This window comes from Vicia villosa, linkage group LG3 (genome assembly GCF_029867415.1).
Source record: "Vicia villosa cultivar HV-30 ecotype Madison, WI linkage group LG3, Vvil1.0, whole genome shotgun sequence".
NCBI classification, from domain to species: Eukaryota; Viridiplantae; Streptophyta; class Magnoliopsida; order Fabales; family Fabaceae; genus Vicia; species Vicia villosa.
In genome coordinates this window covers 131,087,229-131,159,317 of record NC_081182.1, presented here as the reverse complement: position 1 = coordinate 131,159,317, position 72,089 = coordinate 131,087,229, and the positions used below count along the sequence as shown (strand labels likewise).

The following is a 72,089-nucleotide window of genomic DNA, read 5'->3' as shown; positions in this document are numbered from 1 at the left end:
GTATTCAGGCAGACTTTTCTCGGAATCATCTTCAGTGATGACATTGACCGTTGGTGGAGCAGGATTTGAAGGTCCTGGTTTGTCAACCTTGTTCTTTGTAGTGCTGAGGCGATCCTCTTCTGCTTCTTGAAGAGCATAAGATGAGGCATATGTATTATGAAGAGACACATGCTCTGGATCTTCAGGATATAATTCCCAATCTTCAGGATGAAGAGACTCATTGTCAGAGACACTTTCCAAGTCAACTACGGGGCCATTTCCCCCATCATCTTCAAAAACGGCGTTTATGTGATAATAAGCATCTTCAGAGTTATCAACCTTGGAAGATGCGTTCAAGCTGAAATCTTCAATAATCTCAAGCTGCTGTGAAAGTTGAGAGGGCTTGTAGGCCTCTTCTGGTTGACTGTTATATTCAAAGGGATCTCCCCATCCAATTGGTTGGACGTCTTCGATCGAAATCTTTGAACTTTCTGGTGCAGTATATTTCACCATATAATCAAACTTGCCACTTGGTTGTCCCAAGGTGTCCCGGATCTCTGCAGGAATAGGCGGAGTTTCTTTAGCACTTGTTTTGACTTTGCCTCTGGGTTTCTCTGAAGGAGGATAGAACGGTGCATACGGTTCTTCCTGAGATAGATATCCTGAGTCATTGAGATAACATTTCCATTCTTCTCCACGATCAGAGAGACCTTCTTCAGTACATTCTTTGATAAGGACATTAACCTCTTGAGGAATTGGGTTAAGGAACCCTCCACTAAGGAATGTTTCTTTGATCGGACGAAAGGTTTCATCCTTCTTAGTGCAATTCGAGAACATCGGTGAACATCCGAGTCCTTCTCTGGTTTCATTGTTGGTAGGGATCACAACTTGCCCCCAGCCAGTGGTAGTTCCATCTTTTACTGCCTCTTTGTAAGAAGAGATTGATGCTTTCTTTTTGGAAGATTCATATTCTAAAGAGAGACCTTGGAACAACGTTCCTTCCACATTATCAGCACTAATGAAAGAGAAAGTGGATAAGTGGCTCACCATCAAGGCTTGCTCCCCACTTATTGTTACCAATTTTCCATTTGTTACAAATTTTAATTTTTGATGGAGCGTCGGTGTTACTACCCCTGCTTCATGGATCCATGGTCGTCCCAACAGACAACTATAAGCAGCTTGAATGTCCATGACCTAGAAAGTGATTTGAAATGTATGTGGACCAATTGTCATGGGAAGGTTGATTTATCCAATAACAGATTTTTGCGATCCATCAAATGCTTTGACTACTACACCATGGAACTTCATAGGCATTCCTTGGTAAGACAAGTGAGCAAGAGTCGTTTTTGGCATCACGTTCAAGGAAGATCCGGTGTAGAGCAAGATTGTGATTTCTTCCTTCCTCGGGAAGTTCTTCATCACAGAAGCTTAAATTGTTGCAAACTGTTATGTTGGCTATTATCCCATCAAAATGGTCAATAGTTACATCGTGATCTACAAAAGCTTGATCCAAAACTCTCATCAGGGCTTCCCTATGGGCTTCAGAATTTAAAAGCAATGAAAGTATTGAAATCTTTGAAGGAGTCTGCATAAGCTAATCCACAATTTTGTATTCGCTTCTTTTGATAAGTTTCAGGATTTCATCAAAGTCAGGGTTGACATTGGTTCACTTGGATTGGCCAACATCAGTGCTTGGATTACTGATAGGAGTTTCCACAGGATTCCCCACCAGTGTATCAACAGGATTTTACCTGGTTGCAGGAGCAACGGGCTGCTTTGGAGGTAGTGGAGTGTACACACGTCCACTTCTTGTTACTCGACTCACATCGGCGATATTCACGACAAATGAAAGAGTAGGTATGGGAACTTCTTGTCCATTCTTTATCATTGTTGCGTTGTAGTTGTAGGGAACTGCTTTGTCTGAGTCATAAGGAACAGGTCCAGGTAGACAAATGAACAAAGGAGCAATAGGAACCCTTGGTTTGTTGTAGGTAACTTTTATGCGCTCAGGCATGTTGAAATAAGGAACGATGACGTTAACTTCAAGTGTTACCGAGTTGATATCTGAGACTAAATGCTCATGCGAATAACATCCTATCATATTAACTTCATCTTCATTCCTATTTCTGAAGAATTAAATAGTACCATCATCTAGCAGAACTTGAAGATCTCTTCTCACAGTCAAACATCCATGAGGATCTATACTACATATTCTGCAAGAACCATAGTGATGTCGGCGAAAATCCCGCATTTGACAGAGAGTGGCGTGCATTTGCACCAAATCTGCTCTTGATAAGTTTATGTCGTAGATTCGGTATTGGCCAGGGCCTTCTCGTACCAGGTTTACAGCATGCCCTCCATGATTGGGCAGCGGATTTGCTTGCACATTTGGATTTAAATTTCTGAAAGAGAGAAGATTTGATCTAACCAACCTCTGAACTTCATGTTTCAAATCTATGCAATGCTCGAGATCATGGCCGGGTGCTCCTTGATGATAAGGGAATGAGATCTCAGCTTTGTACCACCATGGGAGTTTCTCAGGTACTGGTGGTGGTGCTTTAGTTTGAACAAGACCTCTTTCAATCAAAGCAGGATACAACTCCGTGTAGGTCATTGGAATTGGATCAAACTGTAAAGCTCTTGACACACGATTCTGATTGTTGTTGAACTGTTGAGCCTGTTGTCGAGGCTGTTGTTGTTGAAACTGCGGGGTAAATCCCGGATTTGGTGCTGCATTAACGGCTGGTGCGATAGCAGCAATCTGCCGTTGACGATTGACGTTTCCTCTTGGCTTCCCTTGGGATACCATGTCAACAATTTGTTCTTTCTTCTTTGGGAAACCACTTCCAAACTTTTTGGTTCCGCTTGAAGATCCACTTTCCTTAGTTAGACGTCTGATTCGGACTCTTTCTTCTAGACGCATCCCCATGTTTACCATTTCGGTGAAATCACTTGGAGCACTAGCAATCATGCGTACCTAATAAAATGGGCCAAGAGTATTCAAGAAGATCTTTGTCATCTCTTTCTCTTTTAACAGTGGATTAATCTGAGCAGCAGTTTCTCTCCATCATTAGGCATATTCTTTGAAAGCTTCATGGTCTTTTTGAGCCATGGATTGGAGCTGGTCTCTGTCTAGAGCCATATCCGAGTTGTATTTTTATTGTCGGACAAAGGCCTCGCCTAGGTCGTTGAAAGTCTGAATGTTGATGCTATCCAATCCTGTGTACCACTTCAGTGCGGAACCAGTCAAACTCTCTTGAAAGTAATGGATGAGCAACTGATGATTATCTGCATAGGTGGACATTTTCCTAGCATACATCACGAGATGGATTTGTGGACAAGAACTACCTTTGTACTTCTCAAAGTCAGGGACCTTAAATTTAGCTGGTATTTACACACTGGGAACTAAGCAAAGCTCTTGGGCATTCTTCCCGAACAAGTCTTTCCCACGAATAGCCTTGACTTCTAGCTGTATCTTGTTAAACTGGTCTTGGAGATCTTCCACGCGGTTACGTTGATTTGTGCTATCACCTTGATCATGATAAATCTCGTTGTCCCCATAGGGAACAGTGTGAACCATAGGAGTAGCGATCGTCATAGTGATTTCAGATATCATTGTTGCTTGACTGTTGGGTGGTGGCTGCTGATTCTGCGCGGCCACTAATGAGTCAACCAGAGTAGTGAGACTTTCCAACTTTTCTTGGAGGGTGGTCACTGTACCACGATGCTCGATATTCTCTTGTTCAAAGTATTCCATCATTCTTCTTTTGTTTGCACGAGTATGGTATCTGTGATTTGATTGCGAGCGCCGTCGAGAAACTTTGAGACGCGACAGCTTGACAATCTAATGGAGGAAAATCCAAGAGATGGGACTCTAGACAACAGACTCGAAATGAAAAATAATGCATGCAAATTTTTTTTATGATTTTTCCAAATATTTTAAAGATTATTTTCTTGCAAACATTTGAACACAAACTATCATTTTATTAAAATTCTGGGAAAATGTTACAACATTGGAGCGTAGCTCCTACATAAGCAAATGATAAAGAAAAGCTAAACAATCTTAAGCATCCTCATCGGATGAAGAACCAAATGCGTTATGCAGCTTGAGCTTCATGACTTCTTTCCCATAGTAAGCTTTCAAGTTGGCATTTTCGGTCCATAGCTTGTCAACAACATTCTTCCAATCGTCAGGAGTTGGAGTGTTGCTTGTTGAGCCTTCAAGCTTTTTCTTGCTTTCTTTGATGTATCTCCTGATCGCAGCGTCTTTTCGACGGATCTTCTCATATTTACTCATGAGCCATCCATCTTGACAGTAGAGGGTTTCTTGACAGTAGAGGGTTACATGTCACCTAGCAAAGTCGGAACAGGATTTCCAATCAAAAAGATTCTTATGGCGTTGATATCAACAAAGTCTTTGATGTTGGGGAACAGAACCAACCCATAGATGAGCAAAGCTAATATAGCTTCAAAAGCTATCATGCTACCACTTTCGGCGAAATCAAAGGCTTTCTTCATTAGGAACTGCGAAGTCAAATCCGGGAGGTTTCCTTTGGTAGTTCAATTACTGTCTACTTAAGATTTATTCAAATGAAGAGTTGCTGCAATGACTTGTGATTTAGGAATGGCTTCCAAACCATTTAAAGATATTTTGTCAGACACAGGAATACCCAAAAGATTGGCATATTCTTCCAAGGTTGGTACCAACTGGTAGTCTGGAAAGGTGAAGTACCGGTAGACGGGATCATAGAACTGAACTAGAGTTTGGAGAAGTCCTTCATCAACATGAGCATTCAGAATAGGCAAAAGCTTTCCATGGCTTTTCCTAAAATCGGAAGGATCTTGTATAAAAGATGCTAACTCTCTCAGTCTTTCCACATTAGGCATTTTGAAACCGTACTTTTTGGTATGTCTTTTTACCCATTCCATAACTTAAGCCTATAATGTTTGCAAAAAAAATTCTCTAAATTTTTTTGGAAAAATCATGTTTTTATGAAAAGATGGATTTTCAATGAATGTATGAATGCATGGATGCATGAATGCCACATATACAAACACGGTAAAGCAAACATGGTAATGCAAACATGGTAACGCAAACATGGTACACATAGGTTCAAAGGTTCAACGTCACGAGCATGAGGTCAAAGAACCAAACATGGGATATCACTAGGGGTTAATCACCTGCACAACATGTTCTACTGATACGTTAGAGTCCACATTCTTCTTTCGGATATTAACGGCTTGCACAACTGAACTTGTAAGCCAATAATATTCTCAAGAAAAACTCGTCTGCGTGTGGCTCTCCGCATGACAACTAATCCAAGTCTTCACCTGAATAGTTTCTGCGCCACAACCTAATAAGGCCAGGATGGGTTAATGGGTTCTACGGCCAACTCAGCTTCTACAGTTCAATGAAAGCAACAATGTCTTCGCAACTGAACTTGCTAAACATATACTACCAACAAGGAACCTCCACTGAGCGGAAGGATTCTCATGACAGCTTGTTAAGGACTGAACTCCTTGTATGCCATACATGACTATACCCCCACCTAATTCTTATGTGTACTTAATCCGGGTTAGGATTTGTCCATAATGTATCACTTGTAATGGAACCACACATGTAGCAAGGATAAAAATGACAAACATAACAATTAGAATTAACCCTTTCTTTGGAAACAATAAAAAGATAGTCCCCAGTGAAGTCGCCATTTTTCGGTCGCGTGAAAATCGGGATGAGACACCGGATGCCTTCTTTGGGCTCGATGCTCAAGAAAATGATTTTTTGTTTTTGTCACGACCAAACTTTTTATTGTTTCCAAAGCAGGAAAAGGAAAAAAGTTGCACAAACCTTAAAAGATATGCAATGCAAATAATACAAAAGTAAAAGCAATGCAAAAAGGGGGAGAGATTCCGGGTAAGGAGTTGGTTATACGAAGGGAAGGTATTAGCACCCTACGTATCTATAGTACTCTATAGGTTTCTTTGTTATATTTGTCTGTTTATTTCTTGCTATGCTATTAGGGAGGTTCTATTGTGAGATAGGTGGGACCTAAGGTGTTTTTTTGATTATGCTCGCAAAGATTATCGCAATCTTCTGCATACATATCCCTTAGAGGGAATCAGAGTATCTGTAGCTCGAGGTCTACGGATGCTAAGGTTTGAGAGTTTTGAGGGAGATAGAAGTTTTGCTCGCCAAGGAATAAGACCTTGTGCCTACGTATTCTCATAGGGATGTTGAGAAAGTCAGGGCAATCGTAGTTCCCACCTATGCTAGTGGAAGCAAAGGATAAGAGACAAATGTCATCTTAATGCTCGATGTATCTAATCTATTTCATCACATACATCTGTTTGATTTTTGTTTGAATCTTTTCATTATAAGACCTGGGTTGTGCCGCTTACGGTTCTTAGAATGATAAAGATGTTTTGTTTAGCCAGCCTTGTGGCAAAAACAAGTTTGATTAGCCAGCCTTGTGGCAAAAACTTTTGATAAGCCATCCTTGTGGCAAAAAGTTTTGATAAGCCAACCTTGTGGCAAAAACTTTGATTAGCCAGCCTTGTGGCAAAAAGAAATTTGATTAGCCAGCCTTGTGGCAAAGAGAAATTTGATTGTGATGATATATAAGAGATACTCCTATCATAGAGATGATAAATGTCTAATCTCCTAGGGTATTTGGTTGTGATATGGGGATGCTTTTAAGAAGCCCGTGGGTCCTTCTACGAAGCCCAAGAGGAGGCTATTCGAGGGTCCTTGCATTGTAAGCCCAAGAGGAGGCTATAGGATGGACAATCGAGGGTCCTTGAATTGTAAGCCCAAGAGGAGGTTATGGGAGGCACAGTCGTTTGTATGAAGCCCAAGAGGATGCATGGTATAGTTGGTTTGGGCTCTTAGAGCGATTTCACCGGGAAACCATACTCTATGTCCTAACCTAGCTAAAGGAGATTCTTTGCACGAAGCCCAATAGGAGGCTATGGGGAACCTAGTGTTGTACTAAGTTGAACAAGTATATATATATATAACATGAACAAGTATATGAACAAGTATGAACAAGTATATGAACAAACATGAACAAGTATATGAACAAGTATATACATGACAAAGTGTCTGTGTACATGGGAGTTTATGAAGGAAATATACCTTTAAGGATGAACGGCTTGTCAAACAAGGTTATGTACACGGGTGTGGGGCTTATACTCAAGGAGAGGCCCAGTTGAGTTTATTCAAAGCTATGTAAATATTTACAAAGGGGTTGGGGCTTACACCTTAAGGGATGCCCAATGTTTTTGAAAATATTTTGAAGAAAACCCTAATTTTGATTTGTTATTCAATGGTTTAAATCAAATCGATCGAGGTATAAAAAGATAGGCGTATATACAAAGAAAGACCTAATTTTATACAAGGGAATGGGACTTATACCTTAAGGGACTCCAGGTGTTTTTGTTTTGGAAAACCCTAGTTTCGGTTTAAAACAAAAGTTTCGCAGAAGTTATGTACAAAAACTTTTAAGAAGATATGTACAAAAGAAAAAAAGGAATGGGACTTACAACTCACAAGGAGAGGCCCATGTTTTATTTTATAAAACATGGTTGATTGATTTGTTAAGAGACGCGAGGTTTCGTCGTTTGAAAACTTTAATCGTTTGTTTTAATCAGGGATTGAAAACAATTTGAATTTTGACAAAAGTCAACTTAATTAAGGTAAGGACAAAGCCTATGCCTAATTAAGACCTAAGTGATTAGGGTTTGATCACAAAATATTTACATGTGATTAAGTTTTGAAAATCAAGTGAAAAAAACTATTTTTTTTAAAGTATAAAACACTTAAAAATAAGTCATTTTACGCCTAATAAAAATGTATCAAATAAATATTATTTTTGTGATTTTTTTGGACATTCATAAAATATGTATATTAAATGAGAAGTGTACAAAAAATGAAGTTAAAATGATGAGTTTTGACTGGTTAAATGAATGGTTGAAGTTGTGTAAAAAATCAAAGAAAAAGAGTGATAAAAAATAAGGTTTGGTCCCTAAGGGTGTTGAACTCGTGACTATATTGTGACGGCCTAGATTGTAAAATTAGTGACGAGGGCTTATGCCTTGTGCCTCTGAATTGGGCAATTGGTGACGGGGGCTGAAGCTCTGATTGGTACCACGTGCATATATATGAGTCATGTCCCATATATTTTTATGTGATTCATAGCGTGACGTTTGTGATTACATTGTGATTGTATTTTTGTGACTTGTTATATGACGGAAGTATGTGAGTTGTGACTAAATGACTTTGTGAATAATATGAGGATATCAATACTTGTGAATGCGATTAGCCGAATATGTCTATTTTCTGATATATAATTTATCATGCGTTCAATTATATGAATTGATATCTCATCCTTTCTTTGTTTCGCTGTTGCCTTTATATTGGTAACGTGCAGGTGATTCGCATTGAGAGGAGGTTAGCCGAGTTGGTCTTGAGTCGTTGTCGCTCTGATACGTAGCACTCGGGGGGACGAACGTGTTGATTTACTTGCTTTTGAATTATTATGTTTTGGAAAATACTTGAGTTGTCTTTTGAAGATTGCCAATTTAACTGTGTTAATTGTTGAATTATGATTCTATGAATCTTTGAGCTAATTGTTGAGTTTCTGTTGCACTTCTTTGGAAGTTGTTTTATGTTAAAGACTATCATTTGATGTTGTCGGTTCCTCCGTACTTTGTGAATGTTATGTATCCGCTTTATGCGACGAGGTGAATTGTTTTTGACAATGAATATGTGATACCTCAATTGTTTCGTTTGTGAACTTTTATACTCTGATTTTATTTAAATTTTGCGGGTGGAATTGGGGTGTTACATTAGTTGTATCAGAGCAGGTCGATCTTGTCCTTCCAAGTATCGAGTCGTAGTGTAGTCTAACAATCGTGTATTGTTACTTGTGCTGATTGTGTTTGTGTTATAGTGACGCTATGGCTTGGAGGAATGATGCTGCGACAGCTACTTCTTTGGAAGCGATGGCTCAAGCTATGCAGAACCAACTGAATGCTGACGAGAATGCTGGATCTCGTAGTTTGGCGACTTTCCAAAGGAAGAATCTGTCGGTGTTCAAGGGTACGCATGACCCCGATGGTGCTCTTGATTGGTTAAAGGAGATTGAGCGAATCTTTCGTGTTATAGATTGCACTCTTGCATAGAAGGTTAGATATGGAACTCATATGCTGGCTAAGGAAGTGGATGATTGGTGGCTAGAGACCCGTAGGAGGTTGGAGGCTAGTGGTGAAGAGATCACTTGGATTGCATTCCACATGGAATTCTTGAGGAAGTACTTTCTTCAGGATGTCCGTGGTAAGAAGGAGATTGAGTTCCTTGAGCTAAGACAAGGGAACAAATCTGTTGTGGAGTATGCTGCCAAGTTTGGTGAGTTGGCTAAGTTTTACCAATACTATGATGGTGTGAATGGTGAGTTCTCCAAGTGGATCAAGTTTGAGAATGGGTTAAGTTCAGAAATCAAGAAAGAGGTTAGTTACCATAAGATCCGTATTTTTGCTGATTTGGTTGATAGTTGTCGGATTTATAAGGAGGACAACAATGCTCATTATCATGTTATTAATGAGGAGAGGGGAAAGAATCAACAAAGCCGTGAGAAACCATATGATGCTGGTAAAAGGAAGCAAAGAGTTGATCATGGTCATAAGACTAGTGGGGGAGATGCTCCTGCTAGGATTGTATGCTTCAAGTGTGGTCGACCTGGTCATAAGAGCAATGCTTGTACTACTGATGTGAAGAGGTGTTACTGTTGTGGTAAGACGGGACACATGTCATCTGATTGTAAGCATAAGGATGTTGTTTGCTTTAACTGTGGTGCGGAGGGGCATATTGATATCTAGTGTCAGAAGTCAAAGAAGACAGCTGTAGGTGGTAAAGTGTTCGCATTGTCAGGCACTCAGATATCTAGTAAGGACGGTCTTGTTAGAGGTACTTGTTTCATTAATAGCATTCCTTTAATTACTATTATTGATACCGGTGCCACTCATTGTTTATTGCTGTTGATTGTGTGAAAAGATTGGGTCTTACTTTGTCTGGTACGAATGGAGAAATGGTTGTCAAACTCCCCGCTAAGGTAACGGTGACTACTTCTCTAGTGTGTTTGAACTGTCCTTTGTTAATCTTTGATAGAGACTTTGTTGTTGACTTTGTGTATTTTCTGCTTGTCGGTTTGGATGTGGTTTTGGGTATGACTTGGTTGAAACGCAACTACGTTCATATCAATTGTTTTAACAACACAGTGAGATTTTCTTCTATTGAAGAAGAAGAAGTTGGTTTGTTGACTGGTAAGCAATTAAGGTGATTGATGCAAGACGAAGCACAAATGTTCTCATTGATGGCGTCCTTGTATTTTGAGAATCAAGTGAGAATTGATGAGTTAAAGGTGGTGCGAGAATTTCCTAATGTGATTCCTGATGACATTCTTGGTATACCTCCAAAAAGAGAAGTTGAATTTGCGATTGATCTTGTACCTGGTACCATACCTGTTTATATGGTACCGTATAGGATGCCGGCATCTGATTTATCTGAATTGAAGAAGCAATTAGAAGAATTGCTTGAAAAAAAGTTTATAAGACCAAGTGTATCACCGCGGGGAGCGCCTGTATTGCTTGTAAAGAAGAAAGATGGAAGTATGAGACTTTGTGTTGATTATCGGCAGTTGAATAAAGTGACGATAAAGAACAAGTATCCACTTCCAAGAATCGATGACTTGATGGATCAATTGATGGGTGATAGTGTGTTTTATTAAATTGATTTGAAGTCCGGATATCACTAGATTAGAGTAAAAGAAGATGATATTCAGAAGACCGCGTTCAGGACTCGGTATGGACAATACGAGTATTCGGTGATACCCTTCGGTGTTACTAATGTGCCGGGAGTATTCATGGAGTACATGAACCGTATCTTTCATACTTACTTTGATCGGTTTATGGTGGTATTCCTTGATGATATATTGATTTACTCTAAGTCTGAAGAAGAGCATGAAGAGCATTTGAGAATTGTGTTGCAAGTTCTGAAAGAGAAGCAATTGTATGCCAAGTTGTCTAAGTGTGAATTCTGGTTGCATGAAGTTAGTTTCCTTGGTCATGTCATTTCTGGTAGTGGCATTGCCGTGGATCCTTCAAAAGTTAATGTTGTGTTACAATGGGAGACTCCGAAGTCAGCTACTGAGATTAGAAGCTTCTTGGGTTTAGCCGATTACTATAGACGGTTTATCGAAGGATTTTCTAAGTTAGCACTTTCGTTGATGAGATTGACTTGCAAAGGAAAGGCTTTTGTATGGGATGTTCAATGTGAAGAAAGTTTCAATGAGTTGAAGAAGAGGTTGACGTCGGCTCCAGTTTTGACTTTGCCTAATTCAGGAGAGCCTTTTGTTGTGTATTGTGATGCTTGCTTGATGGGATTAGGTGGTGTGCTTATTCAAATCAGTAAAGTGGTTACTTATGCATCTAGGCAGTTGAGGATCCATGAAAAGAATTATCCTACGCATGATCTTGAGTTGGCTGCAGTATTCTTTGTGTTAAAAATTTGGAGGCATTATCTTTATGGTTCTAGATTCGAAGTGTTTAGCGACCCTAAGAGTTTGAAATACCTTTTTGACCAGAAAGAGTTGAATATGAGGCAGCGAAGGTGGCTTGAATTATTGAAGGATTATGATTTCTGTTTGAACTATCATCCCGGAAAAGCAAATGTAGTGGCCGATGCTTTGAGCCGAAAGACTTTGCATATGTCTGCTATGATGGTTAAAGAGTTGGAGTTGACCGAGCAGTTGCGAGACATGAGTTTGGTTTGCAAAGTGACACCGCATAGTGTTATGTTGGGAATGTTGAAGATTAACAATGACTTCCTTGACAATATTAGAGAGGCTCAGAAGCTAGATGTTAAGTTGGTGGATTTGATGGTAGGAACCGATCGACTTGAAAATGGTGATTTCAAGTTAGATACGCATGGTGTGTTGAGATTCAGAGATCGTATTTGCATTCCTGATGGTGAAGAGATTTAGAAGGCGATTCTTGAAGAGAGTCATAGAAGCAAATTGAGTATTCATCCAGGAGATACAAAGATGTATCAAGACTTGAAGAGTTTGTTTTGGTGGCCCGATATGAAACATGATGTGGCACAGTTTGTGTATGCTTGTTTGACTTGTCAGAAGTCGAAGATCGAACATCAGAAGCCTGCAGGATTGATGCAACCGTTAGAAGTTCTAGAGTGGGAATGGGATAGAATTTCGATGGACTTAGTAACGAGATTACCTAACACCTTGAGATGATTTGATTCTGTTTGGGTGATTGTTGATAGGCTTATGAAATCGACACACTTTATACCTATTAACATCACATTTCCGATTGCGAAGTTAGCGGAGATATATGTCAGGGTGATTGTGAAGTTTCATGGTGTACCTTTGTGTATTGTGTCATATAGAGACCCGAGGTTTACTTCCAATTTCTGGAAAAGTTTGCAACAGGTGTCGGGTTCCAAGTTGATATCGAGTACGGCGTATCATCCACAGACAGATGGTCAGACGGAGAGGACTATTCAGTCATTAGAGGATTTGTTGAGATCATGTGTTCTTGAGCAAGGAGGTTCGTGGGATACTTATCTTCCGTTGATTGAGTTCACCTATAATAACAGTTACCATTCTAGTATTGGGATGACACCTTTTGAGGCGTTGTATGATCGGAGGTGTAGGACTCTGTTATGTTGGCATGAGTCAGGTGAGAGTGTGGTACTTGGACCCGAGATTATTAAGGAGACTATAGAGAAAGTGAAGCTTATTCGAGATAAGATGAAAGCTTCTCAGAGTAGGCAGAAAAAGTTACCATGACAAGAGAAGGAAAGATTTGGAGTTCCAAGTTGGTGATCATGTGTTTTTGAGGGTCACACCTGTGACTGGTGTTGGGCGAGCTCTGAAGTCTAAGAAGCTCACTCCTCGCTTTACTGGTCCATATCAGATATCCAATCGGATTGGGAAGGTTGCTTACCGAGTGGCATTACCGCCAAATATTGCTAATTTGCATGATGTGTTTCATATGTCACAACTCCGGAAGTATGTTTCAGATCCGTCTCATGTGATTCAGGTGGACGATGTGCATGTGCGTGATAACCTCACAGTAGAGACGATGCATGTGCGAATTGTGAATCGCGATATGAAGGTTCTAAGAGGCAAAGAAATTGCATTGGTGAAAGTTGTATGGTTAGGAGCTGCTGCTGAAAGCTTGACCTAGGAATTGGAGAGCAAGATGCGAGATTCCTATCCCGAGTTATTTGAATCAGGTAAATTTTCTATTTTCGAGGACGGAAATATTCTAGTGGGGGAGAGTTGTAACGCCCGTAAAAATAATTATTCGTTTATTTTAGACATTTGTGATGTTTATTGAAATTTTGCGTTTTGGGGCGATTTAGTCGATATTAGTTTGGGATAGCGGATCAATATTTAATTGGAAATTTTAATATTTTTAGTATTAATATTATTAATGAGGTAATATGTAGCGTTTTTGGAATTTTCCGAGTAATTAAGATTAGACTGTAAATATGAGACACTGAGTATTCAGTCGGTATATTAAAATAATCAGATTTTATTATAATGATATTTAAGTGGAAATATTATTTTTTTTATTAAGAGTAGAATAAATTTTGGGTTTAATTAATGACATTTATCAATGTTAAGGGGTATATTTTGTTAGGCCCAATAGGTGGTGGTGGTCTCTTTTGCCACTTAAAAAAAAATAGAAGCATAGTATAGTTAGAAAGAGAACCGAGGAAGAGAAAGGAAAAATAGAGAAAGGAAGACTAGGGTTTGTGAAGAGGAGAAAGGAGGACCCAAAAGTGTTGCTCTAAAGTGCAATTTTTCTCAAAAATTACATTGAAACTTCTTAGAGCTGCACTCAATCCAAAGTAAGGGTGGGGTTCTCTTCCTATAATGGGGTTTATGAACAATTATATGTTGGAGATTTAGAATTTAGGTTATTGATTTCACTGTGTTAACTTGTTCTGTTCTAGAAATTGGAAATCCCCATTTGTAAATTGCTGTTGTTAATTGCCGTTAGTTTGAAATTGTTTGTTGCTGGTAAAGAGACCGTGACGTCCGGCGGTGTGCCATTAGACCACCATTATGTCCATTCCATGCTACATTACTGAGTGATATACTTTTGTTTTACTTTCCAATTCATGTTCATATAGGTACATGAAGCAGGATGCTTCTCTTTGTTTTATGTTCTGTTTTCTACATGTGCCATTAACTCTGCTGATTCATACCCACATTGTTGTGTTATAGCCTTAAGAGAATTACTTTATGAATACACATGTTGAATATATATATATATATATATATATATATATATATATATATATATATATATATATATATATATATATATATGTGGTATGTCACAATGTAAATGACCTATGAATTAGAGATGAATTCTAACTGGAACAGTAGGATATAAAGCTGGTAACTCAAAATAGTTCCGTTCGACCGAAATAGCGGAATTAAACAGTATAAATAATTATCCGGAATTAGGTGAAAATTTACGTGGTAGCTAAGTTTAATTTGTACATTAACGTGGTGGTGTTCTTTTTTCGAAATTGTCATATTAATCGACCGATTAAACTAATAGTTAAATTAATTTTTTTAAGCCTATTTAATTAGAATAAACTTGAACTTAGCTTAACTATTCGGTTTAGCGGTAAATTACTGTATCTTGCGAATTTGACCGTAAATGTGATTGTTGTGAATATCTTTGTAATTCTTTTGCTAATGGTATCGTCCGTTGATTTGATGAATTGTCGGAATTGTTACGTTGTTGTATTATGTGTGAAGTGTATTACCTTTAATAATCGGTGATAATTGTGATATGGGCGTGTGCCTTGTAACGAATATTTTGTGAAGTAAATGATGATGATGGTGTTGTGATGTTCGGTCCATCGAGTCGTATACATTTGCATATATATTGTGACGGCCTGGATTGGCAAATTGGTGACGAAGGTTTATGCCTTGTGTAACACCCCAATTCTACCCAAAGCATTTAGGCAAGAAAATATCAGAGTATTAAAATTTCATACAACACAATTAGGATGTTACACTAAGTAACCAATCAAACACCTAGAAAAACAAACGGACATCAGCGATGCCAAAAGCATACTCACCTACCAATAAAATGATACATAACACACGGAAGATATGAACATAAATATATACGTATAGTTCTCACTCTCAAAGAGGAGTTTTCCAAAATAAAGCGTTTACTATACACATCAGCACATCATCACATATACATGTTCAAAGAGTCATATACAAATAAATAACAACAGACTCCCGACTCCCCGGTGTTACGTATCAGAGCGACCGACATGACCAACTGGAGAACTACCTCTTCCAAAGGACTTCCAAAGCGGCTAATCTGCAGGATGCCACTCAAGCATCAAATCAGCAGAAGGGTGAGAATATAATTCATAATGAAAGCATGACAATTATAGTAATGCCAACAAGTAACATCAAGAATCATACAACAAAGTAATTCATTCATTCAACCACAATCCATATATAAGTAATGTGACACATGAATGATAACATAACTATAAAGACAGACGATGATGAATGAGACTCAACTATGCATATGCATGTGGTACCAAATCCGGAGTAAAACTCCTCCTTGTCATTATGACAAATACACCTGCCGAGCATTATGCTGGGACTTTATTCCACTCAGGAAGCCCGCAGGCTGTCGTCATCGAGCACGCAGCTCCCACTGATGACCTCTTGCCAATAAGGCTCATTCCATTACCGAGCATTAAGCCCCTACTGGTAACCGTGCCCGCAGGCCATCTGTTAACAGCATTCCGCCATTAACGTATTGAAATGTTATGCTGTGCAAATATAAGACTCTTTTACACGACAACAACATCATCAACAATATAACACGATCATACACTCACGTTACATCGTTTATATTCTATCCAAAAGGATACATCACCAATTAATAACATCGTTATCAATTACATCACACCATAATTACCACACAGGCATTAATAAGCACACAACACCCATTCACCGTCAAAACATACTAGCCACATCGGCATAAATGATCGCATAATTGCATCACATCAAATTAATATTGGACATTGGCCCACAACTCCATCAATACATCATTCTCATAACAACAATTACTTGCCATAAGGCCACACATCATGTTAATAACAAACAACCAAACATCGTCACATATCAAGAACGAACATTCATTAATACATAACACATACGAACATAATTTCATGTCATTGACAACTAATCACATACCTCGTACCAATACGATAACATTCACACAACACATCGTCATGATTTATCATGCACTAGTTCACAAAACCATTTATGCAAATCAACCAACCACTACTACATCCTACATCATTAACAATTACAACCAAGCACTATGATTATTTACCAATCATATCGCGCATATAAACAATTATGTGTTTTCATCAACAACCCTCATAACTAACTAATGACAAGCTAACCAAGCCTATGCTATCATATAAAACATCCAACTAGCTTCCTAACACTTCGAACGGCGTACGAAATGGAGCTACGGATCAAAAGTTACAAGGTTCCAAAGTTTGGATAACATAAACATACTTCATAAGTTAACCCTACATAGTTCTATCACTAAATCCTAATAAAAATAATAGTATACTACATCCTATGAATCATTTCATTAAATCATAGTATAGTTCATTGCGTTAGCTTTCCAACGCTTCGAACGGCGACAAAATCGGAGTTACGGTTCAAGAGTTACGAAGTTTCAAAGTTTTGGAAAAACAGAAAAAGCTGTCATCCGCTTCAGCTCCGCTCAGCGGACCTTGGCAGAGAATTTTCTGCAACAGGACCTCCGCTCAGCGGACCCACCTCCGCTCAGCGGACCTGCGTAAACCCAGAAAAAACCAGAACGAACCAGAACTGTTCTAGCCCCCTTATACCCACCAAAACCACTCCAAAACATCATTACAACACCAATACAACACATACAAACCATAGAAACAACCTATTATCACACTTTTCATGGTTAATTCATCACTCTAACTCAAAACCTAACTTTATCTCCAAACTCAAACAAGCCATGGTAATGGAAAACAAACATGATCAATGAAGGTATCTATCATCACACTACACATACACACCACAAAATCATGTTTATAACTTCTAAACTCACAAAACTCACAATCCACCATTTTTGTCCAAACATAGAAAAGAACAAGGACAAGAACAAGAACAAGACTATAAGAATCATACATCCAAGATAAATTAGATTCACTCCCTTACCTTGCTATAGCAACGATCGGAACTCGAATCGGTCGAGAATCCACCAATCTACACTTTTTCCTTCTTTTCCTCTTCTTCTTTCTCTCTTCTCTTTCTCTTTCTATCTTTGTTTTCTTTATAAAGAAAATATCTTCCTCGCGGAAATGACCAAAATGCCCCTACGCTCAAATATCGTTCAAACGCCCCAAAACGCGGAATATTACCTTAATGATATTTCTAGTACCAAAAATACGAAAACCTTCAATTAAATATTAGTCCGCCATCCCGAACTAATACCGACTGAAACGACTCCAAAAACGGTAAAATTCCAATAAACGTCACAAACGTCCAAATTAAGCATATACTTATTTTTCCGAGCGTTACACCTTGTGCCTCTGAATTGGGCAATTGGTGATGGGAGCTGAAACTCCAATTGGTATCACATGCATATACATGAGTCATGTCCCATATATTTTTTTGTGATTCATAGCGTGACGTTTGTGATTACATTGTGATTGTATTTTTGTGACTTATTATATGACGGAAGTATGTGAGCTGTGAATAAATAACTTTGTGAATAATATGAGGATATCAATATTAATGAATGCGATTAACCGAATATGTCTATTTTTTATATATATAATTTATCATGCGTTCAATTATATGAATTGATATCTCACTCTTTCTTTGTTTTGCCGTTGCCTTTATATTGGGAACGTGCAGGTGATTCGCATTGAGAGGAGGTTAGCCGAGTTGGTCTTGAGTCGTTGTCGCTCTGATACGTAGCACTCGGGGGGACGAACGTGTTGATTTACTTGCTATTGAATTATTATGTTTTGGAAAATACTTGGGTTGTCTTTTGAAGATTGCCACTTTAATTGTGTTAATTGTTGAATTATGATGCTATGAATATTTGAGCTAATTGTTGAGTTTCCGTTGCACTTCTGTGGAAGTTGTTTTATGTTAAAGACTATCATTTGATGTTGCCAATTCCTCCGTACTTTGTGAGTGCTATGTATCCGCTTTATGCGATGAGGTGAATTGTTTTTGAGAATAAATATGTGATACCTCAATTATTTCGTTTGTGAATTTTTATACTCTGATATTATTTAAATTTTGCGGGTAGAATTGGGGTGTTACACGGGCGGACCACGACCTGTTTTGCCACCCCTAGAGACGGGTATGGAAACCGCCATACAAAACTGTCACATTTCCTTCTTTTTCTTTTTATGTTTATCGACTTCAAAAATCTAGAAAAGAAACTAAAATATTAATGAACTACGAAATAAAAAGAACAACTCTTACATTGATAATAATATTTCCATAAAACTTTTTAAATTCTTGCCGTCCGAATCTAAGATTCTTCACACACCAAAATCTATATCTTTAATATTTCTTTTATTTTAAGAAGCAAAGTAAATATATTAAATAAACAACTCCAAATCTAACACAAAATCATAAACATATTATAAAATACTCAAATTTAATAACAACTAGATATTTTTTTTACTATTGTTTGGCAAATAAATTAAATTTTTTTAATACATTCAATAAAATAATTTTTACCAATTCACTATTATAAATAATCCTATTTCAAGTGGGACGAGAAGAGGATATAACCTTGGTTACAAAGGTGGGATAATAGAGGGTGATATGAAAACTGTCACTTTAACAAAAACTGACACTAGTCATGAGTTTGATCACCAGTAACTTAATTTTTTGGATTTTCAAAACTACTTTACATTTTCAAAAACTGACGGGTAAAGTCCTGTTTACAAAATTGTAGCTTTAGCCTATTTTTCTCCGTATATATCTACTGAACATCAAATTTGCTAACACATTTTAAATCTTCATCATCATCATCATCATCATCATCATCAACAACACCAATAACAACAACAAAAATAAATTAGTAGAATATTTAAATATCAAATCTCAACAACAAAAATAACAACAAAAATAACAACAATAACAACAACAATCAAATCCATGTAATCTTTAAACAGTAGATCTCAACAACAACAACAACAACAATATTAACAATAAATAAACAAAATCAATAGAATCGTTAAATACAAAATTTCAATAACCACAATAATATTAAACATTTGACTTGATATAACTACAACTAACATTAAAGATTTTTAACAAGGAATTACTAGAGAAAAGATTATATTAAGAAACAAACCTTAAAATATTTTCCTGCTCTTTCTTTCATTATCATTGTTTTGAATATGTTAAGTTTAAATTTCAGCACATTTTGGATAGTTATGGGCATTCATGTTTTGATTGGCTAGTGAGACTTTTACATGATCACTAATGTTATGTGGATTGATGAGTTGGCAATGTCTTGACCATTGTTACTTTATAAATAGATAGAAAAGATTCGTTACTTAATTTTTTTCATCAAATTGATCATAAATAAAAAATAAAAAAATACGCTATTTTACCCTTCGATTTTCAACAAAATCGAGGTAATAGCTCATAATTTTTTGTAAAAAAAAATTTAAAAGGTGATAAAATGTAGTTGTTTGAATTCCAAGACATGTCCTCTAACTACTTTACCCCTCGATTTTCAGCAAAACCGAGATAAAAGGTCATAAAAAAATTTTAAAAAAAATTATAAGGGGATAAAATGTAGATGTTTGGATTCGAAGACGTGTCTTTGTTGTACCCCAATTTTTTACCCTGAGATCCCACCATATTTTGCATTAAGCACCAAGAGTGTTATCATCATTATCATTCATGCATCCTCACTATACATAATCACTCATGCATCATTTACTTACCAAAAAATACAAAAAAAATTGTGTTTTCTTGTTGCTTGTTTCACAAGGCAGGTAGCTTACCAAGAAGCTCAAATAAACTAGGGTGTTGAGGCTCACAAAGGATCTCAAGATTTGTCATGTGCTAAAGTGATTCCCCTCATCAATATCCAAGTCCAAATATGGTTCATTCAAGATCAACAACTTTCAAATTCACCTCGTGCACAATTAGGGTTTTGACCTAATTCTCTAGAAAGTTGACTTTTGGTCAAAGCATGGTACCATGGATCGATTCAAGGATACTAATGCCTCGTTATAATCCATGCATAACATCCATTTGGATAGAAGATCTTGTTTCAATTGATGGTTAGAAGAAATCAATTCATTTGGAAAAAGTCAACTATTCAGGATCACCTTTGACTTTTGAGATATTTGGTCAACCATAAACTTTTGAAGATCAAAAGTATGAATATAAGATTACCGAAGTCATTTGATCAATAGAAACCAAGAAAATAAATTAAGAATAGAGAAGTCAACAATTAGGGTTTTAACTTTTTCATGAAGAAATACATGTTTTTTACTCAACTTTGAAAGGCCATAACTTCCTCAATACTTGGCCAAAATTTGTGCTTCAAAGCTCTATTCCTAGAGAAAACCAAGATCTACATATTTGTCAATGTGAATTATATTCCAAAGGATGAATGGTTTTTAAGCTATGAAGCTTGAAAGTTGTTGAGATTTTTAACACTTAGAAATTTTTACAAAGAGGCAAATTTATTCTTCAAAAGTAAGCATCTTTGAGGCCACTTTACATCAAGATTTCTTGAGAACTTGAAGAAACACGAAACATGAACAATATAGAGAATGTTTAAGGCTTTCCAAAATGTATAAGAACTCCTCCATAGCATTTGTGAGGTAGAAGATTCAAAGAGATGAAGTTAGGGTTTCATTCTTAAATTACAAGCCATTTCCATGAAGAACCAAGTTGCAGTGTTGAACCAAATATGCATAATCCTTGTTTGCAGACCCTCTTTCGTGTAAATTTTGCTCTAATAAAAAACTTACAAAAATCCAAAGAGCGTTATCCATTTGTTTTGATCATTAACCAATGTTTCATTCCATTTCATGACTAAAGGCATGACTTCCACTTTGGTAAAGTGACTTTAATCTCAAAACTTAAGTCTTGAGCCCATACATTGTTGCTTCTGATCACATAACATCTCAAAACCAACAACCAACCTCCTGTTTTGAAGAAGAATCCCCTTAAGTTATGTATAAAGCATTACAAGTACCATGGGAACCATAACTTCAAGATTTCTTCACCATGAAGCAAAATCACATAAATTTTGTTTGAATAAACCAAATGGTCTAATTTTTCCCCCACAAATCACAAATCCTCCCAATAAATAGAGGCTTTTTACTCTTGTTTTTAAACACACAGAAAATCCCAAAATCACTACCTCACTTGAAAGCTCCAAATTTCCAACTTGTATAAACTTCTGCATTTTGAGTTTTAGATAATTTTTGTGTCAAACAATCATTCAAACACTTCACACACATCACATATAAGTTGTTTGATCACTCACATCACATCTATAATCACTTTAAATCAAGTTTCCATTTTCACTTCAAGCTATTCCAACTTGAATCGGGCAGGAGGATTAAGACTATTTCAAGGTGATCTAAGCATTCAGTTAGCATTATTGAGGTCCAAGGAAGAAATCCCAATCATCAGAACTCATCTGGAAGTGCTCTAACATGTCCCTTGATCTTCATCTACATAGGTAAGTTTTCAAACTTGAACTCTCTAAATTTTGTATCATTTTGAACAAAACTTGATTATATTATGTTAGTTACAATGTGAGGATCAAAAGCCCTCAACTGGTTTCCATTTATAAATGGTATATATCATTTAATATTGTTTTGAAAAGTTAGGGTTCTTGAGGTTTTCTGAGAAATTCTTGAGTTAGGGTTAAAATAAATTCATGGATGATACATGGTTGAATTCATGATGAAAAAATACACAAGTTTCATGTTTGTAGTTTTGCATTTGGTTGAGAATTAAAATATTCACCTTTTAATGGTTTGTTCAAAGGTTGAAGATGAAGTTGAAACCGATTTTTGAAACTTGATTTAAAATATATTTAGTTGAAGGCGTTTTAGTAAATGGGTGTATGGCCACCCCAGTGATAGTGCGCGTGCTCTTAAGACTCTTTCCCTTGCCTAGGTCACGGGTCCGATCCCCACCGTTTGCTATTTTGTGATTTTATTTGATTTTTACACATTTCTAACATAGTTATATTTATTAAACTAAATTCATTTCTTTATCACCATGGGCGCATGACCCAATAATAAATGTTTTCACCAATGAGCATAAGGGCGTGGGTTCAACCCTTACTAAGCCCTTTCCTTATTTTTTTTATCACTAGTTTTATTTGTTTTATTTCATAACTTTGAGAATTTATTTAATATAGAAAATCAACTTATTTTTAATTAATTTTTTGTACATTCCCTATTTCTGGGACATACTTTGAGAATATATTTTTTAAAGACCAAAAATATTTTACTTAAGCAACATTCAAAAGTAATTAAAAAAAAAAGGTATTTTTAATACCTATAAAACACCTTTCTTCAAAAAAAATCAAGTGATCGTTCACCAATTTAATTTGTACATATTTATGTGAACCAATTAGGGTTAAGATAAGTCAATCTTGACAAAAAAAAGCATGATCTCTTAGTTGATTCACCTAGAGTTTTGTTTAAACTTTGAAAATCAAAATGAGTAGATTAATGTATATACATACAAAACGCTAATCTTATGATCCTTGATCTTTTGATCCCAAATGTAATACCATGGTAATATTAACTTGTTGCTATGATCCCCTTGTTATCCACTTGTACATATGCATATTTTACAACTTTGTACATTCATGAGACATTCATCTATCATCACATCATATTCATTCGTACATTAAATGATCTTGAGGTATGTCATCCTTTTATTCATCAAACTTTTACACTTGAGTTTATACATTGATATCTTGTTTATCGTAAACTCACCCTTGATTTTAAATCAACCTCATTTTTGTATTGTTAAGGTTAAATTACTCCCAAGGTCCTTTAAGTTATTTAGTTGTAACAGTTTGATCCTTCATGTTATTTTCGCTACAACTAGGTCCTTTATGTTATCAAATGTGTTCGCCATTATCCTTTTTTAACCGAGAAAATATGATAATTTGGATGCAATTATTTTGAGGAGTGTAAAAATGATGAAGTGTTTCAAAAAACACAACAATCAACATTTCTAAATGATTAAAATGAGAGAAAAATGAGTCAATTATCACTCAAAAGGACCAAGTTGTTACAAAAAAAACTTGAAGGACGAAACTGTTACAATTAAATAACTTAAAGGACCTTGGGAATAATTTTACCTATTGTTAAAGCTCAACCAACCTCTTTTAAAATCAACCTTTGCCTTGTATTGTTAAAGTTTGACATCTTTTAAAACTTGTTAAGTATTGTTAAAGCTTATCATTTTAAAAACTCATTGTTAAAGCTCAACACCCAAAAAGATTTTGTTACTTGGCTTTATATTTTCCTTTTAAGAGGAACTACAAATGCTCTGACTTCCCTATTGCACTTAAGGGATATGTAGCCCCACAATGTGATGTCGTGACAGGCACATGTTTAAAACTCTTCTTTTCTCACCATCCCACCTATTTAAACAAAAAAAACACAAAAGCATTTATAACAATAATAACAACAATAATATATATTTCAAAGAGGTTCTTACGGAGTACCCAAGATGTGAAGGGTGCTAATACCTTACCCTTGCTTAACCAACTCCCGAATCTAAGATCTTTGTCTTTTTATTAGTTTTGATTTTAAAAACTTCAGTTGGTTTTATTTGTCTTTTTTTCCCATTTCCTTTGAAAACATTAAAGCGCTACGATGACTCTACTAAAATGTTTGAGCTAAGTCAATCAATGGCTCTAGTCTCAAAATTTCACTGCCACAGTCTTCTAAACACTTTACCACTCAGTTTTCAGCAAAACAAAGGTGATAAGTTTTAAAAAAAGTAATAAGTGTTGAAATGTAGTTGTTAGATTTCGAAGGCATATCTTCTAATTACTTTACCTCGTGGTTACCAACTCAACTAAGAAAATATATGATTTTTTAAATAAAAATTAAAATATAACGTATATATGGTTTACACCTCGATTTTTTGTTGGATGAAGTGAAAGTTCTGTCATAAAATGTAACATTAATTTGTAGTAGTGATTTATAAATATCTGATTTTCTTTTCACTCTCATTCAATCATATCAAACAAAGAGAATATAAAGTTTTTTTTCTTCTCCCTGCACTTACAAAATATAAGAAAATATTTTTGAATATTCACATAATTTAAATTACATAAAATTAGTGCATCTTTCACTTACACTTACCATCATATTACATTAGCTTTAAAGAATAAATAACTAGTCTTTAATAAGTAGTAGTTAAACTCTAAGAATAAATAACTAGTCTTTAATAAGCAGTGCTTAAACTCTGATACTTCATTAAATACAAATCTATATAAATCACTAACTTCATTTACTTTCGTCTTTTCATAATGAACAGAATTACATTCAGAAGTTGCATTAGTAAAAAATGAAACAGTTACGTGTCAACATATATAGTGAGTTATCAATAAATTGTTCTAAACTATAACAACAAAGATAGGAATATGAAGTTGGATCTGTTCCAGCAAAAAGTATTGATGTTGTGTTGTTACAAAGCCACTGAGGAGTATTATGCCTTATTTCCAAATCTTCCCAGTCCTCTTTTTAAGATCAAGTTCCATATCCAACGTAAAAGGATTAACACTTTCCTCTTATTCACCATTTTAGTCATAACTTTGACTTATAATTTCAACCCCATCACCCACATTTGATGATATCATCACAAAATTCATTACTAGACAATATCTTTCCATTTTCAATTCCTTCATCGTCATCATCTAAACTTGATATTTCATGAATTTAAAAATGACTCTCTTCATTATAACCTTCCGGTTCGTGTTGCTCAACCTTCACTCTCTTGTTATCTCTTTCCTCGCTTGATTTTGATTTCTTCCACCATGGATTATAACATTTCAACATGTCTTTTTCATTATAAACCTCAACAGATGATGGATTCTCATATGGTTGCCACAGAAAACCATTTCCAAATCCTGCAATATCCAAGTCCTTTTTCAAGTTTTTATTTTTCAATACTTTAACTCCACTCCATCTAGCCACCTTTGGTAAACCATGCCCTATGTCATAAGGGCGTGGATTAAGAGCTAAAAATCTCTCTAAAGCCCATAGTTGAACCAATTGAAAAGGAGCCCAAATAGTTACTCCTAGACTCTTCATGATTGTTGTGGCATTTTTTGTAATGACACTATTAAGTAAACTCAAATCCCTATAAATATTAGCTAAAACAGCAGGTGCAAGAGCTATTCTATTTCCATGAGTTAAATGTATTGCAATAGGAATAACACTTTTCAAAATGGTATCATAAGCATCACCAGGAAATACAAACCTTGATAACCACTTTACTTTACTTTCAGTCTCCATAAAATACATCATCCATGCTCTTTGATTTACTTTTTTAGCTTTAGACTTATTAAACATTCTTCTTGCTTCCATTAATTCTTCTTCTACTTTTACTTGTTCACTGTCCATAAGAGGAATTGAAACAGAACAACCCACAAGTGAGTAACCAAAACAAACCTTCGTGTCTTCCAATGTTATTGTTGATTCTCCCCATGGGAAACTAAATGTATTTGTGTTGGAACACCATCTAGCAGCAAGTTCAAGAATCAAGTCATCATCCCTTTTGATTTCATATGTAGAAGCTTTGATTGCATGAAATATTCCAGTTTGAATCCACAAATATTCAAACTTTGGTTGTAACTTTTTGACCCATTTTTTCCATTCTTTTGTGGGTGGTCTCCATCCATTATACGTTATTTCTATTGGCAACTGTGTGATAGTTTCAGAGGAAATAGAAAAATGGGATGGAAGAAAATGAGAGTGATGAATAGAAGGTTTGAGAAAATATGCAGTTCTTAAAGTTTTGTTTTCACCTGATGATGGTGAAATCATTAGTTCTTCTCTAGCTTCTTTGATGGTGTCATCCATTTTTTGAAATGTAAAGAGCACAAGAATTGAAGTTTTGCTTTTTCTAATGAATATGAAGTAAAAGTTGTAGAGTCGTGTATAAATATATCATTTATCAAGTTCCAGATAATATTTTTTTTATTAATTTTTAATCTTATTGTAAAATTCTGTACTTTTTTTTTATATTTAGTATTTATTACAATATTTTTTAGTATTTATTAGTTGTTGGAATTAACTATTGTAATATATAAGGTATAAGATATTTCATTTTAAAAATCATTTTAAGTATTAATTTTTATAAACAATTTCTTTTAAAAATACACATCTATCTATCTATCTATATATATATATATATATATATATATATATATATATATATATATATATATATATATATATATATATATATATATATATATATATGTATATATATATATATATGTATATATATATATATATATATATATATATGTATATATATATATATATATATATATATATATATATATATATATATATATAATATATATTAAAATAATAGACTTTTGGAAATTTCATCATTTTTCTTTTAATAAGAATATTACTATTTTTAAAATTGCTAATAATAGTTATTTTCTAAATTATATTATGTGTAATTTTTACTTTTTTAATTTTTTAATTTTTAATTATTCATTGTACTATATTTTATTTGTTAATTAAAATAATCAATGTATAAAGTTTTTTTAATTGTTAATTAAAATACTCAATGTGTAAAGTTTTAATGTAAAAGCATCTACTGAAAAGAGAAGATTATTAAATAGGGGAAATTTAAATAGGCATGAAAAAGGAAAATGATTCAATTTATCATTTTTCAATATTATTGGTTTACTATCTATAAAATATCTTAAAGCAAACGTAATTTTTTGGCATGACGAAAAAAATCAAATAAAAGTATAATATATTTATAGTAAAACTTTATTAATAAGATTCTTTAATTTCAAAAGAAAAGTCAAATTATTAATATATTTTAACTTTAAAATCCACTGTGGATAAAAATTAAAACATACTAAGAAATGATTAATTATTTTTAATTAAATTTCAAAATCTATAGTGGAAATTGGCGGAACATGTTCCAGCTTACACTTGTCTTGGTATTTATAAAAAAACTCATCACGTGATGTTGAAGAATCAATGTTTAAATATATGATTTATTTAGTTCATGCATTTTTTTTTTAAATTTTAATCATTTTCTAAAATTCTGTTTTTTTTTCCTTTCATATTTTGTCTTCGTTGAATATTTCCTTCGTAATATTTGATTTAAATAAATTTTTATAAGAATTAAGTTTAAAAATAAATTTTTCAAAAAATCCCATATTCATATCAGCAATGTTGATAATGAATTATAAATTCATTTTGAGAATTTTAGATTGATGTTGAATTTGTGTATCCTGATCCATTGTACTTGTGAAGTTTTTGGAATTGGTATTCGTTATCTAATTAAACTTTAAGAGAAGTGGAGACTCTGACGATAAAATTTTCATTGTTCATCATCTTCGATGCTGACGTTTAACTTTCACTCTCAACTCCTTTTCTCCGATGGATTCGTTCAAGATCCCTTGGTTTTGTCTTGCCCCAACCCCAGTCGCCAAACAAACTCCTTGAATTGTTGCTACTGTTAAACCCTATTCTCCGAACAAAACATTTGCTCAAGTCGTCAATTACTTCTGGTGCGATTTTCACCTTCAGTAATGGCAGGTCTGGTTATGCGCTTGTTGAAATGAGGCTTGATCGTATGTTTTACAACCAAACCTGGGCCAATGTTTGTCTTAATTGGAAAGTGTCCACCTTGCCTAGGTTGAAATCCGACCACTTCCAGATTTTCTTTGAGTTTCATTTTACTTTTGTCAAATATTGATCTCAATTCAAGTTTCTTCAAATGTGGTCGCTTGATGATTTATGCTTAAACCTGATTAATAATTGCTGGAACCTTCCTCAAGTCGGTTGCCTATGTATATTCTGAAAAATAAGCTTCAATTGCTTAAGTCTGATCTTAATGTCTTAATGTTTGTGTGAGGGTAATACACCTTTATCCTTGTTTTAATGATGTCAAACCAACCTAGTGAGAAAATTGGATGACATGACAAAGGTCGACTCATGGAATGGAGAAAATTATTGGATCAAGTTCAAGACCACTCGCGTCAACCCATCTGGTCGACTCAAAATTGGAAGTCGATAATTTTCCATGTGCGTCGATGAATACCCTGTGTAACAGCCCGATTTTATTAGTATTTTTATTTAATTATATTATTTGGTGTTTTAATAATTATTTATTTATTTAGTTATTATGTGATATAATAATTATTTGAATATTTAATTATATGTGTTTTATGCTAATTTGATTTATTGGACTATTAGTGAATACTAGTAAAGGACCCGTGCATTCGCACGGGTCACGCAAAGTCGACTTAAACAATAAATAAATATATAATGATGGTTAATAAATATATATAAAAGATACACAAATTAAAAATAAAAAACATTTGAAATTATAATTATCAAATAAATATTAATTTAATCTAGTTAGAAATATATACTTTAGTAGAAAAAATAAATAAAATAATTAAGTAGTCATCTACCCGTGCGTTTGCACACATCATACAATATAGTTATAATCTATCGTGAGTAGTCATGTACCCGTGCGTTCGCACGTATTGCACAATATTATAAATAATAAATAAATATAATATATGTGATTATATTTATTTGATTTGGTAACAGGTACCAAACTTTTTTGTCCAAATTTGGTTTATTGTCACTCATACCCCTATCTTATTATAAGCATTTGAAATCTTTTTACTTATTTTAAATAAAAATTTCAATATATTTAATAGATTTATTTTTTCAAAAATATCAGTTATAGGTTAATATGTACATATAAAAAATAAAGGAAATAATTAAGTATTTATCTATCACAGTTGTAAATAAATATAATATAATGATGGTTAAAAATGTAAATAAAATATATACACATTAGGTAGCTTTGTCCCGTCGAAAAATAAAGAAAATAGTTAAGAAATCATTTACCCGTGCGTTCACACGGTTCATACAATGTCATTATAAATAGTAAATTAATATAATATAGTGATGGTTAAAAATGTATATAAAATACAAAAAGAATAACAATTTTTTTATATAAGAAATTATGTATTCATCAATCATAATTGTCTGATGTTAAATGTAATTTTATAAGTAGTTTCGGTCAATCGAAAAATGTATGTTTTCATAAGAAATTTATGTATTTATACATCATAATTCTATCATGTTTTTTTTTTGTAAAAAAGAATATTAATAGCAATTTTTTTAGTATAAATATTAAATTTTATCATAAAAAATTGCTAACATTTTTTTGATAATTGATGTTTTTAATATCTTTTATTATATTTTAATAGTATCTTTAATTATAATTAATATATTATATATATTTTTAAAAATAACATAAAAAAATAAATAATTTTCATAGATAAAACTATATTTAGTATTATTATATAGTATTATTGTTAGTAGTTTAGATTAATGAAGCAATTCTGACAATAAGTTAATTATTTGATTTATTGATCAATAAATAATTCATTAAAATATATAATTATTTGATAATTATTTTATTATTTGATTTATTGATCAATAAATAATTCATTCAAATAAAAAAATTAAACAACAACATTGATTATAATAAATAATAAAATTAAATGATTATATTGGCCGATAAAAATTTAGTCATTTTATAATTTTGATTATATGATTTTCTAGGTCTCCAATTATCTCAAGGTACTAAGGTACTGTAAGGAAAGTAGAGATAAATATATTCTAATTAAAAAAGATGATTAATATTTTATTGAAAAAAATTAGTTATTTTGTTAATAAATAAATAATATTAAAAATATTCATTTCGTTGATATAACTTCAAATAAAAAAATTAAACAACAACAATGATTATGATAAAATAATAAAATTAAATGATTAATATTGGACGAAGCTAACAAACTGTAGTGAATAAATAAATGTAGGCCAAACGAAACAATTATTAATAGTGGTTGTCTTACATATAATAATCAGTTGATATCTGAATGGATGCTTGATAAGTATGATTGCATATATAGAACCACAATGAAAGAGAATAGTGAACTATTGTAAATAGGAAAATTAAAAAAATTGGAACATAACACAATGCAGTTGGATTGAAAATCGTTGAAGCATCTTGGAATTTGAAGATTTTACGGTAAAAGAGGTGTGTAGGTTTCCCAAGAAATTGTGGAGGCAGATCATAATGAATTTGGTTTTATCAATACGTTAATGAATGATTTGCAATAAATAAAATTATTAAAATAGGGTTTTTAGTAAAAGGTATAATAGGTTTTTTTAGTAAAACTTATAATAGGTAATTATGGTACTACCTCTTAATGATTACTTTGAAAATAAATATACTATCTTAAAATTTAAGAAATGTTATATTATAGGCTTTTTATATATTTTACCTGTAATATATTAGTTGACATAGTATATTTTTATTTGTAATTGAATTTGGGAAAAAAATAAAATTTATGTAATTGAAATGAATATTATAATTAAAAAAATTATTTAATATTATATTAAATAATTATTTCTCTTAATTTTTTTACAAATAAGATAGTTATTTTATAATAAAGAGTAAATTTTTAAAAAATGGACTCTCTCTTTTCATATATATTTTAGAATATTTTTTTTACAAATAAGATGGTTATTTCATAAATAGATTGTTTTATCATTTTTTTTTAAGATAAATTTTGTTTATTTAGGTCTCATTTACCATTACCATAAATTTATTATGGGTATAATGAATTTATTACAATAAATATATTTATTATAATAAATATATTTACCATTACCCATATTAAAAGTAGACTAATATAATTTTATAATTAGTATTAAACAAAAACTACTGACAAATGGAATAAAAAGATATGACACAAAAGGATTTCACTCTATTTAATACAAAATAAATATATTATTATTGGCCCCATATCACATAGATAAATAATATTATGATAGTAGTTATTATAATAGTAGATGAATAATTTCTTAAAAAACACTAACAATTGCAAATATTAAAAAAGACTTATTAATTATTATCACCTAAAACTACATATTCCCAATGATATTTTCATAAAACTTTCTATAAAATGATTTAGCCTTGTCGATACAACTAATAATTACCTACAATTACCTATAAAATGAATTATTATCACCTAAACACAATCACAAATAATTAAAAAAGACGATTAATTATTATCACCTACAACTACTACCTACCTCTATTGGGTCCTTTGAAGGGCATGAATTGATTTATTATAGCAATCAATTAATATATTTATTATAAATGCTCTCATTTTTTATGAGTATCATAGGTTATTATAATAGTAAATGTCATACTTAAAAATAAATATATTTTCTTTTCTTAAATAAATATTATAATTACAATTATAATTACAATTACTAAAAGTTCAGATTTTAATTTGCATATATATAGTATTAAGTTATTATGTCAAATTATAAATATTATTTTATAATTCATTAGTTATTATTATTATTAATGATCGATTTGATTATACCATGGTCTCAAAATTTTGTTGTTGTGTAATTTAGAGAGTTGTGTTGAGAACATATTAACTTAAATATATTTAGTCTTCCTATCACAATATACCCATAATAAATAAAAAATAAAATAAAGATAATAATAATTTGAAGGGTTGTGAATGTAAGAGAATGATTGCAAAATGGCGTTGGAATTGGTTTATGCACATGAAATGTGATGGTGAGTCGCCAAAAACGCATTGGAAGTGGAATAATTCAACATTTTTTTTACTAATATTTTTTTCACGTGAATAACAACAATGAGTGTATCAATTGTAATTGCCCTCATTAAATGTGATATTTCAAACTTCTCAATTATCAATAGTTATTGTATTTTATTATTTTAGTTTAATTATTGAAAACTACTAATGGGAAATATAATAATTAAAATTGAGAATAATTATCTATAATCAACTAAATACAACTTTTAGATAATAACAAATTCTACATGTTTTCACATTAGTAGGCTGACACGTTTTTCCTAGGCTAGCCATACCATAGCACTACTGCATAGATCTCAATGTAATACCAAATCAACAAAATATCTTTAACCAACTTTGTAAGCAACATGTCAATATAATTATTTAGAATGAATTGGAAGTTTGGAACTGCTGGAACTGGGAAAGGGAGGGAATTAACAGGAAATTAGGACTTTATTAAATTAGAAATGGAAAAAAACTTAAATAGTCCAATATTTTCAATACAAAAAATTATAAGATAAAAAAGAGAAACAAAGATAGAATGACATAGTAGTGAAAATCATATATCTCACAAAAAAAAATAAACAATTAAATCATTCTACTTGTGTGTATATCAAACAGAGTAATGGAAAAAACAATCTGGAGTGATATAAACAAAAACCACAATGCTCCCCTCCTGATTCAAAAACTATTTTCTGTCAAAAAAATAATCAAACCTTTAGCAAACACCACTATATAAAGTCCAACTCTTTCCTTAAAAAAAACCATAACTTTTTTAAACAATGTCTACAGAGGAAAAACATACGGGTAACAATCAATGTTGAAAAATATAAGTAATTTGGGAACTCAAAAATCTTAGATAAGACAATATCTTCAGTCTTCCCCGTGCTCTATCTCTTCAATCTATAAAATTGTTAAGCAAAGTGAAAACCTTTTAAACTGCGTATAAGCAAAGCTAACTTAATTTGAAGTATTAAACCTAAGAAAAGAAAACGAATGACAAATAAAAAATAAAGAATCTCAAGGAGGAGAAAAGAAAGATTGAAAATGAAAAAGTAAACAAAATAAATCTTACCGAAAATAAATCGAACATTAAACCTGGGAAATTTTCCTAAAGTAATTCAAACTTGCTATATTATTGATGAAAGTTCTGGATTAAAATTCATGACAGCAACGTGGAAAAATAACTCTCCAATATCAAGACAGCAACACAAATCCATCCAGAAAACACGATCAACATTAATAAAAAACTGTAACAACATGTAACAGTACAATATATATTTTAACAACGTGCATATACCTGAAAAATTGAAAAAAAAATCAAAAAATGCAAGCATGTAAAGTTTAGAATTCAGATCTGAAAAATCCAAAAATGCAAAGTTTAAATCTCACCCAGTACCCTTTATTGAAGGACATCGGCCTTTTGAGTCATTTATTCTATGAATCGAAGTGTTTTTGCGTCTTTACCGAAATTGTTGAATCCACAACCATGTTCAAAGAAATGATAAAATTCGGGGTTAGATAAAGAACGATAACCTAAAGTTGAAAAATTGAAGAAAAAATTATCAATTGAATTTTGTAGTTTGATAACATAATTGATTGTTATTATTATCGAATAAAAAAGAAGATACCTTTTGATTTGCAACTTGATAATGATTTTAGAAATTAAAGAAAAACTATGAATGGAAGATGCAGGATTTTGACGAACCTTCAATGTGTGGAGAATGAAATCAAGGAATGAAAGGGACATGTTAAAATCGATGGGGGTAATAGAATAGGAAGATGAGCCAAATGTAATGGTTTGTAATTTAGGGTTTGCAGGTTGAAATCAAAAGCCATAATATATATATATATATATATATATATATATATATATATATATATATATATATATATATATATATATATATATATATATATATATATATATATATATATATATATATATCAATGAGAGAAAGTTTAAGGGTTTTTCAAAAACCAAAGAGAAAAAGCGTGGAGGAGGTTTTGCTGTATCCAAGAAGATTTGCACAATTCCAATACAAAGGCCCCACGTTAGTATTAATGATGGAAAATAAAATGGACAATTGAAAGGGTATGCAATGATTAAGGAATATATATTTTTAATTAAAATATTAAAGGAGATCCAATTACGGTTTTGTCCCCGAATATCACCCTCAAATTGGTGATTAGAGGGATAATGAAAGAATTTCATATGTCATGTACTTTATTATATTAAAAGTAGATTAGGAGATATAAGTTGTTGGGCCTAATTAGTAATAAGTGTTGGGTAATAATTGGGTTAAACTAAAAAAACGCTGTATATTTTGCTGCCGCTAGGTAAAAACTGACGGTTTACATACAACCGCCATGCAAAACGCCGCAATGTTCATAGTTTAATCTAGCGGTTACTTATCTGTTAATATTGTCAGTTTAAACCGCCATAATGTACACTGTTAGCATAATGAATTATCCATATTAAGTCAGTTTAAACCGCCATAATATGCATTGGATTACAAAAAATATATATAATTAACTGCTATTAAATACCCGTTACTATTTAAATACAAATTGTGCAAAAGAGATATTTTACATTAACAATAGATAAGGGAAGGGTTTCTACCAATCAACCCCTAAATGTTGAAGCCACCATTCACTAACCACGAACACAGTAAAACATGAAACCAAATCTATATCCTATCCAACATAAACCAAGAGTTGTACATATCATGTCAAGAACATTAAGAAAAAAGTACATAGAAATCATAATTAAATAGTACTAAAATTGTTTTGAAACTAAGAGATTACAATGAAACTCTTAAAACAATTCTCTATAGAATTAATATTCTTTATCTCTAATTTCTTATAAAAATGACAATCAAGTATATATAATTAACACAATGTCTTGAAGTTGACTCTTTATCTCCTCTCCTGAAAAGCTAGCTTTAAAATCTTAAAAAAAAAAAGATAAGTGGTGTCAGATCAAATGAGATACCATCTTTTATGACAATTGTAGAGTTTGATCAATATCATGAGAGAAATGTTTATAACAACAATGAAACTATAATTAGTTTTTATGAAAAGCCTAAACCTTATATTTTTCCTTTTTCTTAATGCCAAAACTATGTTTGTGTTTCAAAAAATAGTAATCATACAGTTACCACTTACCATAGAATCTTTAGGTAGACATGTTTAGATCTAATAAAGCTGAAGTGCCATACTCTGAGCAGCTACAAAACAGATTATACAGTCTGCATCAGTCTAAGATCATATAGAATAATATATTGTTTCTAATGGTTTCAAATTCAATATATAAAAATCTTAAGCAATTGTTGAATTAATTTATGTAATATCTACGTTCTGTTATTTCAATTGGCCTCTCTCCCAAAATGAGTATACTCTGAAACTATATCTCATCACCAAAATGGATGTTAATATCTAAAAATATCATTATAGAAGAACAGCCAAAAGTAATCTCAATGCTAAAGTAATGTAGACCATAAACAATAAACATATTTATTTTATAGAGATACTATATAGAGATGTTAAAACAACTCATGATAAATAATAAACATGTCTCTCTTTAATTTGGTTTATACTAAGTTGTGCTAATGTAATATGTCTTAAAGTGACTAGGAAAATGTAGTAGACTTTACCAGTTTAACAAGTTGATCATCATTTGCAAAGAGGACTCCAATTCTGGAAATGAAATCTTCAACCATCTAAGTTATGATACAGATGCAGAAGAAGATTGACAATCTGCAAAAAAATCATTTATATAAAACTTTTCACGATTTCAGTCGGAAAATAAAATTAAAAACTATAAGAAAATTAAGTCATAGGGGAGAAAAGACGCTGAAACGTCAACATTGAAACAGATTGTTGATCCATGAAGTAAAACAATCATCTATGCATTAATCATCATCTCCTAAACCCCAATAATTATTTTATCTATTCCCAAGTCAAATCATGCCATAATGAAGATTCTAATATAAATCTAATTCAAGTAATGATATCACTAGTCAAGGTAGGAGTAGAATTGTGGTACCCATCTATTCAGGCTCCTGTTGCAGACAACAATTTCATATTGCAGTTTCGGATCGGATACAAACAGCCAAATTTGTTTCCTATACTATTCATCAAATGCAGTTTTCAAACTTGACGAAGCTAGTCCCTGCTTTATCTACCGAATTTCCATAATGCCAACAAAATTTCCAGATGCATGCTTCATTCCATGAGTATAGGTCATTCCTGCAACGTCAAATGCCAATTTATCAAGATCATTGAGTAAAAGCATCAGGTACATACCTAAACCCATCTTCCTAAGTGTCTTTGTTAACAGCTGCAACCACAAGAATAAACATGGTTATTCTAATTATACAGAGAGGTGGGAGAGATCCCAAAAAATAGAACATATCACAATTTTATAGTAATTTATCTATGAAAAATCAATGTGTAAAGGCCACTACTTACAATCTGATCTTCTCCGTAAACTTGTTGCAATTGTTTTACAATATCATGAGTGCCATAAGGACTCTCATCGTTTACCACAATAACTTAAAAATATTATAGCAATGGCTACGCTAATCTAACATCAGAAATAATGAAGATATCAATTTCTAAGATTGGGATAAAACAAAAATTAGGGTTCCCTATTTGGGGAAGAATAATAAAAAAAGAAAATTGGAAGGTCGAAAGGGGAAAGGAGTTGGATGTGATGCGCAGGTAAAGTGGTTTGTTTCCTCTAAAAAAACACCAGAAACAAGAAGAAAAAGGGTTATGGAATTTTGGGAAGACGAAGGTTTAGAGTTTTTCGGAGAAAAATAAGGGTTATGGGTTTTCGAGGGGAGTGTTTTCAGCTGCAATGGAAAAACAAATTGATATTCTAATAAGACATAAAAAATAAACTCAACTAAATAACAGAGGAAGTGATTTTCTTTTAATACTCTACTTCATATATTTGATATTTTTTACATGTACATAATGCATGTCTTTCATAGGCTTTTCTATATTTAACAATTAAGTTACTTGTCTCCACTAAGCAAAGCTATCACATTTCATTGGCGGTTTGTTGCATGTCGGTTTGTTGCATGTTGCACAAATGGCATTCTTTCTTAATGACTAAGGATGACAAAAGCTAAGGCTATTACTTAGTGATTAATAAGTCTAAATATTTAAATTATGTCTTCTAATCACTTTCTTCAATATTCTAGAAAGTTTTAATTTAACTTGATTTAATTCCAACATTGCCTCCCTTAAATCAAGTTTGTATCATTCCAAGCATTTTCTTCAATTTGTAAAATAGTTCAATCTTCAGAGGTTTTGTAAATATATCTGCAATTTGGTCTTCTGTGGGACAGTACTCGATCACCACTTCTTTCTCTGCTATCAACTCTCTTATCTTATGAAACCGAATATCAATATGCTTGGAACGTCCATGAAAAACTGGATTCTTACTCAGTGCAATTGCCGACTTATTGTCGCAATATATCTTTGTAGGATTATTCTGTTTCTGATGTATCACTTCTAAAATTCTTCTCATCCATACTGTTTGAGTAGCACAACTGGTTGCTGCAATATATTCAGCTTCAGCAGTAGGAAGTGCAACAACTGGTTGTTTCTTTGAAGACCATGAAATTGCACCTGTGCCCAAATGAAATGCATACCCTGGCGTGCTTTTTCTTGTTTCTATATCTCCAGCCCAATCACTATCTGTGTATCCAACAAGTTCCACATCATTATTACTAGCATAAAAAATACCTTCGGTCAGAGTACCTTTGATATAACGAAGAATCCTCTTTGCTCCTTGTAAATGGCTAACACATGGTTCTTCCATGAATCTGCTGAGTAATCCAACTCCATATACTATATCTGGTCTTGTTGCAGTCAGATATCTCAGACTTCCAATCAAACTTTTATATTGGGTTGAGCCTACCCTCTTTCCATCATTTTCTCTTGTCAGCTTTAACTTTTCTTCAACGGGTGTGTAAATTGGCTTTGAATGCTCCATCTTGAACTTCTTCAAAATATCACTTGCATACTTCTTTTGAGATATGAAAATTCCATCATCTTGTTGGACGACCTCAATGCCAAGGAAATAGGACATTAGGCCCAAATCTGTCATTTCAAAATGTTGAATCATAGCCTCCCTGAATTTTGTAATCATCTCTGAACTATTTCCAGTGAAAATCAAGTCATCAACATATAGGCACACAATAAGAACATCTCCAGGATCAATGTATTTGATATATAATGTGTGCTCGTGAGGACATCTCTGAAAACCATTCTTCACAAAATAAGAATCAATCTTGTTATACCAAGCTCTTGGCGCCTGCTTCAAACCATATAATGCTTTCTTCAATCTATAGACTTTATCCTCCTTTCCTTTGACCAAATATCCTGCATGCTGCTCAACATACACTTCTTCTTCCAGATATCCATTAAGAAATGCAGACTTAACATCCATTTGATGTATTTTCCAACTATTTTGAGCTGATATTGAAATAAGCATTCTAATTGTATCTAACCTTGCAACAGGAGCAAATACCTCAAAATAATCAATACCTGGTTTTTGCTTGTATCCTTTTGCCACCAACCTTGCTTTATAGCGATCAATCTCACCACTGGGTTTGTACTTTGTCTTATACACCCACTTCACTCCTATAGCTTTCTTGTCTACTGGTAACTCTGTCAGCTCCCATGTTTGATTCTTCTCAATTGCATTGATTTCTTCATTCATGGCTTTTCTCCAATTTTCATCATCAGCTGCTTCTTCAAAAGTAAATGGCTCACAATCTGCAAATAAAGCAAAGTTGATAATCTCCTCATCAGATGGATCATTATCATTGCCCAAAACACAATCTTGCAGTCTGGCTGGTAATCTACGCGGCCTTTGTTGTCTGTTGGATGTTTCTGGCTCATCAGGCGTTGTATGTTGTCTGTTGGATGTCTCTGGCTCATCACGGGTTAGATTATATTCATTCACCTCTTCGTAATCATTTGAAGTCACTATTGGATCTGTTTGTGACTTTGAGGACCAATCCCACATTCCTCCTTCATCAAAAGTCACATCTCGACTAATAATCACTTTCTTTGTCTCTGGATTGTAAAGCTTATAGGCCTTTGAGTTTGAACTATAACCAACAAAGATACATCTTTCTCCTTAGTCATCTAACTTCTTTCTCAATTGATCTGGTACATGAGCATATGCAATACATCCAAAAACTCTAAGGTGTCGGATTGATGGCCTTCTTCCATTCCAAGCTTCTTCGGGAGTCTTTTGTTGAACACTTTTTGTTGGACACCTGTTTAAAATATAAACTGCAGCAGCAACAGCTTCTGCCCAAAATTCCTTAGGCATTTGTTTAGCTTTCAACATGCATCTCACCATATCCATGATCGTTCTATTATTTCTTTCAGCAACTCCATTCTGTTGAGGTGTGTACCTTTTTGTTAATTGATGCTCAATTCCATGTTGCTCAAAGAAACTTGTACCAGCGAGGTATTCTTGGCCTCTATCTGTTCTCAATGCTTTGATTCTACAACCACTTTGTTTTTCTACAAATGCCTTGAATGTCTTAAAGGCATCACATGCTTCTGATTTTTGTTTCAAGAAATACACCCAAGCCTTTCTACTAAAATCATCAATAAAGGTAATAAAGTACTTACAACCACCTAGTGTTGGTATTTCCACTGAACACAAGTCTGAATGAATGATCTCTAGCAGCTTCTTCGCTCGCCAAGACATTCCAGTTGGAAAGGAATCTCTATGCTTCTTTCCAATTTGACAAGTCTCACATACTCCATTTGGAATAATCACAACAGGCAATCCAGAAACATATTCTTTTCTCGACAGGTAATTCAAGCTAGAAAAATGAAAGTGACCAAATCTCATGTGCCACAACCAATCATCATTTGGAATGATAGAACTCAAGCAAGGAAATTTTTCATGTTGAATTTTCAAAGGAAATAAGCGATTTGGTGTCATTCTTACCTTTGTGATGAATCTGCCATTTATATCGATCAACGTGCAAAAACCATTGTGAATCTGCATGTTATAACCTTTCTCCGACAATTGTCCCATACTCAAGAGATTGTGATGAAGACCAGGAGCATAGAAAACATCACCAATAAAGTTTTGAGTTCCATCTTTCAACCTGATAGCAATTCGGCCTTTTCCCAAAATTGGAATATTTGAATTGTTTCCAAACTTTACGGTAGATTTTACCGTTTCGTTTAGAGAAGAAAATAATTCCTTTTTCCCACACATATGATTACTACATCCAGTATCCAGATACCATATATCCTCTTCCTCAGAAAATGTATTACTGGCCAAAAATAAATTTTGTGGATTTTCAAAGTACTCACCTGTATTTTGATACGAACTTTCTGCCACATTTGCCTAATGTTTGTATCTGCAATCAGCTGCTTTGTGTCCAAACTTTCCACAGTGATAACAACTATAATTCGTCCTTTCTTGGTTGTAGATGCCTCTTCCTCGACCACGGTTGTTGAATCCAAAATTGTTTCCTCGACCACGATTGTTGTATCCAAAATTATTTCCACCTCTTCCTTGATTGGATTGATTGAAATTATTGTCTCTCCATTGGTTAAAGTTGCCACGTCCTCTTCCTCCATAATTTCCTCGGCCTCTACCTCTAAAATTTCCTCTTCCTCTGTTGAAAGTATTTTGACCTCTTTCTTCTACAATATGACTTGACTCAGAAGTGTTGTTGAAATTCACCTGACTCTTTAAAGCTTCTTCTTTTACCACTTTTTCAGTCTTTTCTAATATTCTATTGACATGACTTTCAATGCTTCCCTGTAATTCTACTACAGACAGAGTATCTGTATCGTGGGACTCAATTATTGTAGTCACCACATGGTCAAACTTCATCGGCATCGTACGTAGAATTTTTTCTACCACTTTGCTATCTGGAATATCTTCTCCATATACTCGCATCTTGTTGACGAGATTTATAACACGAGAAAAATATTGTTCTACTGTTTCTAAATTAGACATTTCGTACCTTTCGTATTCTCTACGCAACGATTGTAATTTGGACTTCTGAGCTTTCTCTACTCCTTTATGTGACAGCTTCAATATGTCCCATGCTTCTTTAGCAGTTTTGCCATTTGTTATTTTTCCAAATATTGAGTAATCAATTCCTTGATGAATTTGTGAAAGTGCCAATTGGTCCCTTCTACGAGCAACTTCATCAGCTCCTTCTTGTAAACCAGGATCTACAAAGCTCCAAACATTGTGAGCTTTTAAATGTGTTGTCATCAACAGTTTCGAGTAACTGAAATCTAACTCTGCGGTTAATTTTGGACCAGACCAGACAAAATTGTAATTTGCCATATCTCTCAAAAAATACTCACAATAATTTTTGACACAATGAGAAATCTTTTGTTCCTCACACACTCAAAAAAAATATTTTTTTTTGACACTCACACTAGCAGGACCTAACCTGCTCTGATACCAATTTGATATTCTAATAAGACAAAAAATAAACTCAACTAAATACCAGAGGAAGTGATTTTCTTTTAATACTCTACTTCATATATTTGATACTTGATATTTTTTACATGTACATAATGCATGCCTTTTATAGGCTTTTCTATACTTAACAATTAAGTTACTTGTCTCCACTAAGCAAAGCTATCACATTTCATTGGCAGTTTGTTGCTTGTCGGTTTGTTGCATGTTGCACAAATGGCATTCTTTCTTAATGACTAAGGATGACAAAAGCTAAGGCTATTACGTAGTGATTAATAAGTCTAAATATTTAAATTATGTCTTCTAATCACTTTCTTCAATATTCTAGAAAGTTTTAATTTAACTTGATTTAATTCCAACACAAATTAATCCTAAAAAAGTATTATTAAAATCTTGAAAATTATAGAAAAATGAAAGGTGAGCCAAAACTAAAAGTAGGAAACGAACGGTTGTTCACGGGTCACTTAAGTGTAATTCTATTTTATAAATTTGGCGGTTAAGTGTGCGTGTGTGTGGTTTAACAAATTGCTTGTTAAAAAAAAATAATAAATTTGGCGGTTAAAAACGCCACAATCTTTATCATATTATGTCGGTTCACTTAACCCCCATAATTTACGGTACAAAGTGTCGGTTTTAATAACCGCCCTAAATAAACCGCCGTAATTTACCCGGTTTTTTGTAGTGGTTAAGCCCAAATTAGAGGGGAAGATAGTGAGAGAGTTAGGTCATTTTTCATAATTTTGTAAAAGAGAGAAAATAGAAAGAAGAGAAAGATAGAGAAAAAGAAGAAGAACATAGAAGAGAGAAGGGGGGTTGTAGAATCATCAAGAGGGTGGACTAAGAGATAAGGTAAGAGTTTGAATCCAAGTTCTTGTAGAATCTATGATTGGGTAAATGTTGTTGTGTATGTGAATCTCTTCATCTTTCAATTTCATAGATTTGGAAATGTTAGAGTTTATGTAACTTTTGCTCATTTTGTGAATCTCTTGTTGTTATATTGTTATGTGGTGATAAATGATGTTATGGTTGCATGGAATGGGTGTTTAATAAGTTGATTTGATGATTCTAAATGCTTATGTTTGTTTGGGTTGGATTGGGGATGATATGAAATGTGTTTTGCTGTCAAAACTATTGATTTTTATGCTACTGTTACGTGGGAACCGGTTCCCAGATGTGCCAACCCGGTTTTCCATAGTAAAAACCATAAACGAGCTTTTTAGGAAGTCAAAACCTGGTTCCCACATGGGGAGGAACCGAGTTCCACTGTGTATTTTGGAAAAATGTTTGTAACTTAGAATTAGCATAACTTTTGATACGTAACTCCTTTTTATGTGCCGTTTGAAGCATGGTGAAGCTTAAATAATTGTCTATATGATAGAGTAGGATTGGTTGGCAATTGTTTAATTTAATTATGATGTTAATTGAGAATAACATGTAATTATATGTGTATGTTATGGATGAATTGTGCATGATCAATGTTCATGGATGCATTATGTGATATGATAACCGTGAATTATGTGATTGATTGCTAAATGCTAATTGATGCTTGAGATTGAGTTGAATGTCATGTTGTGTAATATTGTGCAAAGTTGTAAAGATGTGATTGTATAGTTTAAGAGATAGAGATATCGTCTTAAATGCATGAGTCTTGTTTTGTTGCACACGTACACAAGCACGAGTCTTTGAAAGTGGCAATGTTGGGTAATCTCGAGAGGATTATTTACTTGTCCCAAATCTAATACCGAATGGGATTTGAAAGCTTAACGCCGAATGGAGCTTTAAGATGGTTATCTTGTCCGTAGAGAGTGGCAATCGGTTTACCGTAATGATAACAAGCAGGGATCCACATTTCATGTTGCATAAAGTCACAGTTGAGTCGCACGTGTCGGTGTAAATGTGTTGTGTGATTATGTTATGTGTGTATGAGATGTGATAAGTGAATTTGATGATTCATTTGATATGAATGATTGTTGTGTTATGATTGTGATATATGTGATTGAAACATATGTAATGTAGATGTGAAATTATATGTACTTAGAATCTATATGTTGGTGAAATATAATTATGTACATTGTTTAGTAATCATGTTTGATTATGTGGAATGATGAATCATTTGATATGAATTAGGGAATGTGGTGAGATTGAGATATATGTGATTAATACATATTTGATATGGAATGTGAAATATATATATATATATATATATATATATATATATATATATATATATATATATATATATATATGTGTGTGTGTGTGTGTGTGTGTGTGTATGAGTGATATATGTGTATATATGTAAATCATCAATATATGAGGTTGTGAATTTGATTGTGATACTTAATTGTATTAAACATGTTAACTTTATATTGGAGATAAATGCATGTTTTGAGAGGAGTGAAAAATTGTGAAATGTATGCTTACTTATGTTGCATTTTCCCATTATTATATTTTCAATTAGAATTTGAATTCTCACCCTTCTGTTTGAATGTTATCCTTTGTTGGTAACGTGCAGGTTTCATGGATAGCGATGCTTCGAAGGAGGCTTAGCTTAGAAATTTAGATCTCTTGTAAGGTGTCGTGACTAAGTAGTCACTTGTGCTCTAGTCAAATGTAACACATGGGATTGGGTTTATATTTTATAACTCGTTGGTATGAGATAATTGTTTACTCTTATTGTATTTCGTATTTGAATACGTTATTTTGTTGATGAATGACCTTGAGCTGAAATATTGAGATATGGTGGATGATGTATGGGAATCATCCAATTTTACAATTTATTTGATGAGATGATTATTCTGCTGTGTTTTTGCATGTTGCTTTAAATCCCGTGTTATTCGGAAATGACCATTGCATGTTGTTTTATTTTGAAATATGTGTAACACCCTCGTGAGATGCATGCTTCTTTACTTTGATTTATGTGAATGTATGCCTTATTTGTTTAGTATAGAATTGGGGGTGTTACACCCTGCAGCGGTCGATGCATGACCTTTTCAAAGATCATTCTACCACCCTCGGGAGTGCTTACGTCAACCCATTGGTCTACTCATACTGGGAGTTTAAGTTTCTCAGCTTGCATTAACACATGCCCTGCAGGGGTCGACAAATCATTGAAAGAAATTTCATCTCACCTATCTTGGGAGCGCTCACACCGATTGTCTCTCTATAGCGGTCGATCGTTTGTTGCTTTAGGTCTATTTCCCCCTATGTTATTTGGTCTTTAGTCATTGGTTAACACATATATACTTGGTAGATCTCATTTTCAGAAAGTATAAGAAAAATGAAAGATATACACATTGTGCCTCATCATCTTAAACCTCTCATGTATTCATCAACAATTACACATAACATTTTTGTTGATCAAAGTGTAGAGCTGTGTTGATAACGTTCAAGTTGAAGATTAAGTTTTAGATTTGGGTAGTGCAAGTGTGGATTTTTTCTTGGATAAAACTATTGGGATATTTTCCTCCAAGATCTTGAAGATTTGGTGGGTTTTTGCACAAGTCTTTGCTTCTTCGAATTCAGCCGAGTGAAAAGATTGGGAAACAGTGGGTTTTCTCAATCAAGTAGCGGTAACCGGAGGATTGTGAATAAAGATTTTGGGTCACACTACTTACGATCGAAATCATCCGAGTGAAAGTTTTTCAGAACATCGAGTGCATGCAAAGGAGTAGCATTAACCGGAGGTTTGTTCGAAGAGTTTGACATACTTGGTTCAACTCGAATCAAGGGAAGAGAAAAGCATAGTATCAAATTCTGCAATTATAAATTGGGTATTGGTGACTATTCTTCTCTTGTAAAAACTTTGCAACTTAATATCATATATAATAATTCTAGATTTTAGAATTAGGAACATACGCACCCTAAGGACGACAAGGGGGATTGTCTAAACAAATCGCGTGTCGCTTTTCCATTTCGTACCATCGGTGTATTGATTGAAAAGCATTTTACAAATTCACAACTTTCCGTTTGATTGCTATCTAGTAACATCATCACTACAATTGTTGGAAAATAGAACATGGTGTATATTGCACACCAAGTGTTTGATAAATTGACAAACACACAAATTATTGAGTTTACCTTAAACAAGTCATTGGAAGTAATAAGTACTCAGTGATTTTGTTTGAGCGCTTGATAAATTGAGCATTGTATTGATTCATATTTCATCTATTTTAATCCATTCGGTTCGCATATCCGATCCTTCCAATAACGGATTGTTTAGACGAGTTTGAATCCGAGAGCTTTTGCATTATTTTAAAAAGCTTGAAATTAAAATAAGGGATCTATTCAACCCCCCTTCTAGATCCTTCCTATCGTATAACAATTTGGAATCAAAATGTTTTTGGAAATGTGTATAAAAATGTCAAAGAATGTTTTGAAAATTTGAATCAGATTCAACAGCTTGTACATAATGTTAGTTATTCTCAAGATCTCATTTAGAAAGAGAAGGGTGCTCAGATAGAGTTGGAGAAAATGCTTGAGATGGAAGAGATTTTCTGGGAGGAGAAAGCTAGAGTTTCTTGGCATCTTACTGTGATAGGAACACATCCTTCTTCCATAGAATGACCAAGATTAAGGGCTCTCATAACACCATTACTCATCTTAAGGATGGAGATAGCATGTTCATGGACCCAGATAGCATTGCCACACATGCTACCAATCATGTCTCTAACTTGTTTGTTAATATAGCTGCATGTCATGACTTTCCCCATTTGGAATATATTATCACCTCTTTGATGACTGATCAAATAAATTTGGTCATGAAAGCATGTCCTTCATTTGAGGAAATTAAAAATGTTATTCTTAGTCTTAGCAAGAATAGTGCCCTGGGTCTAAAGGGTTTGGCGGTTTCTTTTACCAAACATACTAGAATAGTGTGCAAACAGACGTTTCAAAGGTTGTTGTACAATTCGTTTCTCAAAATTGGATTCTCCTGAATTTTAATGTCAGCACCAGCAGGCTTCTACCCAAGATAAAGGAGGCGTATTCTCTGGATAGGTATATGTCGATTGCTATATCCAATTTGTAATTCCAAATTATTTCCAAGATTTTGGCAGATAAGTTAGCTTCCTTTATGCCTATCCGGATTTCTAAAGAACAAAAAAGGATTCATTAGAGGAAGAAACATAAAAGATTGTATTTTGTTTGACTTCTGAGGCGTTCAATATTTTGGATAAAAAGAGTTTTGATGGTAACCTTGCTATAAAAGTGGATGTTAATAAGGCTTTCGTTACTTTGGATTGGAATTTCTTACTCAAGGTCCTTAGATGTTTTGGTTTTTATCCTAAATTCATCAATTTGATATCTATTATTCTTAACTTTGCTTCCATGTCGGTTATGGTGAATAGATCTCTCCATGTTTACTTTAAATGTGCAAGGGGTGTTAGACAAGGAGACCTATTATCTTCTCTTTTATTCTGCTTAGTTGAAGAAGTGTTAAGTAGAGGTATTTCAAATGTGGCAATTAAAGGCAATTGGGAACCTATGACGTGAACTAAGAATATGCCTTTTCCTTCTCACATTTGTAACACCCCAAATCTACCCCGCAATTATAAGCGAAAATTAGAGTGCATTTAAAAATATTCATCAAAGATGGGATGTCACAATTCGACTTAAACCAACAAACATACTCATATTGCAATCAACACGGATACATAGCATTCGGAAAACAAGACTTTATCCAACATCTTCCAATTTCAACTTATAAACATCTTTATATTCAACATATCACAAATGTCATCATAGAATACAACAATCAAGTAATAACGACTAATCCCCCCGAGTGCTACGTATCAGAGCAATGGACACCAACTCGACTAGCCATAAAGCAACATAAAGACTTCACATCAATAACCTCGAACATCTACAACTAATCTTGAGTACCTGCCCATTTCCCATGGTAGGGGAAATATCAGCAAAGGGGTGAGATATCTTACAATATAAAGGAATGCATGATAATTAATATAGGAGATATAGATCATACATAATTTCACCACTTCACATCACATAACATCTCACAACATATTTTCATCGCAAAATAACTTATCAATATAATACAACTTTCAAAAATGGCAACAATGTCATTAATCAATTGAGACAACATGTTCAAAATCACAATTAAAATATCGTCATGTCACAACAAACAAATCATCATCTCAACAATTCAAATAACATAATCAACTTATGGAATGACATCAATGTCAACAATCAACCATGACAATTTATGCGATTCACAAGTAAGATTCCAACACATCACGACAACATCTCATCATCAAGTCAACACATCACCACGAACATAATCAAATAAGACTCAAATGCAATTCACATGTGACTCGACTTATGCAAATGCATGTGGTACCATTTGGAGTAAACTCCCACCGTCTCAAAATTTGCCATTGGGCACACCGTCGCTATTTGCCATCAAGGCCACCGTCGCTTTTGCCATTAAGGCCACCGTCTCTTTATGCAATGGATGTGACTCAATAAATGCAACATCCATACAAACCACATAAACAATACGTCACAACATCGTCTAAATCACCATCGAACATTATCAATATAATGTCGAACTTCAACAACAACAAAATCATCATCATTCATAAGAATGCATCACTTCACAATCACGTCACTATGTTGCATCATCATACAACAATAATTCACCTCACAATACATCACAATACAACTTATCAACATTATACAACTTATCAATAGTGACCATAGGGTCTACAACAACAACGACAAATTCATCATGTTATAGAAACAATAACAATTCATTTTTGTGCACAACAACAATTCATCATATTCCTTAATTCAAGTAATCATCATAACACGTTATATTCAATTTCATATATATTGCTAAGTCATCGCATGGCATCATCGTCGACTCATACATATCAAATACGCACAATTAATCGCATATAGCATACAACATCTTTATTAATCACGCATATCATCACATACATCATTATCTCATTCATCATAAGGAAGGTACTTATCATCATCTCAATAACATTGTATCATCATAAGAAAACATACGTCAAGTTATACTACAACACAATTATGACAATTCATTGCAAGGAGCATACTTCATTTGTTAACACAACATAGTTCATCACTTAATCCTAACAAACATGATAGGAAACTATATCATATTAATCATTTCATTACATCATGGTATAGTTCGTTGCGTTAGCTTTCCAACGCTTCGAACGGCGCATAAAACGGAGTTACGAATCAAAAGTTACATCATTTCAAAGTTTAGAAAAAGTTCTGCAAAACAGGGTTCGCGGCGCCAACAGGGTTCGCGGCGCGAACTGAGCGAATTCAAAAATTCCTAACTTTCTGCCAGACAGTTCGCGGCGCGAACAGAGGTTCGCGGCGCGAACTGGCGATTTTTAGAAAACCCCAAACACAGAAAACAGCATACGAAACCCATCCAAAAACCCCCAAACTCAACCCAATCAAGCTGGAAAACACCAATCATCACGAACAACCACAGAATACATGTTATAAACACAAATACAACACATATTATGGATCTTCTAACATCACAACATCATTAAGCATCAATTAAACACATTTCAAATCATCAATTTACACATTTATTCATAAACCCTAACATCTCTACACATAACTTCCATGGAGAATAACATACAATCTAACCCACCATATACATCATCATGCCAACCCTTAGAAAGTAAGAACCCCACCCTTACCTTAGCAAAAGCTTCACTTCCTTCAATTGAGCTCTTCCTCTTCATGCCATAGCTTTCTCTTCTTTCTCCCCTTCTTTCTCTTCTTTCTCTTCTTTCTCTTCTTTTCCACAAAATGAGTTATGAGGTTTAATCTCTAAAATCCTAACTCTTACTATCCTTCTTACTAATGGGCTTAACCCACAATCCAATCTCTTATGTAGGGGTGGCAAAACAGGCCGCCCGCCCCGCCATAAGCCCGCCAAAAAACGAGCGGGGCGAGCATACCCGCCAAGTGAAATGGGCATAAAATTCATGCCCGCCTATTTTAATTTGTATTTTTTTTATTTTTTTAATAGATTAATAGTTTTTTTTTACCTTTTAATTAAAATTTTCACTTATTTTTTACAACAATTTTTTATAAAAGCAACTTTTTAACAAATTTTACTTAAAAAAATGTTACATATATTTGCAAATAAATATATAAAATAAACCATCAAGAATTGAAATGACTAGAATTAACTAAAAAAGAGGGAATTTTGGAGGAGGGGCGGGCTTTGGCGGACGGCGGGCATTGGCGGGGCGGGCTATGGCGGGCGGCGGGTTTTGGCGGGGCGGATTTTGGCGAGCGGCGGGCCTAAAATCCCAACCCAACCCGCCATTTTTTGGCGGGTGCGCGGACGGCCCGGCGGGCCACAGCCCGTTTTGCCACCCCTACTCTTATGTCATATTTCTTCCACTTAGGCCCAATTCATAATATTCCTCTAATTAATCAATTAAGCCAAATAACACACATAATTGAATAATCACATAACATCACGAATATTATTCCCAATAATAATCCACAACTACAATTGCTCCTTAATTTAATTAATATCAACTTATAATTGTATTTCTCCGACTAAACCGACTTATCAATCTGACCATAACTTATCTGCTCAAATCAACATAATAATCCATTACGTTTGTAGAATAATACCGATAAACCTCGACTTCAACTAATTTCAATGAATAAATCCTCGATCAATTTAATTAAATAATTAATTAAATTCGGGGCGTTACAACATTCGTTATGGCAACGATATTCTCATCTTCTGCAAAGGTAACACGTCTAATGTAACACCCCAAATTCTACCTGAAATTATAATGCTGAAATCAAAGTATTTTAAAAAATATCAACAAGCATTTGGGATATCACATTTACTTTATATAAACAACACATAATCAGATACGCGGAACTTTAATCTCAGATGATCACAAACTACTTATATAAGCTCTAAGAACAAACCAACTTTTATTTAATATGCAGCGGAATTATAACATGCAAATTTATAAACAAATCATCTTTATTCAACCAGAAACAAATTTAAAACATCATAGTACTTCTCATTATTCAACTTTAAACTCAACAACTTATATATTAACTACATGAAACAACAAAATAAACATCCCCCGAGTGCTACATATTAGAGCGACACACCAACTGAACTCGATAAAGCTACAAACTTCCATAGCCATACTTGAGTACCTACCCATTTTCCATGGTAGGGGAAACATCAGCACTAGGGGTGAGATATCAAACAGTATAAAAGAATGTATGATAATACTTATAGCAAAGATAAGATCATACACTTTTCACCACTTCTCATCTCAAAGAAACTTGCATCACAACAACAATGTTAATAATCAATCATAATAACATATTCAAATTCACAACTAAGTCATCCACAACTACAAATTTCCTTTATAATCACAACGAGAATCAACGTAACTATCATCACGACAAACATCAACAAAACATAGCAATGAATTCACAACCACGAATCAAACTTAAACAACAACATAATCAACTTAATCCAACTTAAATAACAACATAATCAACTTAATCCAACTTAGACAACAACATAATCAACTTAACATAAAAATCATTCATCAACACAATAACTCAATATGTGACGCGTTATGCAACTCAAACTATGCAAATGCATTTGGTACCATTTGGAGCAGAACTCCCAACTTAGAACATTGCCAGTAATTCCGAGGCATAAGGCAAATCCTTCAACTTAGACCGTTCCAATCCAGGCCAACTTGAATGAGCATTAGCTCTAACTTAGAACATTGCCAATCCAGGCCAACTTTAATGTTATGATATGCTATGCGACAACATACAACGACCACAACTCGACAACGAAACAACGACATAACAACAACACAACAACGGTCACATATCAACAATCACACCGATCAACTTTAGCTAAATGCTCACAACACAACTTAACAACGATATTATCAACTTCAACAACAAATTCACTACAGCGCAACGACAACAACAACACACAACAACTTATAATATTCACCAATGGCTTCTACTTAGATCAACACCGTTCATACGACCTATAACTCAAGCTTGTCCATAAATCGGGATAATTCAACTTATTCAACATTGGCCATAGGCCTACTGTAACATGGTGGGAGAACTGACTTTAAATATGTTACGGATAGCAAGAGTCGCCACCGACTTTTATTTTATCCAATTAGAAAAGGCAAAAAGAACACGAAAGACTTGGGTTCGGGGGGTAGGTTATAAAAAGGGAAGGTATGAGCACCCTTTGTATCAATGGTTATTCATGGGGTCTTAATTTCTTGGCTCACTTTGATTTGTTTTGAATTGTTTGAAAGTGTAGTGTGTTTTTAGAAAAACAGTTTGTAAAAGAACTTGACTTTGTAATGATTCATCATTCGAATATATACAAAGTACTTGTCCTGAAAGATGTTTTTGAAAAAGGATGTGTGAAAAGCATTTGAAGTTTTTTGAGTTGAGCAAGTAATTAGGAACTACCTACCCTAAGTCGGTCTTTCTTGTTCTTTTCCTTTTGTTGAGGGAAATAGACTATCCGCACCATTAGTTAGTGGGAAGTCCTTTCATTGGACATTGAGGGACATCGAGGGTCGTCGTATGGTCATAAAAGGCAACAGGTGAGGATACCTTAGCATTTCGAAGGGACGGTCATCTTTTAACCGAAGGCAACATCGATCGCCAAGATCATTTTATCGTAGGCAACTCGAAGGGTCTATGATCTTTTATGATGATTTTTATTCGTAGGCAAACTTGCTAAGAGTATCCTCACATTTGAGGGACTTGACCATTTAATCGAATAGGCTACCAAGAGGAGTTACCCTAAAGGTGCAAGTGTGAGAGTATGTCAAGTTCATATATGTAATCTTGTAGTTAGTGATCTAACGGTTAATTTTAATATTATCATACAATCCTATTAGCATACATCTAACAGTTAATAGCAGTTTATATAGGTGCCAAAATTAAAATGCAGAAGGTAAATGTCCTACTCTATTATAGGACTTTGGGGAAGTTACATAATTAGAGATGTGGAAAAATAAATGTGCGAGAAAATAAATCTACGCTATTACAATTGATAGTGCAACCTATATAATTGTCTAAGAAAATAAAATAGCGAAAAGACAATAAAAATCTTAAACAAATGCTTTGGTGTTAGTATTTTTTAGAAGAAAATGTTAATAGCGGTTAAATCTAAATCTAAAAAAGTGAAATTAAGTTGATTAAAAAACCTAAGTCTTAAACTCTAATTAATTAAATTAATCCTAAGGTCTAAAATTTGCTATGAGGCCACCCACTGTTTTATTTCATCTTTTATTCGCTACTGAGCCAAATGATGAATGTTTGACGGTTCCGTTTTAATTCTAAAATCTTACTAATAAATCCATTCACACTAATTTTCACATACCAATGTACAGTAACTTTTTTTTCTTCATATAGTGCACACTTTAACTCTTAGTTTTTTATATTGTCTCTTACTTTTGGCTACCCCAAATAGGGGTGTTCATGGGTAGGGTAAACCCAAAAAACCCAGTAAAATCCACCTAAACCGATCCAAAAAAGTGGGTTGGGTTGGGTTATTGGGTGATGTTTGTGTTGTGTGAATCTCTTCATTCTTTGCTATTTCATGAGTAATGTATGAACCCTAATTTATATGCTATTTCTATGGATTTACATGATTAAACATGATTTTGATGATATATGTTGTTCAATAATGATGAATACTGGTTGTATTTGATGTTTATTGATGTTTGGGAGTGATTTGGAGTGGTGGGTGTGTGATTTCGCAGTTCTGTATGTTGCTGAGTTTTACTGCATAATCGCACGGCCGCTAAGCAGGGACTCTGGCCGCTAAGCGGAGCTGCGAAGACTGAAGTTACTGTAAAGCCTGCTTAATGGCCGCTGAGCGGACCCTGCTGTAGGCAGAATTTTCCAAACTTTAAAATATCATAACTTTTGATCCGTAACTCCTTTTTAGGTGCCGTTTGAAGCATATTGAAGCCTAAATAATTGTCTATGTGATAGAATAGAATGGACTGAAGCTTGTTTGATTAATTATGATGATAATTGGGAATAAAATGTAATTATATGTGTGTGTTATGGATGGATTGTGTATGTTCAATGTTCATGGATGTATTATGTGATATGATAACCGTGAATTATGTGAGTAGTTGCTAAAGGCTAGTTGATGTGGAATGGTTTAAATTTGATGTTAATATATGGATAACATGTGATTACTTATGTGTGCATTATGAATTAATGACTTGTGGTTAATATACATAGATGTGTTAAGTGATGTGATATCCATGATATGTTGGAATGAATATATATTTATATGTACTATTTGAATGTATCTTGTTGATAATGATCATTTGAATGTGTATGTATCAAGATGTGGATTGAATAAATGATAATGCTAGACTTGAATACATGTGATTGATTGATGCGTGTTAGTTGATGCATTGTTTGGAAGAGAAGTCATGTTGTGTAATGGTGTGCAAAGTTGTAAAGATGTGATTGTGTAGTTTAAGAGATAGAGAGATCGTCTTAAATGCATGAGTCTTGCTTTGTTGCACACGTACACAAGCATGAGTCATTGAAAGTGGCTATGTCGGATAATCTCGCGAAGATTATTTGCTTGTCCCAAATCTAACGCCGAATGGGATTTGAAAGCTTAACGCCGTATGGAACTTTGAGGTGTTTATCTAGTCTATAGAGGAAAGACAATCGGCATGACCGGAAATGATAACGGATGGGATCCATATGCATATCGCATTGAGTCACACTTGAGTCGCACGTGTCGGTGTGAAATGTTATTGTTGGTATGATTTATGAGATATGAATTATGTGGAATGATGTTGATATATCTATATATATATATATATATATGTGGATTTGGTGATTCATCTGATATGAATTGTTGTTGTGTTATGAATGTGACATATGTGATTTGGAATATATGTGATATAGATTGGAATTTATATGTATTAACGATATATGTATATAAATATGTGGATATGTGAATCATGTTTGATCACCTAGAATTGAATGAGCTATGTTGTATGACATGAACATGTGAATCTTGATTAATTGCATATGATGCATGTTTATGGGAAAAGTGATAAATTCTTGAATTGTATTCGTATTGTATTTTACATTTCCCAATATTATATTTTCTATAAGAAGTTGAATTCTCACCCTTCTGTTTGAATGTTATCCTTTGTTGGTAACGTGCAGGTTTCGTGGATAGTGATGCTTCGAAGGAGTCTTAGCGTCGAGATTTAGATCTCTAGTAGGGTGTCGTGACTAAGTAGTCACTTGCGCTCTGGTCATATGTAACACATGGGAGTTGGGTTTTATGTTTTTATGACTCGATATTATGAGATATTTGTTTACTCATATTGTATTCGTATTTGATTATGTTATTTTGGTTAATGAGAGGTCTTGAGCCAAGATGTTGAGACATGGTGGATGATGTATGGGATTCATCCTATTTTTTTACCATTTATATGATGAGATGATTATTCCGCTGTGGTTTTGCATGTTGTTTTAAATCCCGTGTTATTTGGAAATGACCATTGCATGTTTAAAGATAAAATATTTGTTATATTTTGAAATGTGTGTAACGCCCTCGTGAGATGCACGCTTCTTTACTCTGATTTATGCAAATATATGCCTTATTTGTTTAGTATTGAATTGGGGGTGTTACATAGTGGTATCAGAGCACGGTCGGACAGTTGGCAGGTCATTTATGTCTTTTATCCTGTTGTATTTGATTCGTGTATCTAACACGATCGATACTGTTTTGTCTGGTTGTTTGGTTGTTTAGGACGATGGTTGCAGGAAGGAATGTTGACATTAATGTTGAGGCAATGATGAGGTGGACTGGTGCGATTGGACAAGCGCCGCAAGAGAATGTCGGTTATGGAGGAAAGGATGAGTTCCGTGCTTTTGGAGACTTTCAAAGGTGCAACCCGCCGATCTTTGAAGGAGGGTATGGACCGGACGAAGCGCACGCATGGATGAGAGAAATTGAGAAGATCTTTCAAGTCGTGAGTTGTACTGATGTACAGAAGGTACAGTTTGGTACTCACATGCTGACAAAAGAAGCTGACATTTGGCGGAGTAATACTGTGCGGAGATTTGAAATAGAAGGTATTGAAGTCACTTGGAATCTTTTCCGTGATGCATTTTTGGGAAAATATTTTCCAGAAGATGTGCGTGGAAAGAAAGAAGTGAGGTTTCTACAGTTGAAACGAGGAGGAGAACAGTTCCGTGAGAAATCGTATGATGACATGAGGGAACAATCTGGTCTTGGCAAGAAGCCAAGTGGGGGAGGAGCTTCTACTCCGATTAAGTGCTACAGGTGTGGCGAGACGGGGCACAAAGCTGTTGATTGTGGAGTTGGTTCGAGTAGGATTTGCTACAGTTGTGGTGAGCAAGGACACAATTGTGCCATGTGCGATAAGCCAAAGAAGGATCAAGCGAAAGAAAAAGTGTTTGCGTTGTCTGGTACTGAGACTACTTATAAGGATAATTAATCTGAGGTACGTGCTTTATTATTGATAATGGTGCAACGCATTATTTTATTCTTTGGATTGTGCTATAAGATTGGATCATGTTTTATCTGTTATACATGGAAGTGTGGTTATTAATACAACTGCTGTGACTTTGTTTCTACTTCTTTTACGTGTTTGAATTATCCGTTGAGCATCTTTGGTAGATATTTTGAGAATTCAATTAGGTTGTTTTCCGTTAGACCAAGTTGATGAATTTTGGTATAAGTTGTTTGGAGTTGAAGCAAGTAATAGTAATCTTAAGAGGAATTTTGGATCTTGGTGTTTTGAGTAATTTGGAGTGCGAGTTCTGAAGGAACACTATTATGGTTTAGTAACGATGGTTTACGTTTCATTATGATTGTCGACTGTCTATTGACAAATTGAGGACTTGATCACCCTTAATCTATTGTTGATAGAAGACGAGATCGTATTGGACAAGATAAACTTCTCTTACTAACTTGGTACTGTGTAAAACGACTAAGGAGAAGTTGAAGAGTCGAATTGAGGAGTTGTTGAGAAGAGTTTCAATTATCTAAGTGTATGGTCGTAGAGTTACACTTGTTTTGTCGAGTAAGAAGAAAGAATGTCCTATGAGGTAATGTTTTGAAGATGTTTTGATTCTAAGAGTGACGATGAACATACTGAACATTAAGGATTGTATAATGGATGTTGAAAGAGAATAAGTTTGTGCGAAGCCTTCTGAATGCGAGTTTTGGTTGGAAGATGTGAATTTTCTGGGATATGAGATTCGAGATGAAGTGAGTTGATGCAGATATCGACAAGTGGTAGTTTATACTTCAAGGTAATTTTAAGTCCATGAGAAGAATTATTCGATGTATGTATTGGAGTTGTTTACCGTTGTGTTTGTTTGGAACATAAGAGGCATTATTGTTTGAATCGAGAATTGAGGCGCGTAGTGACTACAAGGGTTAAGAATGAGGTAAAAAAAAGATGGTTAGATTCTTGAGAGATTAGGATTTTGGTTTGAATTACCATCTTGGAAAAGCGAATGATGTAGCCGATGCATTGAGTAGGAAATCATTGCGTATGTCTATGTTGATGATTCAAGAATTGGAATTGTTGGAACAATCTAGAGAGTTGAGTTTGGTTATGAAACGACGTCTTCTTGCATTAAGCTTAGTATGATGAAGTCTATGTTTGGTGTTCTTAACGAGATTAGAGAGAGTCAGAAATTGGATTGCAATTGGTTGACGAGATGACATTGATTAACCAAGGAAAAGGTGGTGATTTTCGGATTGACGAGAATGGTGTTATGAGATGTCGTGATCGAGTTTGTATTCCGGATGTTATGGATTTGAGAAAGAGAATTCTTGAGGAAGGGCATAGAAGTGGTTTGAGTATTCATCCCGGTGCTACTAAGATGTAACAAGATTTGAGGAAAATGTTTAGTGGTAAAGTATGAAGAGGGATATAGCGGAATTGTGTATTTGAGTTGGATTTGTCAGAAACCGTTTAGTTGGTACAACCGTTATCTATTCCCGAGTGGAAGTGGGATCGTATTTCTACTAATTTTGTTTCGGGTTTGCCAAGAACGTCGAGTAATTGTGAAGCGATTTGGATTATTATGGATAGACGGACAAATGTGTTCATTTTATTCCGATAAGGATGAAATATTTGATGGAAAGACTTGCTCAGTTGTACATCGAGAGGATTGTGAGTTGTATGGTATTATGTCGAGTATTATTTTGGATTGAGATTCGAAATTTTCTTCTAGGTTTTGAGGAGGTTTGCAGAGTGATTTGGGATTAGAAGAGAAGATACTTAAAGGTTGAATGAAAGATTTGTACTTGGGGTTAGTGCTTGAAGGGAATTTTCGAGGACGAAAATCTTTTAAGTGGGGGAGAGTTGTAACACCCTATTTTTATTAGATTTAATTAATTAGGATTATTTGATATTTGATAATTGTTTGTGTGTTTTATCTAATTATTGTTTGAGTGATAATTATTTAATTGGGTGGTAATATGTTATTTAGCTAATTAATAAATGGTAGAATTTTATTTGAAATTAGTTAAATGGGCTTAGTTGAGTGAGAAAGAGTATTAGGTGGGTTAAGCCCAATGAGATAATGAGAGTTAGGAGAGAATGTTATGTCATAACCTAATTAGAAAGAAAAGAGGAAAAATATAGAAAGAAGAGTAGAGAAGAGTAGAAGAACATAGAAGAGAAGAAAAGGGAATTTGTAGATTTCTTGAAGAGGGTGGATTTAAGAGTAGAGGTAAGGGTTTGAATACAAGTTCTTGTAGAATCTATGATTGGGTAATGTGTGTGTTGTGTGAATCTCTTCATTCTTTGCTATTTCATGAGAAATGTATGAACCCTAATTTATATGCTATTTCTATGGATTTACATGATTAAACATGATTTTGATGATATATGTTGTTCAATAATGATGAATACTGGTTGTATTTGATGTTTATTGATGTTTGGGAGTGATTTGGAGTGGTGGGTGTGTGATTTCGCAGTTCTGTATGTTGCTGAGTTTTTCTGCATAATCGCACGGCCGCTAAGCGGGGACTCTGGTCGCTAAGCGGAGCTGCGAAGACTGAAGTTACTGTAATGCCCGCTTAATGGCCGCTGAGCGGACCCTGCTGTAGGCAGAATTTTCCAAACTTTAAAATATCATAACTTTTGATCCGTAACTCCTTTTTAGGTGTCGTTTGAAGCATATTGAAGCCTAAATAATTGTCTATATGATAGAATAGAATGGATTGAAGCTTGATTGATTAATTATGATGATAATTGGGAATAAAATGTAATTATATGTGTGTGTTATGGATGGATTGTGTATGTTCAATGTTCATGGATGTATTATGTGATATGATAACCGTGAATTATGTGAGTAGTTGCTAAAGGCTATTTGATGTGGAATGGTTTAAATTTGATGTTAATATATGGATAACATGTGATTACTTATGTGTGCATTATGAATTAATGATTTGTGGTTAATATTCATAGATGTGTTAAGTGATGTGATATCCATGATATGTTGGAATGAATATATATTTATATGTACTATTTGAATGTATCTTGTTGATAATGATCATTTGAATGTGTATGTATCAAGATGTGGATTGAATAAATGATAATGCTAGACTTGAATACATGTGAATTATTGATGCGTGTTAGTTGATGCATTGTTTGGAAGAGAAGTCATGTTGTGTAATGGTGTGCAAAATTGTAAAGATGTGATTGTGTAGTTTAAGAGATAGAGAGATCGTCTTAAATGCATGAGTCTTGTTTTGTTGCACACGTACACAAGCATGAGTCATTGAAAGTGGCAATGTCGGGTAATCTCGCGAAGATTATTTGCTTGTCCCAAATCTAACGCCGAATGGGATTTGAAAGCTTAACGCCGTATGGAGCTTTGAGGTGGTTATCTAGTCTATAGAGGAAAGACAATCGACATGACCGGAAATGATAGCGGATGGGATCCACATGCATATCGCATTGAGTCACACTTGAGTCGCACTTGTCGGTGTGAAATGTTATTGTTGGTGTGATTTATGAGATATGAATTGTGTGGAATGATGTTGATAGATATATATATATATATATATATATATATATATATATATATATGTGGATTTGGTGATTCATCTGATATGAATTGTTGTTGTGTTATGAATGTGACATATGTGATTTGGAATATATGTGATATAGATTGGAATTTATATGTATTAATGATATATGTATATAAATATGTGGATATGTGAATCATGTTTGATCACTTAGAATTGAATGAGTTATGTTGTATGACATGAACATGTGAATCTTGATTAATTGCATATGATGCATGTTTATGGGAAAAGTGATGAATTCTTGAATTGTATTCTTATTGTATTTTACATTTCCCAATATTATGTTTTCTATAAGAAGTTGAATTCTCACCCTTCTGTTTGAATGTTATCCTTTGTTGGTAACGTGCAGGTTTCGTGGATAGTGATGCTTCGAAGGAGTCTTAGCGTCGAGATTTAGATCTCTAGTAGGGTGTCGTGACTAAGTAGTCACTTGTGCTCTGGTCATATGTAACACATGGGAGTTGGGTTTTATGTTTTTATGACTCGATATTATGAGATATTTGTTTACTCATATTGTATTCGTATTTGATTATGTTATTTTGGTTAATGAGAGGTCTTGAGCCAAGATGTTGAGACATGGTGGATGATGTATGGGAATCATCCTATTTTTTTTACCATTTATATGATGAGATGATTATTCCGCTGTGGTTTTGCATGTTGTTTTAAATCCCGTGTTATTTGGAAATGACCATTGCATGTTTAAAGATAAAATATTTGTTATATTTTGAAATGTGTGTAACGCCCTCGTGAGATGCATGCTTCTTTACTCTGATTTATGCAAATATATGCCTTATTTGTTTAGTATTGAATTGGGGGTGTTACGTAGTGGTATCAGAGCACGGTCGGTCAGTTGGCAGGTGATTTATGTCTTTTATCCTGTTGTATTTGATTCGTGTATCTGACATGATCGATACTGTTTTGTCTGGTTGTTTGGTTGTTTAGGACGATGGTTGCAGGAAGGAATGTTGACATTAATGTTGAGGCAATGATGAGGTGGACTGGTGCGATTAGACAAGCGCCGCAAGAGAATGTCGGTTATGGAGGAAAGGATGAGTTCCGTGCTTTTGGAGACTTTCAAAGGTGCAACCCGCCGATCTTTGAAGGAGGGTATGGACCGAACGAAGCGCACGCATGGATGAGAGAAGTTGAGAAGATCTTTCAAGTCGTGAGTTGTACTGATGTACAGAAGGTACAGTTTGGTACTCACATGCTGACAAAAGAAGCTGACGTTTGGCGGAGTAATACTGTGCGGAGATTTGAAATAGAAGGTATTGAAGTCACTTGGACTCTTTTCCGTGATGCATTTTTGGGAAACTATTTTCCAGAATATGTGCGTGGAAAGAAAGAAGTGAGGTTTCTACAGTTGAAACGAGGAGGAGAACAGTTCCGTGAGAAATTGTATGATGACATGAGGGAACAATCTGGTCTTGGCAAGAAGCCAAGTGGGGGAGGAGCTTCTACTCCGATTAAGTGCTACAGGTGTGGCGAGACGGGGCACAAAGCTGTTGATTGTGGAGTTGGTTCGAGTAGGATTTGCTTCAGTTGTGGTGAGCAAGGACACAATTGTGCCATGTGCGATTAGCCAAAGAAGGATCAAGCGAAAGAAAAATGTTTGCGTTGTCTGGTACTGAGACTACTTATAAGGATAATTAATCTGAGGTACGTGCTTTATTATTGATAATGGTGCAACGCATTATTTTATTCTTTGGATTGTGCTATAAGATTGGATCATGTTTTATCTGTTATACATGGAAGTGTGGTTATTAATACAACTGCTGTGACTTTGTTTCTACTTCTTTTACGTGTTTGAATTATCCGTTGAGCATCTTTGGTAGATATTTTGAGAATTCAATTAGGTTGTTTTTCGTTAGACCAAGTTGATGAATTTTTGTATAAGTTGTTTGGAGTTGAAGCAAGTAATAGTAATCTTAAGAGGAATTTTGGATCTTGGTGTTTTGAGTAATTTGGAGTGCGAGTTCTGAAGGAACACTACTATGGTTTAGTAACGATGGTTTACGTTTCATTATGATTGTCGACTGTCTATTGACAAATTGAGGACTTGATCACCCTTAATCTATTGTTGATAGAAGACGAGATCGTATTGGACAAGATAAACTTCTCTTACTAACTTGGTACTGTGTAAAACGACCACGGAGAAGTTGAAGAGTTGAATTGAGGAGTTGTTGAGAAGAGTTTCAATTATCTAAGTGTATGGTCGTAGAGTTACACTTGTTTTGTCGAGTAAGAAGAAAGAATGTCCTATGAGGTAATGTTTTGAAGATGTTTTGATTCTGAGAGTGACGATGAACATACTGAACATTAAGGATTGTATAATGGATGTTGAAAGAGAATAAGTTTGTGCGAAGCCTTCTGAATGCGAGTTTTGGTTGGAAGATGTGAATTTTCTGGGATATGAGATTCGAGATGAAGTGAGTTGATGCAGATATCGACAAGTGGTAGTTTATACTTCAAGGTAATTTTAAGTCCACGATAAGAATTATTCGATGTATGTATTGGAGTTGTTTACCGTTGTGTTTGTTTGGAACATAAGAGGCATTATTGTTTGAATCGAGAATTGAGGCGCGTAGTGACTACAAGGGTTAAGAATGAGGTAAAAAAAAAGATGGTTAGATTCTTGAGAGATTAGGATTTTGGTTTGAATTACCATCTTGGAAAAGCGAATGATGTAGCCGATGCATTGAGTAGGAAATCATTGCGTATGTCTATGTTGATGATTCAAGAATTGGAATTGTTGGAACAATCTAGAGAGTTGAGTTTGGTTATGAAACGACGTCTTCTTGTATTAAGCTTAGTATGATGAAGTCTATGTTTGGTGTTCTTAACGAGATTAGAGAGAGTCAGAAATTGGATTGCAATTGGTTGACGAGATGACATTGATTAACCAAGGAAAAGGTGGTGATTTTCGGATTGACGAGAATGGTGTTATGAGATGTCGTGATCGAGTTTGTATTTCGGATGTTATGGATTTGAGAAAGAGAATTCTTGAGGAAGGGCATAGAAGTGGTTTGAGTATTCATCCCGGTGCTACTAAGATGTAACAAGATTTGAGGAAAATGTTTAGTGGTAAAGTATGAAGAGGGATATAGCGGAATTGTGTATTTGAGTTGGATTTGTCAGAAACCGTTTAGTTGGTACAACCGTTATCTATTCCCGAGTGGAAGTGGGATCGTATTTCTACGGAATTTTGTTTCGGGTTTGCCAAGAACGTCGAGTAATTGTGAAGCGATTTGGATTATTATGGATAGACGGACAAATGTGTTCATTTTATTCCGATAAGGATGAAATATTTGATGGAAAGACTTGCTCAGTTGTACATCGAGAGGATTGTGAGTTGTATGGTATTATGTCGAGTATTATTTTGGATTGAGATTCGAAATTTTCTTCTAGGTTTTGAGGAGGTTTGCAGAGTGATTTGAGATTAGAAGAGAAGATACTTAAAGATTGAATGAAAGATTTGTACTTGGGGTTAGTGCTTGAAGGGAATTTTCGAGGACGAAAATCTTTTAAGTGGGGGAGAGTTGTAACACCCTATTTTTATTAGATTTAATTAATTAGGATTATTTGATATTTGATAATTGTTTGTGTGTTTTATCTAATTATTGTTTGAGTGATAATTATTTAATTGGGTGGTAATATGTTATTTAGCTAATTAATAAATGGTAGAATTTTATTTGAAATTAGTTAAATGGGCTTAGTTGAGTGAGAAAGAGTATTAGGTGGGTTAAGCCCAATGAGATAATGAGAGTTAGGAGAGAATGTTATGTCATAACCTAATTAGAAAGAAAAGAGGAAAAATATAGAAAGAAGAGTAGAGAAGAGTAGAAGAACATAGAAGAGAAGAAAAGGGAATTTGTAGATTTCTTGAAGAGGGTGGATTTAAGAGTAGAGGTAAGGGTTTGAATACAAGTTCTTGTAGAATCTATGATTGGGTAATGTTTGTGTTGTGTGAATCTCTTCATTCTTTGCTATTTCATGAGAAATGTATGAACCCTAATTTATATGCTATTTCTATGGATTTACATGATTAAACATGATTTTGATGATATATGTTGTTCAATAATGATGAATACTGGTTGTATTTGATGTTTATTGATGTTTGGGAGTGATTTGGAGTGGTGGGTGTGTGATTTCGCAGTTCTGTATGTTGCTGAGTTTTTCTGCATAATCGCACGGCCGCTAAGCGGGGACTCTGGCCGCTAAGCGGAGCTGCGAAGACTGAAGTTACTGTAAAGCCCGCTTAATGGCCGCTGAGCGGACCCTGCTGTAGGCAGAATTTTCCAAACTTTAAAATATCATAACTTTTGATCCGTAACTCCTTTTTAGGTGCCGTTTGAAGCATATTGAAGCCTAAATAATTGTCTATATGATAGAATAGAATGGATTGAAGCTTGATTGATTAATTATGATGATAATTGGGAATAAAATGTAATTATATGTGTGTGTTATGGATGGATTGTGTATGTTCAATGTTCATGGATGTATTATGTGATATGATAACCGTGAATTATGTGAGTAGTTGCTAAAGGCTATTTGATGTGGAATGGTTTAAATTTGATGTTAATATATGGATAACATGTGATTACTTATGTGTGCATTATGAATTAATGATTTGTGGTTAATATTCATAGATGTGTTAAGTGATGTGATATCCATGATATGTTGGAATGAATATATATTTATATGTACTATTTGAATGTATCTTGTTGATAATGATCATTTGAATGTGTATGTATCAAGATGTGGATTGAATAAATGATAATGCTAGACTTGAATACATGTGAATTATTGATGCGTGTTAGTTGATGCATTGTTTGGAAGAGAAGTCATGTTGTGTAATGGTGTGCAAAATTGTAAAGATGTGATTGTGTAGTTTAAGAGATAGAGAGATCGTCTTAAATGCATGAGTCTTGTTTTGTTGCACACGTACACAAGCATGAGTCATTGAAAGTGGCAATGTCGGGTAATCTCGCGAAGATTATTTGCTTGTCCCAAATCTAACGCCGAATGGGATTTGAAAGCTTAACGCCGTATGGAGCTTTGAGGTGGTTATCTAGTCTATAGAGGAAAGACAATCGGCATGACCGGAAATGATAACGGATGGGATCCACATGCATATCGCATTGAGTCACACTTGAGTCGCACTTGTCGGTGTGAAATGTTATTGTTGGTGTGATTTATGAGATATGAATTGTGTGGAATGATGTTGATAGATATATATATATATATATATATATATATATATATATATATATATATATATATATATATGTGGATTTGGTGATTCATCTGATATGAATTGTTGTTGTGTTATGAATGTGACATATGTGATTTGGAATATATGTGATATAGATTGGAATTTATATGTATTAACGATATATGTATATAAATATGTGGATATGTGAATCATGTTTGATCACTTAGAATTGAATGAGTTATGTTGTATGACATGAACATGTGAATCTTGATTAATTGCATATGATGCATGTTTATGGGAAAAGTGATGAATTCTTGAATTGTATTCTTATTGTATTTTACATTTCCCAATATTATGTTTTCTATAAGAAGTTGAATTCTCACCCTTCTGTTTGAATGTTATCCTTTGTTGGTAACGTGCATGTTTCGTGGATAGTGATGCTTCGAAGGAGTCTTAGCGTCGAGATTTAGATCTCTAGTAGGGTGTCGTGACTAAGTAGTCACTTGTGCTCTGGTCATATGTAACACATGGGAGTTGGGTTTTATGTTTTTATGACTCGATATTATGAGATATTTGTTTACTCATATTGTATTCGTATTTGATTATGTTATTTTGGTTAATGAGAGGTCTTGAGCCAAGATGTTGAGACATGGTGGATGATGTATGGGAATCATCCTATTTTTTTTACCATTTATATGATGAGATGATTATTCCGCTGTGGTTTTGCATGTTGTTTTAAATCCCGTGTTATTTGGAAATGACCATTGCATGTTTAAAGATAAAATATTTGTTATATTTTGAAATGTGTGTAACGCCCTCGTGAGATGCATGCTTCTTTACTCTGATTTATGCAAATATATGCCTTATTTGTTTAGTATTGAATTGGGGGTGTTACATAGTGGTATCAGAGCACGGTCGGTCAGTTGGCAGGTGATTTATGTCTTTTATCCTGTTGTATTTGATTCGTGTATCTGACATGATCGATACTGTTTTGTCTGGTTGTTTGGTTGTTTAGGACGATGGTTGCAGGAAGGAATGTTGACATTAATGTTGAGGCAATGATGAGGTGGACTGGTGCGATTGGACAAGCGCCGCAAGAGAATGTCGGTTATGGAGGAAAGGATGAGTTCCGTGCTTTTGGAGACTTTCAAAGGTGCAACCCGCCGATCTTTGAAGGAGGGTATGGACCGAACGAAGCGCACGCATGGATGAGAGAAGTTGAGAAGATCTTTCAAGTCGTGAGTTGTACTGATGTACAGAAGGTACAGTTTGGTACTCACATGCTGACAAAAGAAGCTGACGTTTGGCGGAGTAATACTGTGCGGAGATTTGAAATAGAAGGTATTGAAGTCACTTGGACTCTTTTCCGTGATGCATTTTTGGGAAACTATTTTCCAGAAGATGTGCGTGGAAAGAAAGAAGTGAGGTTTCTACAGTTGAAACGAGGAGGAGAACAGTTCCGTGAGAAATTGTATGATGACATGAGGGAACAATCTGGTCTTGGCAAGAAGCCAAGTGGGGGAGGAGCTTCTACTCCGATTAAGTGCTACAGGTGTGGCGAGACGGGGCACAAAGCTGTTGATTGTGGAGTTGGTTCGAGTAGGATTTGCTTCAGTTGTGGTGAGCAAGGACACAATTGTGCCATGTGCGATTAGCCAAAGAAGGATCAAGCGAAAGAAAAAGTGTTTGCGTTGTCTGGTACTGAGACTACTTATAAGGATAATTAATCTGAGGTACGTGCTTTATTATTGATAATGGTGCAACGCATTATTTTATTCTTTGGATTGTGCTATAAGATTGGATCATGTTTTATCTGTTATACATGGAAGTGTGGTTATTAATACAACTGCTGTGACTTTGTTTCTACTTCTTTTACGTGTTTGAATTATCCGTTGAGCATCTTTGGTAGATATTTTGAGAATTCAATTAGGTTGTTTTTCGTTAGACCAAGTTGATGAATTTTTGTATAAGTTGTTTGGAGTTGAAGCAAGTAATAGTAATCTTAAGAGGAATTTTGGATCTTGGTGTTTTGAGTAATTTGGAGTGCGAGTTCTGAAGGAACACTACTATGGTTTAGTAACGATGGTTTACGTTTCATTATGATTGTCGACTGTCTATTGACAAATTGAGGACTTGATCACCCTTAATCTATTGTTGATAGAAGACGAGATCGTATTGGACAAGATAAACTTCTCTTACTAACTTGGTACTGTGTAAAACGACCACGGAGAAGTTGAAGAGTTGAATTGAGGAGTTGTTGAGAAGAGTTTCAATTATCTAAGTGTATGGTCGTAGAGTTACACTTGTTTTGTCGAGTAAGAAGAAAGAATGTCCTATGAGGTAATGTTTTGAAGATGTTTTGATTCTGAGAGTGACGATGAACATACTGAACATTAAGGATTGTATAATGGATGTTGAAAGAGAATAAGTTTGTGCGAAGCCTTCTGAATGCGAGTTTTGGTTGGAAGATGTGAATTTTCTGGGATATGAGATTCGAGATGAAGTGAGTTGATGCAGATATCGACAAGTGGTAGTTTATACTTCAAGGTAATTTTAAGTCCATGATAAGAATTATTCGATGTATGTATTGGAGTTGTTTACCGTTGTGTTTGTTTGGAACATAAGAGGCATTATTGTTTGAATCGAGAATTGAGGCGCGTAGTGACTACAAGGGTTAAGAATGAGGTAAAAAAAAAGATGGTTAGATTCTTGAGAGATTAGGATTTTGGTTTGAATTACCATCTTGGAAAAGCGAATGATGTAGCCGATGCATTGAGTAGGAAATCATTGCGTATGTCTATGTTGATGATTCAAGAATTGGAATTGTTGGAACAATCTAGAGAGTTGAGTTTGGTTATGAAACGACGTCTTCTTGTATTAAGCTTAGTATGATGAAGTCTATGTTTGGTGTTCTTAACGAGATTAGAGAGAGTCAGAAATTGGATTGCAATTGGTTGACGAGATGACATTGATTAACCAAGGAAAAGGTGGTGATTTTCGGATTGACGAGAATGGTGTTATGAGATGTCGTGATCGAGTTTGTATTTCGGATGTTATGGATTTGAGAAAGAGAATTCTTGAGGAAGGGCATAGAAGTGGTTTGAGTATTCATCCCGGTGCTACTAAGATGTAACAAGATTTGAGGAAAATGTTTAAAGGTAAAGTATGAAGAGGGATATAGCGGAATTGTGTATTTGAGTTGGATTTGTCAGAAACCGTTTAGTTGGTACAACCGTTATCTATTCCCGAGTGGAAGTGGGATCGTATTTCTACGGATTTTGTTTCGGGTTTGCCAAGAACGTCGAGTAATTGTGAAGCGATTTGGATTATTATGGATAGACGGACAAATGTGTTCATTTTATTCCGATAAGGATGAAATATTTGATGGAAAGACTTGCTCAGTTGTACATCGAGAGGATTGTGAGTTGTATGGTATTATGTCGAGTATTATTTTGGATTGAGATTCGAAATTTTCTTCTAGGTTTTGAGGAGGTTTGCAGAGTGATTTGAGATTAGAAGAGAAGATACTTAAAGATTGAATGAAAGATTTGTACTTGGGGTTAGTGCTTGAAGGGAATTTTCGAGGACGAAAATCTTTTAAGTGGGGGAGAGTTGTAACACCCTATTTTTATTAGATTTAATTAATTAGGATTATTTGATATTTGATAATTGTTTGTGTGTTTTATCTAATTATTGTTTGAGTGATAATTATTTAATTGGGTGGTAATATGTTATTTAGCTAATTAATAAATGGTAGAATTTTATTTGAAATTAGTTAAATGGGCTTAGTTGAGTGAGAAAGAGTATTAGGTGGGTTAAGCCCAATGAGATAATGAGAGTTAGGAGAGAATGTTATGTCATAACCTAATTAGAAAGAAAAGAGGAAAAATATAGAAAGAAGAGTAGAGAAGAGTAGAAGAACATAGAAGAGAAGAAAAGGGAATTTGTAGATTTCTTGAAGAGGGTGGATTTAAGAGTAGAGGTAAGGGTTTGAATACAAGTTCTTGTAGAATCTATGATTGGGTAATGTTTGTGTTGTGTGAATCTCTTCATTCTTTGCTATTTCATGAGAAATGTATGAACCCTAATTTATATGCTATTTCTATGGATTTACATGATTAAACATGATTTTGATGATATATGTTGTTCAATAATGATGAATACTGGTTGTATTTGATGTTTATTGATGTTTGGGAGTGATTTGGAGTGGTGGGTGTGTGATTTCGCAGTTCTGTATGTTGCTGAGTTTTTCTGCATAATCGCACGGCCGCTAAGCGGGGACTCTGGCCGCTAAGCGGAGCTGCGAAGACTGAAGTTACTGTAAAGCCCGCTTAATGGCCGCTGAGCGGACCCTGCTGTAGGCAGAATTTTCCAAACTTTAAAATATCATAACTTTTGATCCGTAACTCCTTTTTAGGTGCCGTTTGAAGCATATTGAAGCCTAAATAATTGTCTATATGATAGAATAGAATGGATTGAAGCTTGATTGATTAATTATGATGATAATTGGGAATAAAATGTAATTATATGTGTGTGTTATGGATGGATTGTGTATGTTCAATGTTCATGGATGTATTATGTGATATGATAACCGTGAATTATGTGAGTAGTTGCTAAAGGCTATTTGATGTGGAATGGTTTAAATTTGATGTTAATATATGGATAACATGTGATTACTTATGTGTGCATTATGAATTAATGATTTGTGGTTAATATTCATAGATGTGTTAAGTGATGTGATATCCATGATATGTTGGAATGAATATATATTTATATGTACTATTTGAATGTATCTTGTTGATAATGATCATTTGAATGTGTATGTATCAAGATGTGGATTGAATAAATGATAATGCTAGACTTGAATACATGTGAATTATTGATGCGTGTTAGTTGATGCATTGTTTGGAAGAGAAGTCATGTTGTGTAATGGTGTGCAAAATTGTAAAGATGTGATTGTGTAGTTTAAGAGATAGAGAGATCGTCTTAAATGCATGAGTCTTGTTTTGTTGCACACGTACACAAGCATGAGTCATTGAAAGTGGCAATGTCGGGTAATCTCGCGAAGATTATTTGCTTGTCCCAAATCTAACGCCGAATGGGATTTGAAAGCTTAACGCCGTATGGAGCTTTGAGGTGGTTATCTAGTCTATAGAGGAAAGACAATCGGCATGACCGGAAATGATAACGGATGGGATCCACATGCATATCGCATTGAGTCACACTTGAGTCGCACTTGTCGGTGTGAAATGTTATTGTTGGTGTGATTTATGAGATATGAATTGTGTGGAATGATGTTGATAGATATATATATATATATATATATATATATATATATATATATATATATATATATATATATATATATATATGTGGATTTGGTGATTCATCTGATATGAATTGTTGTTGTGTTATGAATGTGACATATGTGATTTGGAATATATGTGATATAGATTGGAATTTATATGTATTAACGATATATGTATATAAATATGTGGATATGTGAATCATGTTTGATCACTTAGAATTGAATGAGTTATGTTGTATGACATGAACATGTGAATCTTGATTAATTGCATATGATGCATGTTTATGGGAAAAGTGATGAATTCTTGAATTGTATTCTTATTGTATTTTACATTTCCCAATATTATGTTTTCTATAAGAAGTTGAATTCTCACCCTTCTGTTTGAATGTTATCCTTTGTTGGTAACGTGCATGTTTCGTGGATAGTGATGCTTCGAAGGAGTCTTAGCGTCGAGATTTAGATCTCTAGTAGGGTGTCGTGACTAAGTAGTCACTTGTGCTCTGGTCATATGTAACACATGGGAGTTGGGTTTTATGTTTTTATGACTCGATATTATGAGATATTTGTTTACTCATATTGTATTCGTATTTGATTATGTTATTTTGGTTAATGAGAGGTCTTGAGCCAAGATGTTGAGACATGGTGGATGATGTATGGGAATCATCCTATTTTTTTTACCATTTATATGATGAGATGATTATTCCGCTGTGGTTTTGCATGTTGTTTTAAATCCCGTGTTATTTGGAAATGACCATTGCATGTTTAAAGATAAAATATTTGTTATATTTTGAAATGTGTGTAACGCCCTCGTGAGATGCATGCTTCTTTACTCTGATTTATGCAAATATATGCCTTATTTGTTTAGTATTGAATTGGGGGTGTTACATAGTGGTATCAGAGCACGGTCGGTCAGTTGGCAGGTCATTTATGTCTTTTATCCTGTTGTATTTGATTCGTGTATCTGACACGATCGATACTGTTTTGTCTGGTTGTTTGGTTGTTTAGGACGATGGTTGCAGGAAGGAATGTTGACATTAATGTTGAGGCAATGATGAGGTGGACTGGTGCGATTGGACAAGCGCCGCAAGAGAATGTCGGTTATGGAGGAAAGGATGAGTTCCGTGCTTTTGGAGACTTTCAAAGGTGCAACCCGCCGATCTTTGAAGGAGGGTATGGACCGAACGAAGCGCACGCATGGATGAGAGAAGTTGAGAAGATCTTTCAAGTCGTGAGTTGTACTGATGTACAGAAGGTACAGTTTGGTACTCACATGCTGACAAAAGAAGCTGACGTTTGGCGGAGTAATACTGTGCGGAGATTTGAAATAGAAGGTATTGAAGTCACTTGGACTCTTTTCCGTGATGCATTTTTGGGAAACTATTTTCCAGAAGATGTGCGTGGAAAGAAAGAAGTGAGGTTTCTACAGTTGAAACGAGGAGGAGAACAGTTCCGTGAGAAATTGTATGATGACATGAGGGAACAATCTGGTCTTGGCAAGAAGCCAAGTGGGGGAGGAGCTTCTACTCCGATTAAGTGCTACAGGTGTGGCGAGACGGGGCACAAAGCTGTTGATTGTGGAGTTGGTTCGAGTAGGATTTGCTTCAGTTGTGGTGAGCAAGGACACAATTGTGCCATGTGCGATTAGCCAAAGAAGGATCAAGCGAAAGAAAAAGTGTTTGCGTTGTCTGGTACTGAGACTACTTATAAGGATAATTAATCTGAGGTACGTGCTTTATTATTGATAATGGTGCAACGCATTATTTTATTCTTTGGATTGTGCTATAAGATTGGATCATGTTTTATCTGT

The 72,089-nt window shown here is 34.2% G+C and overlaps 3 protein-coding genes and 1 long non-coding RNA gene across 4 annotated transcripts; 1 reads left to right on the top strand and 3 right to left on the bottom strand.

Annotated features, from left to right (window-relative positions):
* Positions 1-10,349: 10,349 nt before the first annotated feature.
* Positions 10,350-13,239, top strand: LOC131658973 (uncharacterized). Its single transcript, XM_058928220.1, has 6 exons — positions 10,350-10,644; positions 11,086-11,307; positions 11,422-11,522; positions 11,664-11,950; positions 12,314-12,479; positions 12,967-13,239. Exons 1-6 carry the CDS (start codon positions 10,350-10,352, stop codon positions 13,237-13,239), a joined length of 1,344 nt encoding a protein of 447 aa, XP_058784203.1.
* Positions 13,240-25,090: 11,851 nt separating this feature from the next.
* LOC131658972 (uncharacterized) lies at positions 25,091-26,236 on the bottom strand. Its single transcript, XM_058928219.1, has one exon. It carries the CDS (start codon positions 26,234-26,236, stop codon positions 25,091-25,093), a length of 1,146 nt encoding a protein of 381 aa, XP_058784202.1.
* An 8,396-nt stretch (positions 26,237-34,632) lies between these two features.
* Positions 34,633-37,024, bottom strand: LOC131656663 (uncharacterized). Its single transcript, XR_009300233.1, has 5 exons — positions 36,535-37,024; positions 36,110-36,403; positions 35,718-35,820; positions 35,230-35,291; positions 34,633-35,013 (listed from the first exon to the last, which is right to left on the bottom strand). It is a non-coding gene; the product is annotated as an uncharacterized LOC131656663 (long non-coding RNA).
* Positions 37,025-40,462: 3,438 nt separating this feature from the next.
* Positions 40,463-41,422, bottom strand: LOC131658971 (uncharacterized). Its single transcript, XM_058928218.1, has one exon. It carries the CDS (start codon positions 41,420-41,422, stop codon positions 40,463-40,465), a length of 960 nt encoding a protein of 319 aa, XP_058784201.1.
* Between the last annotated feature and the right edge of the window lie 30,667 nt (positions 41,423-72,089).

Bases quoted from the DNA above. Each gene is read 5' to 3' on its own strand.
- LOC131658971 (XM_058928218.1), bottom strand. From the start codon at position 41,422: ATGGCAAATTACAATTTTGTCTGGTCTGGTCCAAAATTAACCGCAGAG.
- LOC131658972 (XM_058928219.1), bottom strand. From the start codon at position 26,236: ATGGATGACACCATCAAAGAAGCTAGAGAAGAACTAATGATTTCACCA.
- LOC131658973 (XM_058928220.1), top strand. From the start codon at position 10,350: ATGGCGTCCTTGTATTTTGAGAATCAAGTGAGAATTGATGAGTTAAAG. The intron at 10,645-11,085 runs GTATGAGACTTT...GGTTGCATGAAG, and splicing joins TGTAAAGAAGAAAGATGGAA to TTAGTTTCCTTGGTCATGTC. The intron at 12,480-12,966 runs GTGTCGGGTTCC...GGTCCATATCAG, and splicing joins TCTGGAAAAGTTTGCAACAG to ATATCCAATCGGATTGGGAA.